Source organism: Nuphar pumila, chromosome 7 (assembly GCF_984573655.1).
Source record: "Nuphar pumila chromosome 7, dmNupPumi1.hap1.1, whole genome shotgun sequence".
NCBI lineage: Eukaryota > Viridiplantae > Streptophyta > Magnoliopsida > Nymphaeales > Nymphaeaceae > Nuphar > Nuphar pumila.
Window position 1 is genome coordinate 60,051,267 of NC_143255.1, and position 72,089 is coordinate 60,123,355.

The 72,089-nt window shown below is 36.6% G+C and overlaps 2 protein-coding genes across 2 annotated transcripts; both read right to left on the reverse strand.

Moving 5' to 3' along the window:
- Nucleotides 1-21,025: 21,025 nt before the first annotated feature.
- On the reverse strand, nt 21,026-21,862 carry LOC149832351 (putative pentatricopeptide repeat-containing protein At3g15930). Its single transcript, XM_090013228.1, has one exon. It carries the CDS (start codon nt 21,860-21,862, stop codon nt 21,026-21,028), a length of 837 nt encoding a protein of 278 aa, XP_089869354.1.
- Nucleotides 21,863-21,950: 88 nt separating this feature from the next.
- On the reverse strand, nt 21,951-22,373 carry LOC149832352 (pentatricopeptide repeat-containing protein At1g31920-like). The gene has a single exon (XM_090013229.1). It carries the CDS (start codon nt 22,371-22,373, stop codon nt 21,951-21,953), a length of 423 nt encoding a protein of 140 aa, XP_089869355.1.
- Between the last annotated feature and the right edge of the window lie 49,716 nt (nt 22,374-72,089).

Consider the following 72,089-nt stretch of genomic DNA (forward strand, 5'->3'; position numbering starts at 1 on the left):
TTTTGAAGAGTACATTAGTAGTGGTTTTAGGGTGTGGGTCGTAGGTAGATAGGGTTTAGTTGTGATGCTTTGAATCTGTCCTGTAGTGTTAGTGTTGTTGTTAAACATAAATAGTGGTGTGTTTCAGCGTGTTTAGTTTTAGTTTTTTTTTATGCAATAGCGTGCTCATTAGGTCCGATAGATTTTATTCTTGCATACACCATTCTATTCTGTTTGTCAGTTGAAATAAATATTTTATTTATCAGCATTTTTTTTATGCAATCAGCGCTTTTATAGATTAGCATTCTTCATTAGCGTTTTCTTGTTTGATGTTTTACATTAACACCTTTCATTTCATGTTATTTTATTTCAGCTATAGCGTCGGGTTTTACAATAGTTAATTAGATTTGTTAATTGCTTAGGTTGTCAATCTTTATTCAGTCGGTTAATGTTCCTTTTAGTTTTTTTTTTAATTTATACAGTAGTTGATCTGCTTTAGCAATAGAATTGTAATGTGTGTTTTCTGCTTAGCCGGCTCTAGAATTATTCGTTTGATCAATGTTTTATTTTTTGGTATTTACATTTATAGCAGTTTCTTTCGTTTGGGATTGTTAATCGTAGTTGTGTAATTTGCTTAGTTTATACATTATTCTAGTATTCGGTTCTCTCAGTGTGTTAATCTTAGTGTTACATTAATTGTTGGCATTTAAGATTCAGCAAGTGTTTAGGGTTGACGCTATGTCAATGTGTCTCACGAGTATTTCAGTAGTTCTTAGTTGCTCATCTCATTAAATATTTCATTTTGGCTGTTTATGCTAGACAGTCCATCATTAAATTAGATCAGTTTAGTTTTGTTTGTCAGTCATAATTAGCATTAGAGTTACTTGATGCAGGTTAGCCGATTTCTGTTAGTTACTATTAGCCGATCTTGATAGTTCTTGCTCATGCAATTTATTTGTGAGTAGTAGCTTAATTAATTAGAGTAACTTCTTAGTTCAGCTGGATATGTTCGTGTTCCTTAGTTCTCTTGTGATTTATGATTTCTGGATTTTTTAAAGTAGTCAGGTCATTAGTTAGTTTTTTGAGTAGTTGTAGAAAATAGTTCTTGAATTCTTGCATTAGATAGTGTTGTTGTTTTGTCATCTCGTGTGAGTGGTGCAGTGTTAGTTCATGTCTTTACTTCGCATTTTTGTGAATTTTTTATGTCAGATTCCTTGTTGATTTTCTTGTAGATCTCTCGTTGTTGTTTGCTTCATGTTTTTGTGTTGCGGGGAACTGTTTAATGTGCAAGGAAACCCTTTCTCAAGCTTCTGAAGAGCCCTATGAGGTCCTGAAAAGTCACCCCTCAAGGGACCCTCAGACTCTCAGAAGTGCCCTCAGAAAAGCAAAAGTTCAAGAAAACATGCATTACCTCAAGAAGGGACAAGAAGGCTCGAAGCACTGAAGCCCTTTTCTTTTAGTTTTAGATTAGGATTTTAATTCTTTTATTTTATTAATTGGGTCTGTAATAAGTCATTCAATTATTGTTTAAGCCCTCTTCGTAGGGCAGCACTCTCGTATTTATTTATTTAAATTCTTTTTATTTTTTGGCAATAAAGAGTAGTTTAGCTTGTGTGTTTGAATACAAGTATTTTCCGTTCCCTGAGATCGACCTGGACTCCTCCACTCTTGCGGGCCGGTTTTTATTATTTGGTATTTGGCTTTCACACTTGTTTTTATTAAAAATATTGCTTTAAAATTTGTTTTCATAAAACTCACACCATGGTGCATTCTCAAAGGGTGATCCAGAACATTTAGGGTGAAATATTGCGAGGAGCTCCTGTTACAGTAGAGAAGTTTACTGCTTAGGGTGAAAATAAAACGTTTGGACTTTAAAGAGTTAAGATCATCCTCACTTTTCTGGATGGAGGATATTTTTATCCTTTTCTAAAATCATCGTTTCATGGCGAGAAAGGGTACTTAAGTCTTTGCAACCACACCAGACTCTGATGCTAACTGATGCCAACACACACGGAGATACAAGCCCCACGTACTTACATTCGTGGTGCTCATTTGGACCCCCAAAGATGCACCTGTGTGTTCGAGGGGGGGGGGGAGACATATAACCTACTTTGCATATTGCCACAAGAAGGTTGTCCTAGAGTACCTCCTAGTTTTTTTAATTTATCAGTAAACTGAGTTGTGGTAATGTCACTTCATTTGGCATGACTCACCTGTTGATAGATGGGCTAGGGTGAGGCCTAATTCATACTAGACAAAATTCTAACAGGCAGCCCATGGCCTATCCTTTTGGTTCGCTAAGTTGGGCAATCAGGCCGGTCAGGCCAAAAGCCCGCCTGGTTTGGAACCAAGTCTTACTGGATCTAGGCAAAAATGTTGGCTTATACATGGTGTAAGATAGTCCAGAATAGCGTGACTCGGTGCACCCCATGTAGGTTCTCTAACCTCACAGTGTGGTTCTTGAGTTAGAATCTCAGAGAGAGAGATATTATATTACAAGTCGACCAACGAAAAAATGCAATGTCCCCAGTGATGAAGTAACGAAGTGAAAGCAATCCCAACCAACAGGGCAACAAGGATCATTTAAGGGCCATGAATTTAGAGGACAAAAGTATTACATCCCTCTTGATTTCATTAAATTCTTAGTCTTCAAGAAATCATCAAATATCCAGAATTTTGTCTTTCAATATTCCCACAATGTTAAAATGAGCCAACACTGCAAAACAGGTATACTACTAATTATAGGTATCCTTGGCATTTACTCTATGTTATTAGAGTGCATAGTGTTAGTAAATTCCTAGAAAGCAGTAGGTTGTTTGTAAGATTGTCAGGAAATTAAACCAGAGAAGTACCATCTAAAGACAATTTGAAAATGCGCGGTTGCATTCACCATTGACATTGTCATCGTGTGGATACAAATGCTTATCGGTTCACATCTGTTATTCCTATTCAGCATTTTGAAATATTTTTTCCAGGTTTATGGTAACTTCCTTGATTACCATGTGTTTCATCTTTATCCTTTTTGGGTGAGTCTATCTCTAGCCAACTATTGCTTGTTTGAATTGGCTGGAGTCTCCTATTTATATCAGTGTATTGTAGCCATCTGGTGGTGTGAGATAACAATAAATGAGTGAGTCATTTTTCTTTCGTGGATGTAGGCAATCATTGCCAAACCACGTAAATATGCATGATCTGATTATGTGTGTTTTCATATAAGTTTTGTAACATGGTATCAGAGCATGACTTTCTGAGGTGATCGTTAGTCGTTGATTCTTATGGTAGAGAACAGAGAAATGATGGCCGACAACAATGTCAACTCCTCAAAAAGTTCGGTCAACAGTAATGTTGGTTGCCTTGATCAAAACCATTTTCTTAAAATCATAAATTTGTTATTCTCTGGGACCGACTACCTTAGTTGGGCAAAGGCTATTAAGTTGTTTCTCAATAGTAGATCCAAATTAGGATATATCACTGGAAAAAACCCGAAATAAAAAATCTCATATTCCGCCTATGAGAATGGGAATCTGAGAATGACATTGTTATGAGCTGGATGTTAAACTCTATGAAACCAACCATTGCCAAAAGTTTCTTGTTTATGAATACCGCAAAAGAAATCTAGGATGCGGTTAAAGAAATCTTTGGTGAACAATTCAATCTTGCAAGGGTATATGAACTTCAACTGAAATTTTCTAAATATACCCGTGACAACAAGCCCTTTAGTGTGTACATAGGTACACTTAAAGGGATGTGGGATGATCTACTCCAATACCGTCCCCCAACCAACATCCTTGAGAACAAGAAAAGATTTGAGAAAGATAAGGTTTTCAAAGTCCTTGCAGGTCTCCGCCCTGTCTATGAAAATCTTCGAAGTCAAATCTTGTTGACAACCCCCTTGCCATCATACAATGTTGTTTGCGCCATGATCCAGCGTGAAGAAACCCACAAAAAGGTCATGGATCCGAGCCACAATGGTAAAGAGGAACAACAACAAAAAATGGCATTTCAAGTTGGCTTTGAAAAAAATAAGACACCAAGTGAGACGTCAAATGGCCCCTCTCAAGATCGATCCAAAGTAAGGCCAAAACTTAAGTGTACCTATTGTAAAAAATTAGGGCATTCCAAAGATCAGTGTTGAAATCTTGTGGGTCATCCTAATCGTGACAAGGAAACCAATGCAAGGCAAGATACAACAAATTTTGTCACCAAAGATGATCTCACCTGATTCTTCCACCAGATGGCTAAGACAAACTTAGCATCTACTTCTCCTATTAAAGTTGCTCCTGTCGACCAGCAAGGTAAAACACGTGCTCTTCTTTCATGTTTTTTAAACGAGTAGATCATTGATTCAGGAGCCTCTGACCACATGACAAACCGTGAAGACGATTTGATCTATTCACAAAAATCAATATACACTGTTGATGGATCCACCATGATGGTCACTGGGACAAAAAATATGAAATTCATCAATCAAGACCTTGAATCTAAAGTGCTCATGGTTCCTAAATTTGCTACTAATCTCATGTCTGTGAGTAAGATCACAAAAACTTATGATTGCCTGGTTGTTTTCTCTTCAAAGGATGTAGTGTTTCAGGATAGGAGAACGAAGAGGATGATTGGTAGAGTTGTTAAACGTGATGTGTTATACATCTTCAGTCCACCACAACAGACATTCTTATGCTGTGCTCAATCAAGTAATTTGTACCATCTCTGGCACTCTCGTCTTGAACATGCTTCTTCTAAAATCATAAAATTAGTGTTAGCAGAATTGAATAATGATAACTTATCATGTGATGCATATGAGTTTGTTAAGGCCTCTCGGCTCTCTTTTTAAAACTCCTCTACTAGGAGTAATGAGTTTTTTGAATTGGTACACTCTGATATGTGGAGTCCAGCCCCCGTAGACTCTTTGTTTGGTTTTAAATATTATGTTACTTTCATTGAAGACAAGTCTCGAGTGACTTCAGTATATTTTTTGAAGCATAAAAATGAGGTGGCCAAAGTTTTTAAAAACTTTTACAATCTTGTGCTTACTCAATATGACCACAAGATCAAACTTTTGAGGTCTGATAATGGAGAGGACTATATTAATAAAGTTCTTGATGATTTCTTGAAGCAACAAGGGATAATGCCCCAAAATATGTGTGGAGGAACCCCTCAACAAAACAGGGTCACTGAATGGAAAAATCGTCATTTACTCAATGTTGCTCGGTCTCTCATGTTTCACATGAACATTCCTCAACCATATTGGACCGATGCCATAGCTACAACATGTTATTTAATAAATTGGGTCCTAAGTTCTAGTTTGGAAATTAAATTCTTATGGAAAGGTTGAGAAATCAAAAAATTTCCATTAAACATTGAAAGTTTTTTGTTGTAAGTGCTTTGTTCATATCCAAGAAAAGTTTTGAAACAAACTTGAAAAAAGAGCTATCAAATGTATTTTCGTTGGATACTCTTCATCAAAGAAGGGGTTCAAATGCTTTGATCCTATTTCAAAAAAATTGTATGTGTCAAGAGACTTGAGGTTTTTTAAAATGAACCCTACTTCCAGTATTCCAACGAGGGGGGGACTCAGCCAGATATGTCAAGTTTCATGCCAGGTCCCATTTTGCCTATTCATAAAAACCTTGCTGACTCCTGTCCTAACCTATGTATTCTCAATGTTCAGAATGACTTATCTATTCAAGATTCTGATACCCATTTTGAACTTGATCCAAATTCTTTTTCTACAGATCCTGTCACTACTTCCAACTCAAGTCAGCACACAACCAATTCTGTTCAAGAAAATGGTAACATTAGGAAGTCATCTCGACCCACTAGACCTCCTGTTAGACTGAAAGACTACTATTCCTATTGTACCAATGAATCTCTAAAAGTACATTCTATAGAACATCGATTAGACCTCTTGAAATTATTTGTGTCATATCGTTTCTACCTGGCCAAAGCCTATGCTCACCATGAAGAACCAACAAGTTTCAAAGAAGCTCATGAAAACCCTCAATGGAAATCGGCTATGGATGATGAATTAAAGGCATTAATCAAAAACAACACTTGGACATTAGTTGAACTGTCTCAAGAGAAGAAAACAATGGGATGTCATTGGATATATAAAATCAAATATAATAGTGACGGATCTGTGGAAAGATACAAAGCAAGATTGGTCACAAAGGGGTATACTCTGAAAGAAGGTATCAACCTCATTGAAACTTTTGCACCCGTTGCAAAAATGAGTTCTATCTGTATTCTCCTTTCTGTTGCTGCTAATAAACAGTGGGGCATCTTACAATTAGATGTGAAGAATGCATTCCTTCATGATGAGTTAGAAGAAGAAGTGTATATGGATCTTCTGCCCGAATATAACAATGATCTTGGGAAAGTGTGCAAACTCCAAAAGTCTATTTATGGCTTCAAACAATTTCCTCGGGCCTGGTTTGCCAAATTTAGTGACATTCTTATTGATATCAAATTCAGACGCAATACTGCTAATTATACCATGTTTGTGCATCGTTCATCCCTAGGCAATGCCATTCTACTTGTATATGTTGATGACATAATTCTGACAGGCGATAATAAAGCTATGATGCAGAAAACTAAAGAAATCTTTCATGCCAAATTTGATATCAAAGATCTTGGCAAACTAAGGTATTTTCTTGGCATCTAAGTCACACATTCAAATAAAGGAATTTTCTTGTGTCAATGAAAGTACAATCTAGATCTTCTTAAAGATACTGAAGTAATTGGATCAAAGACAGTCGAAACTCCCCTTGAAGCTAACTACAAACTAAAGAAAAATGAAAGAAATGTTATTGCCAACTTTGAGAGCTTTTAAAGTCTTGTAGAAAAGTTAATATATCTGACCATTACTCACCCAGATATTACCTATGCTGTGAGTGTAATCAGTCAATTCATGCATCATCCATGATCCATTCATGTTGAAGCTACACATAGAATTCTTTGATATCTTAAATGGAGCCTAGGTAAGGGGATTCTTATGAAAAAAAATGAAAACCTTGACATTGTAGGATTCACTGACGTCGACTGGGTAGGAGACCCTAATGATAGAAGATCAACAACAGCCTTTTGTTCCTTTGATGGTGGTAATCTTGTCATTTGGAAAAGCAAGAAACAATCTGTAGTTACTAGATCTCGTGCTGAAGCAGAGTATCGCGCCATGACTGCGTGTACATGCGAGCTCATTTGGATTAAGGCTCTCTTGTTTGATATGGGTATAAAAATGACTCAATAGATGGAACTCAAGTGTGATAACATGGATGCTATAAACATTAGAGCTAATCCAAGTTTTCATGAAAAAACTAAACATATTGAAGTCGACTACCACTTTGTGAGAGAAAAGATTCAAGCTAAAGAAGTATACATGTCATATGTTGGAAGCAAAGATCCACATTTTCACTAAATTCCTAAGTCGTGAACCCTTTCACAAGCTGAGTTGCAAGTTGATTTGATAGATATCTGTGCACCAACTTGAGGGTGAAAATGTCACCGTGTAGATACAGATGCTTATTGGTTCACATCTGTTATTCCTATTCAGCAAGTTTGAAATAATTTTTTTAAGTTTATGGTAACTTCCTTGATTACCATGTGTTTCATCTTTATCCTTTTCGGGTGAGATTTCGGTTGAGATTGAGTCTATCTCCAACCAACTGTTGCTTGTTTGAATTGGCTAGAGTCTCCTATTTATATCAGTGTATTGTAGCCATCTGGGGGTGTGAGATAACAATAAACGATTGAGTCATTTTTCTTTCGTGGATGTAGGCAGTCATTACCGAACCACGTAAATATGTGTGATCTGATTATGTGTGTTTTCATACAAGTTTTGTAACAGACATAAGCAGACATAGTAGAATGAGAACAAATCTTAATCAATGTATCCAGACAATAGACGAGAGAAAAAGAAACTAAATTAGCGCCAAGGGCTTTATGTGCCATGAAGTCAGACCAATTCAATATGCAATTCTTTGAATGTATAACCATTGTTTTACAACAGATCTAAATTGAAGGAGAGAAAAAGACTCATCCGATAAAAAACCATAATGAGACATGCACTTAACCGAACTATGGGCATATACTTAGGGGCGTAGCTAGGATTCATGTGAGGGGGGGGGGGGCAACAAACTGAGGTATAGCAAAAAAAAATGGTGTGATAGTGGGGGGTTCGGGGGCAGCGCCCCAAAAATTTTTTTTTAGATAAAATAAAAAATGGCTACAATTATTAATAAAAATCTATTTCATATGGACAAATCAAACTATCTACTGCAGTCTTTCTCAACCTCAACGGAAAGTTCTTAAACATTATCTAATGGCAATATATACCAAGTGAGCTCAACTAAGGCCGGTAAACGAGCCAAACTAGCTAAGCTTAAAGTGTTCAAGTTTGACTCATTTTTGTGGTGAGTCGATTCAAGTTGGAGTTTATAACCAACATGAGCTAAATAAACCACGCTTGAACTAGCTTATTTATAGAAAAAAAATACACTTGAAAATAATAGGTCCGCTTAAAAAATGACATTGTTTCATAGTTGAAAGCAATAAGATTTTATCTCTAAACCTACTGCTTATGGTTAGGCCAACCATAAGGAGTTTGGTGCGATGGGATGAGGCCTAGGCTACTAGGCAAGCAGGTTAAGATCTCATGGGTGTCACCTCTTTGTGCAAGCTTAAGCAAGGCGACGAGTAGTAAGGCCATAGAGTTTTACGCTATCAGGACAACGCCATGTAATAATTTGAAAAAAAATATGGTTTGACACTTTAGAATTCAAAACATTTAAATAAAATAATTCATTTTTTCAGAAATTGGACAGAAACGGCTTGTATTGCAATATTACCTGCTGGAATGACTCTCTATCTATTGTTCATGTTTTGGATTTAGATATGGTCTAGCATGATCCAATCCAAATCTTACCCCTACTTGATAGGGATATCAATGGGTTGGGTTTACCCAGACCCAACCTGTACCAAACCCTATAGAGTTCAAGTATGGTGATAAATACGAAGATCCGATTAAGACTCAGATCTGGACCCAAAAGTATGATTAGTACATGGATTCAGGTATAGTTTGTGAAATTTTGTACCAAATTCAGTGCTGACACGAGTTTCGTTTAAGGCTTGCAATTTTTTAATGTAAAAAGGATAAAAATAGTATTTTACCGAGTCTGGTTAATATAGTTCTTATCAGGTCCAGGTATGGTTTCTCTTATGGTGAATCTGATTAGACACGAGTTCGAAGTCGGTACCATACCCCAAAATCAGAGTCAGGTCTCGTTCCACATGTGTACAAATCAAATCTGACCCGTTGACACCTCGATAAAAAAAAATTAAGAGAGAAAAATGCAAATTTGAGTTCTCCCAACCCCTCACACACATCCACACACGGCTCAAATCTGAACCCTCACACGCACATCAACACACGGTGGCACCTGAAATTCTACTAGGGGGGGGGGGTGAATAGTGTAATACAATATAGATCGATAAAATAAAAATTAAAGACAATAAGGCACAACACAATAAACACAAGATTTATACTGGTTCGATCGAGTTACTGACCTACATCCAGTCCCCAAGTAAAACACTTGAGCCTTTCACTATAAAATCTGTGTTACGGGATAAATAGTACAACACCCTCTTCCTCAGAGGTCTACTTCTCTCAACAGAGAAGAGAAACACCCTCTTCCTCAGAGGTCTACTTCTCTCAACAGAGAAGGGAAACACCCTCTTTCTTAGAGGTCTACTTCTCTCAACAGAGAAGGGAAACACCCTCTTTCACAGAGGTCTACTTCTCTCAACAGAGAAGGGATACAGTAGATAACAAAAAGTTACAACACTTTCCTAAAGAACCTTCAGAATGATATGCAGAGTATGAATGGACGTATGAAGATTCTTAGAATGTTCTCTCTTTGAAAAACGGATAGAATAATCTCTCAAAGGAACATAATGTTCTTTTCTTTTTCACACACAGTTGATTCTTTTGTCAAAGAGCTTTTCTTGTCTTTTTCTCTTACTTTTCTCTTTCTTTTTCTAATTACTTTTTCAGAATATCGAGTAAGAGTTTTTTTCTTTGAAAGCTCACATGTGTCTTGTGAAATATTATTTTGTTTGTATATATATATATATATATATATATATATATATATATAGGTTTTTAAAATTAGTCGTTGCTTTTTGAAATGATTGTCCTTTTGAGATGTGAGGTGTCAGGTCATCTCAAAACATAATTTTATGAAAGAGTGTGTGAAATGATATGTGTACTACATTACTTTTTCAAAAAGTCGTCATTCCATAAATGTAATAGTTGAGGTACACTATACGTTGTTTGTAATTAAAAATGAGTTTTAATTTGTAATGGGTCTTTTCTCATAATAAATGATTTGTAGTACATTGAACGTTGAAGTGTAATTTATAATGTAATTTTGTCTTTACTCAATTTAATGATTTGTTGTATATTAATAGTTTTCTTACAAATCCTCACTTCTTTGGTTAAATGTATGTAAGTACAATAAATGCTTGTTTAAGTACTTTATTTATAAATGGTCATTTCTCAAATGCTTTTTTAAGTGACATTTAATGTTTAAAAAAAGAATGATGGCTTTGAATATAAGTCGACATTCTTGGGTGTGTATTAAATAAATAAAAAGTCATTTTCAAACTTAATTGTCTTGTGAAACAATAAGTAGTTTTGTATAAAATAATATTTGTTTTCTCAAATCGTCAATTCAAGATGAACGATTGTATATTATGAGTTAATACATTTTGTCTTTTTCTTTCATATTTGAAATCATTAGCTTTTATATCTTTTCAAGTTGTCTTTTTCATAAATGCTTGTTAGAAGGTACAATTAATGCTTTTGAAATCATGAGCTATTATATCTTGTCAAAATATCTTTTTCATAAATGCTTGTAGGAAGTACAATGATTTGTTTCAAAAATGTATTTTTAAAATATCGTATCCTTTTATGAAAGCTTAGTTTTTTGTAATTAGATGGCTTGTATGATATTAAAGCATATAGTGTAATATGAAATATGCATGCTTCTGAAGGTTCTGTTACACATGACTCTAAAGAAGAAAAAAGTCTTCATCTTGAAGTAGTCGATCTTCTTGGATAATCTTTATGAATGTATAGCCCATCAAGCTTTTTCTTCAGAGTAGTATGATTGCATCAAATAGTTGTACTTGATCAGGTTGTCTCCATTCTTCTTAGGTGAAATAACCTTGCATCAAATACTCGTTAAATGCATGACACATCATATCCAGTCATAATATAACATATTCATGAAGGCATATCATATTTATTATATCACATGAAAGCATATCATATTATGTATCATCAAAACATAGTTTCTCAACATTCTCCCCCTTTTTTATGATAACAATATATGCGCCCCCTGTCAATAAGCCATATGCATAATGATACTTTAAATAAAATTAAATTATGATATCATACATAAAACATACATAAGACGATAGTATATAAAAAACATAAGTAAATGTTTAAGTTCAAGAAAAAAACATAAGTAAAAGTTTAAGTTTAAGAAAAAAACATAAGTAAAAGTTTAAGTTCAAGAAATTGAATTTCTCATGCGTAGGAGAGATAGGTTTTTCTCCCCCTTTGTCATTGACAAAAAGGAGAGATCAGAGTAGAAAAGTTATTATTATAGACCAAAAAAAATATAGTTCATTCGGAATCAGACGGAAGATGAAATTTGTGAATGAGAGCATCTTGGCCAATCTTCAGTGAGTGAAAGGCTTGCTACAGAGAGGCTTGATTCTTCAGTAGGAGATCCTGTGTGTTCTGGACATCTACAAGAGCTGAGAATATATCTAGTTCAGATGTCGGAGCCGGATCTGCCTCACCAGGGCCTTCGTCGTCAGAATGTTGTGGGGGTGACCCTTCTTCGGAGAAGTAGGTATCATCAAATGCATGTGTAGAATAGAATACGACGTCATTGTGAAGTGGCACATTGAAGTACTTAAGAATATGAGTGATAAAATATTCAAATGGAAGTGAACGAAAGGCACAAAAATTAATCATGTTGTTGAATATGATGCTCGACCAATTGATTGGGAAGGAACAAAAGATTGCATAGATTAAAAGAGAGATTTTGTTTGGCACGAATCCCTTAGACGGTTGTTTGGGAAAGACATTGTAGGATAGGATTTGTGACACAAGCTGAGCATGAGGTTTTAGATTGCTCATATGCCACATAAAGTGGGTGGATCGTGTGGAGTGAAACACCTTTTTGAACACAGTACGATCGATAGGTACTATGTTTGGGAGATCGATGCCAGAGGATGGAAGGTTCAGAATGCATTCTAATGAGTGAATGTCAAAGGAAATGATTTTACCATGAACCATGGTAGTGACAGCCGTTTGGTCATAGTTTGTCGAGAGATTGGTGTAAAAAATCTTGATGAGATGGGGATAAATTGGAACAAAGTCTTGTAGGGAAGTTTCAAGATCAAAGAAGGTGAAGTCTTGGAAGTGGACTAACCTACCTGTTTGGATGGGAAGAGAGCTTACGTAATTATAGTTGTGAATGAGATCTGGATATCTCAATTCAGAGGATTCAATCATGCTGATATCATCAGAGAAGGATTTGGAAGAGGAGGCCATGACAAGTAACTTGAGAGAATGAGAAATGAACTTGGAGAGAATGTAGGTTGATAGAAGTTTTCGAATAGGTGATGAATTCGTGAAGAGTGAATCATTTTATTAAATAGAAGGATGAAATTTATTATAATAACAAGTGAATGACAATTCAAGTGAATAAAGTTTGGACTATAGTTGAGTGCATTACTCGTGAATATCTATTTATATCTTAAGGCACTCGTGAATGAGAGATCAAATCACTCTTTGGAAGAGTGCGTTGATGAGAACTTATTATATTATGCTAGATGACAAAAATATAGTTTAAAAAATTGTTCTTTATTAGAATGAAAACTTGATATAGGAGAGTCCATTGAATTGAAAGAGTATTCATGGTTTGAGTATGGAGTGCTATTTGGAATTATTATGTGTGATTGAAAACGGATGGACAAAAGAGGAGGGATGAATAGAAACAAAGAGGTGTGTTGCACGATGTAAATAATGACCTATGGATTTTGAAGATTTCGATTAAAGAGGTGATGAGATATGAAGAGTCTTGGAATGAGGAAAATAAAAGATATCGTGAGAAGAGATGTGTGTAAGAATGCTATAAAGTGATATCATGTGAAATAGAAAGTTGAATAATGGCCTAATAAGACAAACAACAAGTTGGTATATATAAAAAATGATTTTACTTATAGAAGATAGATTCAATATTCGTAAGGGATGCTTTGAGAAATAGACAAATATTCGTAAGGGATGCTTTGAGAAATAGACAAAAGAGAGTTATGAGAGAAAAGTTATGATTGCTTATTTAATGTAAAAGTGGTTTTTATGGATAGGCGTGAAAGGAGATAGGTCATCAAGTGATGTGTACTTTGCAAGATATGACATTTTTGAAAGAAAAGAGTGACATAAAGTATTTATTTTGTATTAAAAAGCTTGTGGTTTTTATGAGTGTACATGAATATGAGAATGACTCTTTTTGACTTTGAAAAGGTGGTAAAAGAGATGATGGGAAAAAGAAAACAATATATTTGAAAGATAAAAATATGAAAGATAAAAAAAAACGAGAATCGACAAGAAGGAATGAAAAACTTAAAATATAAATGATAAACAACAAAAAATCACAAGATTTTGCAAAGTTTTATCTAAGTAAAACTACAAATAAGTGTGATTAATTACAAGTCACTTAGTTTACAGATTCCTAATTCTCTTCTAATTCGTATAAAGTCTTCATTTTTTAAAGGTTTAGTGAAAATATCTGCTAATTGTTTATTAGTGGGTATAAATTCAAGTTTGATTATGTTGTTTAAGACTTGTTTTCTTAAAAAGTGGTGTCGAATTTGAATGTGCTTTGTACGTGAGTGAAGAATAGGATTTTTAGATAAATTGATAGCACTTGTATTATCACACAAAATAGTTGTATTTTCAAATTTTAAACCAAAGTCTTTTAATGTTTGTTTCATCCAGATGACTTGTGTACATGCTAGGCTTTCAGCTATATATTCAGCTTCAGTAGTTGATAATGATACAAAATTTTGTTTCTTACTGAACCATGAAACTAGTGAGTGCCCTAGCATATGACATGTTCCACTTGTGTTTTTTCTGTCAGATTTACTACCAACAAAATCAGCATCACTGTATGAGATTAAGTCAAATGTAGATGATTTTGAATAAAATAACCAAAAATCAACTGTTCCTTTTAGATATCTCATTATTCTTTTTACAGCTTTAAGATGTAATTCCTTTGGATTTGATTGATATCTAGCACACAAGCAAATATTGAACATGATATCTGGACTGCTAGCAGTTAAATATAGTAGTGATCCTATCATACCTCTGAATAACTTTGTATTCACAGTCTTACCATCTTCATCTTTGTCCAATACAGTGGTTGTGCTCATAGGGGTATTCTTTGAAGAAGTTGAGTTCATGTTGAACCTCTTCAGAAGTTCATGGGCATATTTAGACTGATTGATGAAGACTCCATCCTTGGTTTGCTTAATATGCAGCCCAAGAAAGTAGATGAGTTCTCCCATCATACTCATTTCAAATTCTTTCTGCATGGACTTAGAAAAGTCTTCACAAAGACAATTGTTAGTAGATCCAAAGATGATATCGTCCACATATATTTGAACGATTAAGGTATGATCATCCACTATTTTTACAAATAAAGTTGAGTCTGCTCTGCCTACAGAAAATCTGGTTTTTAATAGAAAAGTTTTAATTCTATCATACCAAGCACGAGGTGCTTGTTTTAAACCATATAAAGCACGCTTTAGTTTAAAGACATGATCTGGAAATTGTTCATTTTCAAAACCTAGAGGTTGTTTTACATAAACTTCTTAATTTATAAAACCATTTAGAAAAGCACTTTTAACATCCATTTGATATAGTTTGAAATTCATATAGCTTGCATAAGCCAAAAACATTCTTATAGATTCAAGTCTAGTAACAAAAGCAAATGTTTCATCAAAATCAATACCTTCCTCTTGATTGTATCCTTGAGCTACTAGCCTTGCCTTGTTTCTTATAACATTACCTGTTTCATCCAGCTTGTTTCTGGAGATCCATCTTGTCCCAATGATTTGATGATCTTTTGGTCTTGGTACAAGATCCCACACATTATTTCTTTGAAACTGATTCAGTTCTTCAGTCATGGCTAGCATCCAGAACTCGTCAATGATGGCTTCATCAATCTTCTTTGGTTCAAGTTGAGAAATGAACGTCATATTTGCAATACGTTCCAACTGAGCTCTTGTTTGAACCCCCTTAGTCAGGTCTCCCAAAATCTGCTTTTGAGGATGATCTCTGATTTCAGCAAATGTTCTTTGATGATCATCTTCATTAGGTTTAGCTGTGTTATCTAAGAAAAAATTTATACTTTCAAGATCATCATCGTTAGTCTGCTTATGAACAGATTGATCAATAGATTAACAAAAACTGACATGCATAGATTCTTTAATAGTATTAGTACTCTTATTAAAAACTTTGTATGCTTTACTATGACTTGAATATCCTAAGAATATGCCTTCAACAGATTTAGCATCAAATTTATCAAGGCTATCTTTGGTGTTATGGATAGAGCATTTACACCCAAAGACTTTGAAGTAGTCTATTCTTGAAGTTCTGTCATAGAATAGTTCATAGAGAGTTTTATTCAATAAAGGCCTGATAAGAACTCTATTTGAGATATAGCATGCAGTGTTAACAGCTTCAGCCCAAATATATTTAGCAAGATTATTATGTTGGAGCATAGTTCTAGCATATTCTTGAAGGATTTTATTCTTTCTTTCTACTACACCATTTTGAGGTGCAGCTCTAGAAAAGGCAAAGTTATGAGAGATACCATGCAAGTTACAAAAATTTACAAAAAGATCATTATCAAATTCTCCTCCATGGTCACTATGAATTTTGACAATTATAGAAGATTTTTCATTTTGTAACTTTTTACATAAAATTTCAAATTCACAAAACGTATCACTTTTATTTTTCAAAAATATTACCCAAGTAAATCTTGAATAATCATCAACAATGATAAAAGCATATTTATTATGATTAAAACTTACTACCCTAGAAGGACCAAAAAGATCCAGGTGGAGAAGCTCTAAAGGTCTTTTACTTGACACAATAATTTTTTATTTGAAAGATGATTTTGACAGTTTTCCTAATTGACAAGCATCACAAAAATAGTCCTTTTTAAATGATATTTTAGGTAATCCACGTACCAAGTTATTCTTAGCTAATTTAGACATATATTTAGAGTTAACATGTCTCATTCTCATATGCCATAAATTTTGAGTCATTATTAGCTATAAGACAGTGTTCAGTAATATTCTCTAGGTATATTTCATATATATTATTTTTTCTTATAACTTTTAAAATAATATTTTCGTTGGTGTCTGCTACGAGGCATGCATCATGTTTGTAGCTAACATTATATCCTGTGTGACACATTTGACTTATACTTAAGAGGTTATGTTTTAAACCTTTAACAAGGAGAACGTCTTTAATAAGAGGTTTATCGATGTTATCAATGTTGCCAATCCCAATTATTAATCCTTTGTTGTTATCTCCAAAGGTGACAGTTCCTCCTTCTTTATGATGAAGAACAACAAAAAGATTAGGATGTTCTGTCATATGCTTTGAACATCCACTGTCTAGAATCCATCTGTTCTTCTTTTTCAGTGCCTGCAATAGATCAAGTAAAACTTCTTTTTGGTACCCAATCGGGTCCCTTTTTGTTAGACTTTGGAACCCATATCCATTTTGATTTGGGTTTGTCTACAGACCTAGAGGAGTACATGGTATTAAAATTGAAGTTGTAACACTCCTGCTTAGGTTCAACAGAACCTTTAACAAATGCAGTCCTTTGATCCATACAAGAAGGTCTATTTAGATGAGAGTAACCAATACCATTCTTGTAAAAAGAGAATTTTTAAGAGGATAGGAGTTTGTCCAGGTTCTCTTTCCCTTTGGTAAACTTGAAAACCGTTTTCATAAGGTTTTCAGGTTTGCTTTTTAATTCTGAAATTTCTACCTGAAGATTTTTAGTTTTGGAACTAGTAGAACTGATTTCAAAAGTAAGAATAAAATTTTTCTTTTTCAACTCAGAATTTTCAACACTGAGTTTTTCATTTTTCTGGGAAAGCTCTAAATTTTCGGATTTTAAAATTTTGTTTTTGAGAATCATTTTCCTAGATTCTTCAAAGAGTTCTTGAAATGCATTTAGAAGTTCTTCAAAAGAAAAATCAGAATATTCACTTACAAAGTTTTCTTCTGCCATGAAGCACATATTTGCAGTTTCGGCTTCATCGTCACTCGACTCTTCACTTGTGGATGGTTCTAAATCATCCCATTAAGCATGTAGAGCATTTTTCTTGAAGAACTTTTTCTTTGGTTCCTCGATTTTGAATTTTCTTTTTAGAAGAGGACAGTCACGTCTTACGTGACCTGGCTTATTACATTGATAGCACATGGTGTCTTCCTTGAAGTCTTTCTTTTCCTTGTGCTTATTTGATAGCATGTTCTTTCTCATGAAGCGCTGAAATTTTCGAGTAAGCAGCGCAATTTTAGATTCCTTTTATGAGTCCTCATTCTCAGAAATGGCTGAGAAGGCTAGATTTTTTTTCGTAGGTTGTTCACCTTTCCTTTTTTCTTTCATATGAACTTAATAGGCCATGAGATTGCCTATTAGGTCATCCAGAGTGAGCTTGGATAGATCTTGGGCTTCTTCAATAGCTGTGGTCTTTTTCTCCCAGTCAGTTATAAGCGATCTCAAGATCTTTTTCACCTTATCGGTCTGAGAATAGGTTTCTCACAGAGATTTAAGATCATTGGTGATGTTGGTGAATCTGGTAAACATCTCTGTGATGAACTCATCTTTATTCATTTTGAATAGCTCATATTTTCGGACCAGAGATGAGATCTTAGCTTCTTTTACTCTGTTAGTTCCTTCATGAATAACCTCCAGAGAGTGCCAAATATCATATGCAGATTAACAAATTGATATCCTGTTAAATTCATTTTGATCAATGGCGCAATACAAAGCATTCATAGCCTTTGCATTTAGATTAGCCATCTTCTTTTCTTCATCAGACCATAAACTATAGTCTGAAGATGGAGATGTGTATGAACATTCAACAATTTTCCATACAGCAAAGTATATAGATTTTAGGAATATGGTCATCCTGCATTTCTGATATCCGTAGTTGGTGCCATTGAAGAAAGGAAGGCGAGATGTGTGTTGACCTTCGATGTCACGAGCATAAGAGGTTGATGTCATTTGTGCTGGAAGACTTGTTATGTCGAAACCAGCAAAACCTGCTCTGATAGCAAATGAAATTCCTCTAGAGGGGTGAATAGTAAAATACAATATAGATCGATAAAATTAAAATTAAAATTAAAATTAAAATTAAAGACAATAAGACACAACACAATAAACACAAGATTTATACTGGTTCGGTCGAGTTACTGACCTACATCCAGTCCCCAAGTAAAACACTTGAGTCTTTCACTATAAAATTCGTGTTACGGGATAAATAGTACAACACCCTCTTCCTCAGAGGTCTACTTCTCTCAACAGAGAAGGGAAACACCCTCTTCCTCAGAGGTCTACTTCTCTCAACAGAGAAGAGAAACACCCTATTTCTCAGAGGTCTACTTCTCTTAATAGAGAAGGGAAACACCCTATTTCTCAGAGGTCTACTTCTCTCAACAGAGAAGGGAAACACCCTCTTTCACAGAGGTCTACTTCTCTCAACAGAGAAGTGATACAGTAGATAACAGAAAGTTACAACACTTTCCTAAAGAACCTTTAGAATGATATGCAGAGTATGAATGCACGTATGAAGATTCTCAGAATGTTCTCTCTTTGAAAAATGGATAGAATAATCTCTCAGAGGAATAGAATGTTCTTTTCTTTTTCACACACAGTTGATTCTTTTGTCAAAGAGCTTTTCTTGTCTTTTTCTCTTACTTTTCTCTTTCTTTTTCTAAGTACTTTTTCAGAATATCGAGTAAGAGTTTTTCTCTTTGAAAGCTCACATGTGTCTTGTGAAATATTATTTTGTTTGTATATATATAGGTTTTTAAAATTAGTTGTTGATTTTTGAAATGATTGTCCTTTTGAGATGTGAGGTGTCAGGTCATCTTAAAACATAATTTTATGAAAGAGTGTGTGAAATGATATGTGTACTACATTACTTTTTCAAAAAGTCGTCATTCCATAAATGTAATAGTTGAGCTACACTATACGTTGTTTGTAATTAAAAATGAGTTTTAATTTGTAATGGGTCCTTTCTCATAATAAATGATTTGTAGTACATTGAACGTTGAAGTGTAATTTATAATATAATTTTGTCTTTACTCAATTTAATGATTTGTTGTATATTAATAGTTTTCTTACAAATCGTCACTTCTTTGGTTAAATGTATGTAAGTACAATAAATGTTTGTTTAAGTACTTTATTTATAAATGGTCATTTCTCAAATGCTTTTTTAAGTGACATTTAATGTTTACAAAAAGAATGATGGCTTTGAATATAAGTCGACATTCTTGGGTGTGTATTAAATAAATAAAAAGTCTTTTTCAAACTTAATTGTCTTGTGAAACAATAAGTAGTTTTGTATAAAATAATATTTGTTTTCTCAAATCGTCAATTTAAGATGAACGATTGTATATTATAAGTTAATATATTTTATCTTTTTCTTTCATATTTGAAATCATTAGCTTTTATATCTTTTCAAGTTGTCTTTTTCATAAATGCTTGTTAGAAGGTATAATTAATGCTTTTGAAATCATGAACTATTATATCTTGTCATAATGTCTTTTTCATAAATGCTTGTAGGGAGTACAATGATTTGTTTCAAAAAGGTGTTTTTGAAATATTGTATCCTTTTATGAAAGCTTAGCTTTTTGTAAATAGATGGCTTGTATGATATTAAAGCATATAGTGTAATATGAAATATGCATGCTTCTGAAGGTTTTGTTACATATGACTCTAAAGAAGAAAAAAATCTTCATCTTGAAGTAGCCGATCTTCTTGGATAATCTTTATGAATGTATGGCTCATCAAGCTTTTTCTTCAGAGTAGTATGATTGCATCAAATAGTTGTACTTGATCAGGTTGTCTCCATTCTTCTTAGGTGAAATAACCTTGCATCAAATACTCGTTAAATGCATGACACATCATATCCAGTCATAATATAACATATTCATGAAGGCATATCATATTTATCATATTGCATAAAAGCATATCATATATTTATCATGTATGACAACATATCATATTATGTATTATCAAAACATTGTTTCTCAACACCACCGATTCCCCCAATCCTAGTAAGGGCATCAACCCACACGTGTGCCAGCCCAAAGCCAGAATAGGGCTGGGCTAGGACGGGGCTTTTAAAATATATATATATATATATATATATATTTAACTGGGCCGGGAGTCAGGACTGGGCTACACCACCGATTTCGGTCTCTGACAATGATTTGTCTGTAGAATACCTTGCTAATCAGCTTTGTTATAGTATGACAATCCCTACAAACAAGAAGATTTTTAATCACGCAGATAGGAACAAGAGGTTCCAATGTCATAAGCCCATAGGCTATGGCCAATTTCTCACTATGATGATACACTGAATGTTCCTTCTCCTCCTGTTCCAAATCGAAGGCAACACTTGATATGTCGGCTTGGTAACCATACAGCATCAATTCTTTCTTCATCTTCTCCCATGCTATATATATATATATATATATATATATATATCTTCAATCTGTGGGTGCATTTTCTCACCAGCAACAAACTCATGGACTAACCCATTGATCACAATAGAACTGCAACCAAGTGTTTTCTGAACCCCCCTCTCCTTCATCAGTTTCTTTATTTTCTGGGAATCATTAAATTTTCCAGCAGCAACGTAGATATTTGAGAGAAGACTACACACCACTATGAGGTTCTAGCTGTAACAGGCGCTCTGCTGCGAACTCTGCTGAGCCAATGTCCCTATGATGCCAAGATGCACTCTGCAATGCCCTCCAAGCCAATGTTTCACCAAGGTTACAACCCGGCATGCCTTCTAGCAGTCCCCTAGCCTCATCTACGAAGTCTGCACGGCCAAGAGCATCCACCATGGATGTGTAATGTTCTGTTTTCGGCTGAATTCCATATACCTTGCTCATGCGGTTGAATTGCCGTCGGCATTGATCAACCAACCCAACATGGCAAAAAGCAGTTAAAACTGCAATGAAGGTGATGTCATCAGGGCATAGCCCATGCATCTCCATCTCCGATAACAGCTTCAGTGCACCATATGCATCCCCATGCATTGAAAGAGCCATAATCATGGAGTTCCAACAGACCACGTCTCGTTGAGGCGTGCTATCAAAAACCCTTCGAGAAGCATCCAGGTACCCGCATTTAGCATACATGTCCAAGAGTGCAGTGCTAAGCCGGACGCTGAGCTGCATCTCTTTTCTATCCAGGTAACTATGAACCCACCAACCCAAATCCAACGCACCCAATTGAGCACAACCGACATGAACGGTCACCAATACAGCCTCATCTGGCTCCACGCCTGATGCCTGCATCAATCGAAACAACTGTAGACCTTCCTTGAAGCAATTGTTACGAACATAACACGAAATCATGGCACCCCATAACACCACATCTTTCCCATCAGCTTCATCGAAGATCACACGTGCCGCATCAACCTCGCTCACCCTAGCATACCCACAAATCATGACCGTCCGAGACACAATAGTTCTTTGAGGCATTTCTTTGAACACCTGGCGTGCGTATTCGACACCCCCATCAAAAGAGGCAAAATCATTGATCAACGTGTTACAAGTGCAAACATCTGACTCAAATCCCAATTTCACGATGCGGGTATGGAATGTTTGGGCCTGAATTATGGTCATGAAGCCCAACGATGGCCTTCAGAACGCAAGGAAACGTGTAGTTGTCGGGGTGCATCCCTTCACGAAGCATACAACTGTAGATTTTTGCAGCGTCTTCATATGAGTTCATATAGAGAAGAGATTTGATCATGACGTTGAACAGGCAGATGGTGGGGTTGTCCATTTGGTTGAAGAGTAGAAGCGCGTAGCGGATACCTCCACCAGAAGGGTGATGTGAGAAGGATTCCAGCAGCCTGCAGACGACCAAAGGGTCGCTGGAGAAGCCCCAAGTCACCAGCTGGGAGAGGGTCTGCTTCACCTCCCACACGCTCTTACACCTCTCTACGCTGTAGAGCAGAGCCCTTCTACGTGACATGGAGAGACTCATGCGTAAACTCGGAAGGTACGTATATCTATATAACCTTTTCATACGTTCCACACCCTCTTCATTCTTTAGGTTTTGAAATCCAAACACCCCACTCCACAAAACAGAAGTTTGTTACCGAAGAAGAGCTTAGACGCTTGTGTTTTGAATCCTGATTATGTTAGACATGATGCCGCATTTGTAGGACTTTGGCGCATTTAGATAGACTGGATCTGGTCTACGTCACAGTGACACGCCAACTAGAGAGCCATGACACCATTAACATGTATTGTTTTTCACAAAGTTGATATTATTTTAATGCTTTGAATAATATCACAACACAAATATATTTTCATATTAAAATATCAAAAGATATTTTTTATTGATATAAATAAAAAAATCTGCATCATCATATCTTATTTTTTCAAAAAAAATTCGAGCTCGTGCATCATCTTTGTGACGTACTGGTGTGAACCTAAGGGTACGTTTGATGGCTTGTCCTGGGTTGGACGAAATGAACAAAAAGAACGGCTGTTCGTTCCGTAATAATTGTTTCAAGTCCAATATGTTTGTTGGATACTGAAATGCTATATTCCAAATGTTCATTGTTTGATGATGATGTGCGGACAACTTGAATAGTCAAGGATAATGGGTAGAATTACTTTGTTTTGGATCATATGACCCGATCCGTTCACGATTTAACATGTTTTAACAAGTTTATTATGGTTTTTTGCCCGGATATGGATCCAATTATGAAATTATATCTAAAATCCAATTAAATATCTTATTATAGCATAATTATAGAGGGTCTATCCGACCATGCTCAGAGACAGAAATATTGTTCATATTTCTTTCTACATGATAGAAATCAACTAAGAATGAAAAATAACTACTTCCCCAATCAAACTAAATTGTTATTAACCCCAAACGATTTTCAAAGATTTTCCATAGTACCAACTCCCCCACACCACCCATTCATAAAAACAATAACACTCAAATATTAGCTATTTCAATGATGACTCATTGGCAGCAGTAAGAATGACAAGCAACAAACCTAATCAAACAAAGTTGTTATTAACCCCAAACGATTTCCAAAGGTTTGCCATAGCACCAACTCCCCACACCACCCATTTATACAAAAACAATAACACTCAAATATTAGCTATTTCAATGACGGTTCATTAGCAGCTATTCATTCTCATCCTGCTATTTTCAATGACACATCCTCAAAAAGTGACTCATCCCGCAATTCATTGCAATGCCATTCACAACATTTTCCTATCACCAACACTTAATTGAAATTGATATTTTTAACCCTATCCTATGACCAAGATAAAGTATCAAATCCATCAACTAAACTCAATGGCAAACATATCTAAAGCTTCAATTTTCCTGCTGAGGTGATAGATATCCATGTGTTCAAGAATTGGAAGCTCCCTGCAGCCTATTGCGGTAAGAAGGGTGGACTTTCCACATCCATTCAACCCAAGCAAACCATAGCGCCTGAAAACAAAATGACAGAAGAATCTCCATCAAAAGAACCTCCAGGATTGATGAAAGAGAATTGAAAAAACCAATCACATGATTCTAAACAAAATGAAACCCAACCAGAACACAAAAAATTTATAATTAAACAAATCATAAGAAAATTAACTACGTAGGAGCTCTTAAGAGTACATCTGCCAAATGAAAAAAAAAATCCAGAAGAGAAACCCCCCAAAACAAAACCAACAATGCTTATTCACCAAGTGCTCTACCGACACAAAGAAAAACCCTCAAACATAGGAAAAATGACCTAAAACACTCAAATACAAAAAAGCACTCACAGAAGAGGAGGAGCAGAGAAACCATTGTGCTTTCTCGTTCTCCTCACTTCGAAGTTCCTCTCTCTTTTACGCTTGAGTAGCCAAGCTACAACTCGTTGAATAGACGATCGGGCATGTTCCGCTGCGGTGGAGAGAGAGAGAGAGAGAGAGAGAGAGAGAGAGAGAGAGAGGTTGGGAAGCTAAACTCCATCGATTGAGCTCCACCGCAGTGAAAAGAGGGTCGGGCAGGCTCTGGACATGGAGGAAGAGGCCGAGAGGCTGCGGAGTCGCCGTGGCCAGCGGCAGACGAGGAGGAGGAGCCACCCGGTGGAGCCCTTGCATAGAGAGAGACACGCATCGACGGACACATGCAGTGCGCCTATCGATGCATTTTTTTTTCCATTTTCGTCCCCTCCGTTCTTGTTCTTTTTGTAACAGGGGGGAGGTGGATAAAAAATTACATATGATACTGAACGCGGTGGACATGCAGAACACCATCTGCCTCATCCAACGTTTGTCTGATTTCGCTGTTTCTAGCGAGATTTCCATCCGAATCCCGCTCGAAATGGCGCATCAAACATGCCCTAAATGCACAGACAAGCATTGAAGCCAAATTATAAAAAGCTAGGGTTTCACATACCTGCCCAATATAAACGAGATGCCACGTGACCAACCATGATGATTATGGCAGCAAGGTTGCAACTGATTATAACAAACTAGGGTTTCACACTTGTATGTTGCATCTGCCATCACAGCGCGAGGAACCAGAAGCAAGGGTTCAGGCTTTGGTGAGCAATGAGTCACCGACGGAGCTGCTCATTTTGACCAGCTTAGTCACAAATGTTGCTTGATGAAATGGCCTTTTGACTGATAACAAACTTCTTGTGCAACAATTTTCACTTTCATCTATACGAGCACCTTGTCTCTCTATTTACCCATTCACGTAATATAAGAGAAATGGAGCCGTGAAAGTCATGAGTCTTAGCCCTTCAAGATTATTGACTGGCTTTCTAAAAGAACCACATAAATTAAACATGCGTGACTCACATCTGTTGTCCAAGTTGATATTATTGACTCAGTTTTGAGGCCTAAAATTGTTCATATAGGGCTTGTTTGATGGCTTGTAGATGGAAGGTTTCGATCACTTTGCTCCTGTAGCAAGGATCACTTCTTCTTGGCTGCTATCCTAAGATTATTCATTACAGGGATGTACAAAAAGCCTTATGTCTGTTTTCAACGTTTGGTGGCTTTTTCAAATACCGCGCAATGACAGAGAGATATAAACATCTTTTTGCATGATATCTGTGGTCCAAAAAGTCCTCATGGAAGCACCCCTATCAAAATAAAACATTTAGGTGTTCAAGTAGTCTAGAAGTTTTTACTAGCACAATGACAAAAGTTTTATAAAAAACCAATTCTTTTATTACTGATGATTGTCTTGGGGAGTATTAATATTCTTTTTTTGCTTTTCTCATGCTTTTATTAAGAAATGCTAACCCAAGAGAGTTGAAATATTAGAAGTATAAAAATTGCATAAGCAAGAAAATGAGTAAATATCATAAGAAAGATTATTTTTGAGATTTTGCCTATAAAATTCAAGATTTGTAATAAAATCATGATATATTTTGAATATTGCAATATTTTGAACGCAATGCAATAACATCCCCTTTTTAAATTTTTGACTTCCTATCATGATAGTTTTTAAAAATGTTGTAAAGTTACAATATGGTTATTAATAGTAAGAAATATTGGATGTGAAAAAAGTTATTTATAGAAGGGCCTACCTTAGGCATACTGATAAACACATCGATATTTGTGACTGGATTTTCAATTGCATAACTACCTAGTACCTACTGTTTCAAAGGTGTGCGGCTTCCTGACTGTAAATTCTACTTTATCAGCAGGTGCATGGAGGTCTCTAATAAAGTTGGGAGCTAGGCTGGAATAAGGTATCCATTCACCTCCATCAACAACAAAGGTATACAAGACATGAAAAAGAAGAATAAGCAGCCCCCTACAATTCATAGCAGACTTCTAAGCAGGGTGGTCTGGAATGAAACCTTTTGCTCTGGGATACTAATCATGGTTTCCTTAATGGCTGACAAGGCATCACCAAGTGGCTTCTTGATTGAAGAATAATCCAGTTCAATCTCCTTCAGAAGTTGCTCAGTCTTGAAATTGATTGTGTCCAACTCCATTCCAGCCTCTAATCTTTGTTTGTTTTTGTGATGAAACCTCCCTCAGTTATTCATCTTCAAGGTTCACCAATGTCATAGTAATCAGAAATCCTTTCACTAAAATAAGTGAAATCAATATAAAATTAAAAGCTAAAACAATGAACACAAAGTGAACAAAAATTAGTGGCTAAAATATGAGTAAATAATTCAATTTTTTGTTACCTTCAAGAAAATTATTGTGACTCTACGCTACTTCACATTTACCTCAGAAAAACAAAATAAATAACTAGTGCATGCTAAGAGTGTGTTTGGTTGCAAATCTTGAAAATCAATATTTTCAAATTCTAGAAAAGTGTAATATTTTAACTTTTAATGCACTTGAAAATATGGAAAAATATCCAGATTTCAACAAGAAATTCATGAAATGGGCCTGAGTCCTTAGGCGACTGCCACCAAACTGTGATTGTTCGGTATCAAAATTCATTTGTGCCTAATCCACAGTTTAGCTCTAAAAGATATTATACGGCAATCCATCAAGTATCAAAAAGACCCACAAAAATTCCATCAATAAAATGAGGGAGGAATCTCTGCACGGCAAATTAAAATGCCTCGAGAAACTAAATTTAATGATAGTTTTCATTTATCATTCAGCACCAAAAAAACCATTTTTTCACAAAAATTTCAAAGCGGGTCCATATTCACATCAACACCAAACCCAAGGTAACACTAATATCTTAAAAATTACAAGGCACCATAATAAGATTTTCAAGATGAAAGCATAAAAGAAATAGAAACTACCAATCTTTTCAACCTTAGTTTTCATTTTTCTCAATCAATAGTGAGATAAAGCCACAAATTGACACATAACAATGAAAATTTCTGAAAACAAAAAAAGAATATAAATATTTTCATCACACCACCTTCATTAAAACAATAGTCATCCACCACACCATAAGGCATTAGAAAAACATCAAATTTCTAAAAAAGACAGGAACAACAGAAGAAACCCAAAAATAACAATCAAAGAAAGGCTAGAAGAACCCAAATATATCGGTGAATCACCACTAATTAAAACCCTTCCTACAAAGCCAAACCAAGAACAAAACAACCAGATTCAGTGAAAAAAAATGAGAAAAAGAAAAGCCCACAGAGCAAGAATCTCTGGAACAAAAAGATCGAAAACACAAGAATTACCGAAAGCTAGCATCAAAAGACTTCAACCACAAATACTTCTCGACGAAGATTCAGCCCAGAGATCTAACGTAGACTCCTTCACCTGCAACAGAAGCCAAATGCCCCACAGAGAGAGAGAGAGAGAGAGAGAGAGAGAGGGTTTACGGTTTAGGGTTCAACGAGGGTTTTAAACTTTGGCGCCAGCGGGCAGGCGACAACGTCAACAATCGCCCTCCTAGCCGCCCGCTCGAGCACGAGCCGCTCCTGCTCATCTTCATCTTTAGTAGGCTCCCGTCCAGCAAGTCACAGGAGAGAGCGTCGAGCAAGAGAGGCGCTCCCATCCAGAAAATTTCGTTCTCCTCGTCTCTGTTACTTTTGTAACAGGGGGAGGGTGGAACAAAAAGATCACATGTAGCGTTATTTTTTATCCACCTCCCCCTTCCCCTCCCTTGCAAAAAAAACATGAACCGAGTGAACTATTAAAAAAAACACATGTAGGTTATCGGCCGCAGAGATCCCACCGAGGACCGTCGTGTAGGTCACCGCATTGGGGACGAACCCTTGCCTGGGCATCTCCTCTATGACCCAGAGCGCGACACCCAAATCGTTCATCTTGCAGAGCGCCTTGATGAGAATGTTGCATGAGAACATGTTCGGGACGACGCCCAATTTATGGGCATTCTTATACAGAAAATGGCCAAGGTCGAAGCGCTTCGTCTGGACCATGGCGTTGAGGAGGGTGTTGAAGGAGCAGACCGATCACCGATCAATTGACGCCAAATTTCAGCATGCGCACGAAGCACCGAACGGCCGGCCCTCGGATTTCATCCGGCGGGAAGAGGGACTCCATGGCGTCGAATTCGCGGGCGTGGGTGAGGCACTCGATCATGGCGGAGTAGGTTTCAGGGGTGTGGGAGAAGCCTTTGTGGTACTTGCCAGCGTGGTCGAAGATCTGGAGGTCGAGGTTTTGCTGGCACTTGGGTGTATTTGGATTCATCGAATTCTAATGACGTAAAAGAAAGACGGTGAAAACCATCTCTCTCTCTCTCTCTCTCTCTCTCTCTCTCTCTGAGGTGTTTGCATGCAAGGAATTGTGTGGAATAGAATCCAATCCCATAAAATTCCTCTCCCTAGACCTGTTGTGAGTGGAATCCCCAATTTACCACCTGCAAGGTTTCCTTTTCCAAGCAATATGCATCTTCCACTATTCAAAACACTGAAAATTTACATTCTTTAGAACAATTGCCAAATGAGACAGTGAGTTTAAATGAGGCAATGAGTTCCCCATGTTGTCCTATTTCTGTAAGATCAAAAGATGAAGATGCCATTGGGGATTTCAGAATTTCTTCTTTTTGTCTTCCAAAGGAGTCGTCAGCTATTAGCAAGAAACAGGTTGTAAGTACACCCTATCTCTGTCAAATACAAAATATTCATCAGAAGCATTTAGGCCAGATTCTCATCGAAAGCACCATTTAAATAATTTCAAGAGTACATTTTAGATTGAAGTCTGATCAAGCTGAAAATAGCCATCGAGGCAATGTTACTAAAGCTTCTTTAAAATCAGGCAGGAGCAGTAAATCTGGTGGTGCAATCTTGGATAGAAAATGGAATCCTGAATCTAGTTCCAATTCCGCAACTATAAAAGGTCCTCTGCAGGCATACACTTTGATTGGTTTTGGTACATCACAATCAGGCCTTAGCACATGAAATCTAAACTTTCGTCCAAAGTAACTTGAATGGTCCATTGGCTTGTCCTCGAACAAATACTGATCCTTTTTTGTTACTCTCTACCAAGGGAAATAAGGTTGTAGAATTGAATTCGAAGGTCCCTGATGTTCCTAAGGAGGCTGCCGTTGGTGGGTGTACACAACATTCATCATATCAAATCTTTGGCCACAGTGCTCTACCTGATAAAGGACGAGAAGCTGCTGAGATTGGTACACTATGCACAAAATTATCTGCTTGATTGATTGGTTTACCTGCTTAACATGGGCCTCCCTTAAATGGATTACATGCTTGATTGGTTTATGAAGGGTAGTATGCAACATTTTGTACCAAACATGTTATTGAATGAGGTTTTGTTATAAGGACTGCGAGTGTCATCGATAGCCCTTACAAAAAATGCAATTGATCCACCTTTGATAAAGGTGCCATACTAAAGGGATTCAAAAAGTCAACTACATAAACAGATTTAGTGTAAATGGCAACAGTTGCCATGTGAACAAAACCCCATAACTTGAACATAACCAAAAGCTCAATAAGAGAACAAGATTATATGGTCTCACATTCAATCAATATGAATAACAAGTTTACCAATTAGGCAAGCAAAAGAAGAACCACTCATGCAATGCAATGTTTGAGAGAATTTATCACTAGTTATATCCAGAAGAACATTAAACAACAACTCGAGGGCTTGGAATGGACCTAGGAACAAAGCAATCTGTCCAAATGTTCGATCAAATGTCTATATTAATTAAAATCATTGCTAGTATACAAGTGTTTGATAAGAAATGCAACTTCACTTGATGGTTATTTTGTTCTTCAAATTCGAATCCATATGCAAGGCAAAGCAAAAGTTCCTGATTTTCGACATAATTTTGTAATTGATCCATATCCAAGCAAAAAACCATAATAAACTTGTTAAAACATGTAAAATAGTGGATGGATCAGGTCATACGATCCAAAATAAAGTAATTCAACCCATTATCCATGAGTGTCCAAGTTGTCTGCACATCATCATTAAACAACAAACATTTGGAACATAACTTCTGAGTACAGTCCACACAAACGTTGAACTTGGAACAATTGTTATAGAATGAACAAAACCAATGTTCTGATCCATCTTTTTTGTTCATTTCATCCAACCCTAGACAAGCCATCAAACATACCCTATGTCTAACATTTGACATAGACACACATGGATAATGGGTCGGATAACTTTATTTTGGATCATACTACTTAATCCGCCCAACTATGTAAGCGTTTTAACATGTTTATTATGAATTTTAGCCTTGTATATGGATCTCATATTAGATCTAAAAACTAAAGAATATTTAAAATTTGAGTAATTTGTGAAAAAATAAGAATTGATATTTTTTTATATGTAAATGCTTTAATCAATGTCATATTACATCTAATTATAAAAGTTTATCATAAAAATATCAAACCTTAAAATCAAATTAACTATAAAAATAAAATTATCAAACCCTATTAAATCATAAAACCTTAAAATGCAAGAAAATAAATAGTAAATAAACAAAAAAAACTAAACTATAAGAAAATAAACCATAAAAATAAATAAAAAACCAAATTCAAACTTTAATCAAAGAAAATAAAAAATAGCCCTAATCAAATACAAGAAAAGCCCTAATCAAATTAACTACAGAAAGCCTTAATTAAAAAAAATTGATTCAAAGCCCTAATAAAAAAATCAAAGAATTTTATTTAATCAAAATAACTATAAAAAGCCCTAATTTAAAAAATTTGATTCAAAGCCCTAATCAAAGAAATTCAAATAAAAAACCCTAATCAAATTAACTACAAAAATTCCTAGTTTAAGAAATTCGTTTCAAAGCCCTAATCAAACAAAATCAAAGAAAAGCCCTAATCAAATTAACTAAAAATCAAAGAAAAAACCCTAATCAAATAAAAAAAACTTAATCAAATTAACTACAAAATGCTCTAATTTAACAAATTTGATTCAATGCCCTAATCAAATAAAATAAAAAAGAAAAGACCTAAAGAATCAAATAAAATCCCTAATCAAATTAACAAGAAAATCAAAATAAAAATCATAATCAAATAAAAAAACCTAATCAAAGCCCTATGAAAGAAATTTCTTATTCAGAACCCTAATAAGAGAGGAGAAGAAGAAGAACAAAGAGAGAGAAGAAAATGAAGAGAGAGAGACGAAGGTGTGGCGAGGCAACGCACCTTGGTCTCGCTGCCAGACCGCTGCACAGGGTAGAGAGAGAGGAGACCATGATGTTGTTGCCTCGCCGGTGTTCTCATCGATTGGCTGAGAGAGAGAGAGAGAGAGAAAGGGGGACCCCTCTTCGACTTTTTTTTTTAACCTATGTTTCCCCCTCTCGCCGGTGTCCTTTATTTGATGGTAAGGGTGTCCACACAGCTGTGGCGTCCCGCGTGACATGCCATCAAACAAGCCCATAATCAACAAGGCAAGAAATAAAGGTGGTTAGTCCAAACAAAGACAATCAAATTGATTAATCATGCAAGTTGAGCATGGGTCTGGCTACAACCAGACACCTTGAAAGAAAAATCTTACACTCCTTTATTTCATTAGAAATGATTGAGCTGGCATACTTATCTTTTCCTTCACCATGAGTGAAACAGACATCAAATCATCATGGAATAAAGTACCATGCAAACCCTTTCATGGGTCCCTCATATGAAAACATTCCCTTGAGAATGATGAGCTGGTTTCCATGAAAACGCAAAAAACGAGTTCATGGAAAATCATTATCAATTTCTTTTATTTATTTTTTTGAACAGACAATTTTAAAATATCTTTAAAACTACCTCGACGTTACCAGCATAAAATTGAGCGCCTTGCTAAAGGAAAATGATGATGATGTTGCAAACCTTATGGTGGCATACCTTCTTCATAACGGAGTTCACACGCGGAAAAATGTTTGGAAAGCTTTGATAATCGTACCATATAATAATAGTAAGAAAAAAACATGCTGGACTTTGGCATTTGCATAATCATTTAATTGTAACTACTTTAATTAAAAATCACCTCAACCATTCAACAATTTACTTAAATTCGTTAGCTGCCCTTTTCGCATTGCACACACACATCATCGTACACGTGATAGGACTACTGTTTGCTTTAACTTTAAATCATGTTTTTCACAGGCAAGACGGGATTCAGCCGAGCCCTACCAGCTCATTGATGATAAAGAATGTTTACAAAGTACAACTTACATGTCGTACATCTGGTATCCAATCAATGGGTTTATCTTTCCATGTATGCGTATGAATAATTAGTGATCCATGTATATCCTTGATGATAAAAGAACCTTTCTCAATAGTGTAACGCGCTGCCTTAACTCAATGAGATTTTTCTTTTTTAAATAGTGATTTTTTTTTTAACAAATTCAAAACTATTCTCAAACTCGGACTTGGGCGTGTCATAGAGTTATAATTAAACCATGGCAATTTGAATATAACAAAATGATTTCATTTACTTCATAAATGAAATTTCAAAGTTTGTACATGAAAATACAAAAAAAAAAGAGTACAATTGAGTTCAACATAACAATCACTGTGTTTATCGACATCTGTCCACCTACTATCGTGAAACTAAAAAGTATAAAGAAACAGAATTTAAGACACATCATGTCTTAGCACAATTTTGTAGATCATTACTATTTCTCAAAAAATAAATAACACAAAAGATAGTGGTTACGGTATAATCTACGTAACTCTAACATTATCATATAACGATGTGAGCATAAAAATCATACAAAAATAATGCACATATACTTTGATGTGTACGTAAACAAATCATTCACGCACGTTCTTGAAAGTACTGTAGAATCGATGCAACCAGCACTAGAGGGGGGTGAATAGTATTTTTAAGCTTTGTCTTTGGAATTTGAAAGATTTTGAATTCTGCAAAGCAATCACACACAAAGAACACAAATATTTTATCCTGATTCGGTCCTCCAGACCTACATTCAGTATCCAAGCAAAAACCGCTTGAGATTTCTACTATCAAAATTATGTCACCACAAAATCAAACAAACCAAAACCGGTCTCACTTTCAGCCCTGCTGAAAGCAAACTTCTCATTTAAACTAAGGAGGCTTTGTTCTTTTACAGAAAAAATGAAATAAACAACTTACAATCAACCTATGAGTCTTTCTTATGAATGCAAAGAAAGTGAAATAGGTTTGCAGAGGCTTCTAATGCTTCAGAAATACTCAACTCACGGTTTCACTGACTCACAAAAGAAATTGAAGTGAAGAACTTGAGTGAAAAGACTTAGTGAGTGAAAAAATGAATGCTTGAAAGAATATGAGTGAAAAACACAGAATTTGATGTTTCAATTCATTAATATTGAATGCAGATCTCACTCTTATTTATAGATGAAGAGTTTCAGACGTAGGTGATACAAAGGAGTGTCAAACCGATAGTTTTGAATAGTCAAAATGTTTGAAAAATGAAAGAATGCAACTTCTGAAAAGTTTAAAAAATAGCTATATTAGTCAACTAAAAAATTTATCAGTCGACTGAAATCAAATATTAGCAGACTGATTGTTAAATCAGTCGACTACTGTGTCTAGCCGAAAAGATTTGAATTCAGGATTTCGAAAATTAGTCGACTGATGAAAATCATTAGTATACTGAAAAAAGCTTTCAGTCGACTTCTGTTAAATTTTTCAGAAATTGGATATTCGGGTCGGTCGACTAAGAGTAGATTAGTCGACTGATTAGAAAATAGACATTTGGCTTAGAAAAAGGTGCGAGAAAATCGGTTAACTGATAAGACTATTGGTCCACTGATAAAACTAAAAATATAAGTAAAGGGCTTTCTAAAATGATTTTTGCAAAGGGTTCTTTTTAGGAAAGTTTTCCTAAGTATTTTTAGGTGTAATGCAAGTGAGATATGCAATCAAAGTAAGGCTCTTACAAGAATTTAAAGAGATTTATACTTGCACAAAATCTTCAATCAATTCTTCAATGTAGAACTTGTAAACTTATTCAATTCTTTTCTTCTTTTTTTATTGTCATAGCTGAAATCCAGTTGTTCCAGTTGTTCATCATCAAAATATCATACTTAAATTATCATGTACAGCTTTCTTGTCTTAACAGTTCTTGTACGTATATCAAACATGCAATGCACTCATACATTTATACATACCTAAGTATACGGTTCACGCATACTCTTATGTGCACATATAATCATATGTACTTGTATTTATGCATACAGTTATGCGCACATGTTATTTGAGCATACACTTATGCTTGCATACAAATTTATGTATACAATTAACATCAATTTCATTTAAGCATGCAATCATGCTCACACATACCTCGTGCATATAATTATGCAGATATTATATTTAAATATACGAACATACTCGTAAATAGTTTATGCATACAATTATGTAGATATGTCATGACTCACCTTATGCATGGATTTTTTTTTCTTTTCATTTAACTTTTTTTTCAATTTATGTTATGCTTGCAAACACTGAACCTTAAATTTCATCCTATTACCTCAAGGCATTACGTGTATTCAAGCCTCTTTGAGGGTGTTCATTCACATGATTGTATTTTTCATATTTAATCTTCTAGAGAATAAGAAGCTAGCGCCAGAGTTTGGGACACGTCATCACATTGTCGCTTAGACTGGAACATCATAGGTGCACTACTATCGGCATACAATTATAGTTTTAACTCTGTCACGTGTATCAGAATGTCAAAGTCCCTTTAAATCATCATGGTAGGGAAAGGGTTAACATTTATCTCGATGAGACTGCCTTAGTCCACGTTCGACGGAACCACAATTCTCACAAGGTTGGTACAAACGTAGGTTTACATTTGACCCATTGTTTGACCTCAATAATACGAGTCAATGTCACATCATCTTTCAGAGTGTAACTAATTAATACATTTTTTCTATTTTTTTAAGAACTTTTTCAAAATGCATGTCATTTCACATATTAAATATACATGCTAGGTAATATTACATCAACAGTTTCACTCAGGTTAATACTCATAAATTCTATGTTATTCAATCATACATCACATATGCTAGAATTGCATATTAAATCATGAATAACAGAATTTTAACACAATAAGCAATAAGTTGGGTAAACACCCATAAATTCATATCATTCATCTATGCACTTCATACATCACATCATATTTGATGCACATGCACATTTTAACTTGAATGACATAAATTTTAACACACAAGTAAATACTTGGGTAATTACACATCAAATTCATGTTATTTGATCATGCACCTCGTGCGTAAATTGTATTTGTCATACTTACATAATTTAATGTATAAATAAATAGTTTTCATATAAGAAATAGATATTTTTGTCAATACCCAATACAAAACATATCTTTCTTTTGAACATTCATCACATTTATAACCCACCATTTGCCACATTCGCAAATGTTACATGCATCACGCGGTTTCATATTTGAAACAATCATAAGGGGTTGATTCCCATTACATATTTAAAATTCAAACTATTTAAGATATCTCAGCTACCCATATATATATATATATATATATATATATATATATATATATATGACATGCCCTAATCAAATACTTTCTAGTGCATCCAATCAACCCTATGCAGTTAATTTCTAATGCATGTATTCATACATTTTGTCTCATTTTGTATATCATCCTACACATTACATATAATCATAAACATACATCGCATTTATTTGTACGCATGTCGGTGGCATACACACACATCATATTATATAAGTATTTGTAGGTATGCCTTAACTGCATATGCACGTAAGATATCACATCAACAATCATGCATATGCCTCAACTGATATGTATGTATCATATCAATGTTTGTGTGCATGCCTAAACTGCATATGTACATATTACATTATAACAAAATTCAATATTTGCAAACGACCCCAATCACATGTACCATATAAATATCCCCATTCACTTGATTTTTTCCTACAATACAAGGCCTTATATATGGTGATGCACCAACCAACTAAGAACTAGGGGCTCACCTGAGCACAAACGTGAGTGCATAGTAGCCCACTAAGAGAGTACGCAAAGGCAATTAGTCATTACAAGAGTTCGACTTCAGAAATGAGTGCAACAAAAATATACACCTCAGGCACACAAACAAACAAATATTCTCATACGTATGCCTAAATCAATACATATCAATTCACATTCAATGTGTATGCCTCGATGACATACGCTCACATAACACAATTAAAGTCTTGATCATTGGAGGACCTAGCTACAATTTAAGGAATTAGTAAGACTCTCAGGACATACTAAAAGCTTGGTTCCACATAGTTGTATGCTCCCCCACTATAGGTGATGTTCAATAGTCTTCTTCTATGTGTTTAGACCCTCCTCACAGTAGATCCAAATTGGTTACATGTTTGAAAGACTTCAAAACCCATACACATGGTAGATGTCCTGCCACAAGCATCAAACAAAGGCCTAAGTGACCTGATTACACAAATACATGTCAAATTTTGATGTATAGAGTTTAGGCCGCACCATAAAGTGTGCAATCACATTTCACCTGATCTCAATTCATTTTGAAATAGGCTATCTCAAAGTTTGGGATTTAAAAAGTGGTGGTTGATTGTAATACTCAAGAATTTTTAAATATATAAATTCAAAATTTTTATATATGATTTCGTAAGCTCGAATATGGGAGTGACCCAAACTCATAAAGTTTGGGTTCGATATGGGTTATAATGACCCAGACTTGAGATATCTGGTTTGAACTGGAGATAGAGTGATATAGACTCCAAAGGATCGATCTGTACAAGAATCCAAAAAACTTGTTTAATCGAAAGCAGTCGAGTAGGTACGAAGGCTTTACATCAAAATCCAAATGACCCGAACCAAAGGGAATTTACGAAGGAAAAAAACAAGACAGAGGTAGTCTAGAAAAAATACAAAAAGAAGAGAATTTTACAAAAAAGATAAAGGGCAAAGGGTCTTTTCATAAGGAAAGAACCCCAAGCCGGTGGGGAGCTGCTACTTGGTAGCCTCTCTCTCCCTACATGAAGCTTCCCCCTTTTCTCTCTTCTCTCATAGACCCTGTTTCCCTCATTACTCTCTCATCTCTCGCTTACTCTCTCTCATCTTGCCACCCTCTTTCATATTTCCCTTTTCACAAAACACTGCCACCCGTCAAAGCCAATCGATGATGCCCTCCCTTTGGCCACCCACCTTGTTGTTGGTCGCTACCGCTAGCCACATCCCCCTCCACCACCTCTCTCCACCCTCTTACGATTTCTCTCTTTCACAAGAGCCCCACCGAGCACAACCCCGCTCTTGTGTTCTCTTTGTTGGCCACCATAACCACCTCCTTTTGGCCTCCTCTTTCTCATCCACAGCTCCCTCTCCTTTCTGTTTCCCTCCCTCTTTGGTTTTATCGTGAAGAAGGAGAGGAAGAAGATAGGAAGAAAGAGGAACAAGGGAGCCGTGAGGCCCACCCTCTCTCTCTCTCACTTTATTTTTGTGTTTGGGTGTGCCACCATCATTTCCATCACTGGGCTGAGTGGGCCCCACTAACGTTGTCATATCGTCATCGCCATAATCATAGCCCTGTCATCACCACTACCTCATGACCTATGAGCGATGCCTCGAGAACCTTATCAATGTTACCTTACGCGTGTGTTGCCTCGTGGTCTGTACTACAGATCATGGTACATGCTACAGTCACCCTCGGTGTTGTGTTGATGATTCACCATCAGAGTACGTGTTATATTCTGGAAGTTTGAGAAATCCTCGAATTAAAGACGAGTCTCTAGAGGTATATTCTCAAATCCTTACTGGGGTTTGAAGTATGATTCTCCTATGCTAACAGGTTCCTAATTATGCAAGGGGTGAATAAATTGATACATGTCCATGATTTTAGAACCCAAAAAATGGTCCTTTATGGGCCCCACTCCCTTCGATTGTTGTTCGCTGGTCACCGACAAAGGCCAATGACTGACTTGTCATCCCCGTCTTTGTGTTGTTCTAGCTTCCCTCCTTCTTCGGTTGTCATCGAGAGGAAGAAGAAGGGAAGAAACAAAGAAAAAGGAAGGAAAAAAAGAACAAAGAAAGAAGAAAGAAAAAAAGAAAAAGGAAAAGAAGAAAAGTGAAAAAAGGGATGTTCGCTCACCACCACCATTGCAACCAGGCTAGGTGGGGCCGATTGTCACCGCCACTATCATAGTTGTCTTGGGACCAGTGCACTATCTTGAGATCCATATACCGCCTTGGGAACCATGCATTGCCTTGAGATTCATGAATGTTGCTTTGAAAATCGCACCGCTATCGCCCTACGCATGTGTTGTCTCGCAGTCTGTATCATCATCATCGCCTCATTAGTCATCCCAAACAAAGAACATATTTTTAGAGGTATAATTCTAAAATTCTTATCGTAGCTCGAGGTACACTCGAATCGATTCTTTATTACGCACGAGGTGCGTAAATAGTTACCTGTAGATGCTTCAGAACCCAAAAATGATATTTTAGGGTTCGTAAATTAGTATAATATAATATTTAACTAACTGGAGTTGGGTTTAGTAAACGAGATATATAATTGTAGAATCGGATTTATTCAGAACATTTTGAAGTACATTGTTTTGAAGGTTGAACTCTTAACATTTAAAAAGATAAAACTTGTGTATTTGTTAATTGATTGCAGGTAACATTGGGCACCAATTATATGTTGTGTGAACGTATGCCAACGAGGCATACACACTTGATGTTTTTTATATGAGTTGATATGTATGTGATTATGGCATACATATGTGAATGCTTGGATGTACGCACTCAATTTTTGTTGTCGACTTTTATTATGGCTCATTCTCTTCGTGAATTATGCTCTAGTGAGCCATTATACATTTGAGCTTGCGCTTAGGTGGGCCCTCTGGTGCTTAGTTTGGTTGGTGCATGATAAGTCTTATATCATCAAAAAAATTCAAGTGAATGAAGATATTCACGAGGTACATGCATTTTGGGTGTTTTGCTATTCTGAATATTGTTATGATACGATACATGATCATGCATAATATTTGCATTTTATTTATCTTTATTTATACATGATCTGTGATAAAATCACATTAAAAATCCATTTTTAGCATTGTTTTCGAGAATTCACTGCGAGATTGAGTTTCTAAAAAAAATCACATTTTCTAATTCGGCCTTGCATTTTTTTGTATTTTTATTAGTTTAGATTTTTCTTAATTATAGTTTAGTTAGATTATGATTTAATTAATTGTTTTTAATTAGTTTTACGAAAAAAACCCTTTTGAAAAACATGTTTTTGAGGAAGACCCTCTTTAGAAATTATGAAAATATTTTGAATTTTCTTTGAAAATTCATGTTTTGACCTAAAATAGCTTATAAATAGTTCTTTTTCCAACAAAGAATTTGTTTTTCCTTCTTTGTAGCCTGCCCCCCCCCCCCTCTCTGCCTTCCTTTCTTTCCCTTTTTTGATTGATCGGTTGCCTGCATCTTTCTTCTTGCTTCTTATACTTTTCAATATTTCTTCTAAACCTCATCGTCGTCGGTTCCTCGCATCCTCTCTGTCGAAGAGAGAGTGGAGTTCATTTGATTGCAGCAGGAAAGACCACATTCTTCTCCTCCACCCTTCCATCGAAAGCGATCCGCGTAGGTGAGCTTCTTCTCCCCCATCTTCGTAGCATAGAGTCCTTATATTTGATTTTTATCATTCTAGGTAGTAGATCAAAAGAATAAATTTTGTTAGTTATGTTCTTTATTTTTTTTTATTATATAGTGGTTGTTGTTTTTTAGATTCATCATTTTAGTGGGATCGATCACAATCAGACCAATGTCAATCACGTTGATCTGCATGATTGACGTTAGCTATAGATCTTAAACGAATTTATTTTCTTTGGTGGTGACGTTGGTTCGTGATCGAAAGGTAGGTATAGGCATAATTCGTTTTAATATTTTTTATGTGCCCAGCACAGCGTTTCACACTGACGTTATCAAGGAACCAACCTGAGACTCTACGGCTATGCGCCACAGTCTAGGGGTGATCGGTTCCAGGATGGATGGTTCCTATCCTAGAACCGAAAACCATCCGCTAGGGGTCGGTTTCGCAAATTTTGAACCGTGAATCACCCGCTTGTTTCATGGATCCAACCAAGAACCGAACCACCGGTCCAGTTTGGTTTCGGTTGGATCCCGGTTACGGTCTTAATGCTTACCCAATTTTCTGCAAAGAAGTTATGTTTTACCTTTTTTTAAATGGGACTATAACCATAACATCCCGAAACATCTTGAAATGGGACATTTTTTGTAAATGGAACATCCTAAAATCATAACATATAAACCATAATATCTTGAAACTTCACAAAGATCAGGCCACAGGTACACAAAGGCCTTGGGCCTGTTTGACATATAAACTAAGCCCGGGGGGAACATCCTGAAATCTATTACCTTATCCTCAAAGTCACAAACAAACAGAAAATTCCACAGAAAAAAAAAAGAAAAATCCACTGGAAATCTATGTGAGGCGAGTAAGAGAAGCACTAAGCTCCGTGACATGAAGCCATGGTATCTTGACGCCTCTGTTCAGTCTCTACTTGGAACTTCTTCCGTCGTAATTTTGGCTTCTCAACGCCTTTGTTCAGCCTCCCCTTCATTCCCCTCTCTTCAGCAAGCAAGCAAGCAAATGACATAAATCAACTTGAAAGAAAAGACTGCTCCAAGATGTATAGTATTAGATGATTACTCAACAGTAAACATCAATTTTGTATTAGAATTACTAGAAATGGGACTAAAACAATAAAATGAAAAATCTTACCACATATATTCCTTCCACTTCAACTTGCAAACTCTTACGTATTGTTAATCTCCGCATCAACATCATCCATATCTAACGCAAAGAAGCTATTAGATAAAACATTCACTTATTAAACATATGAAAAATACAAGATAAAAAAAGATATGGACTTACCCAATTCAAACTTTTCCGCATTCTCAATGCACTCTTCAATAATACTCGGCTCAAGAACCGCTTTCAACCAATCTTGAGTGCAAATCAAAGCTTCCATGACTCGAGGAGTTAGAGAACTTTGAAAGCTATCCAACACACGACAGGATGTACTAAAAGTTGACGGGAATAGACAAAATATCCTGAGCCATCAAAGATAGGATTTTGAACTTTTGGCCAACTGTTTTCCACCACATCAAAATGACAAGGTCACGAGCTTATTCACGTTCAACTTTAAAATATCGATCGAGCTCAGTTAAGTCACCCTCAGACTCTTTTTTCTCCTCGTCAATAAAGATATCATACGCCCTTTTCACACGGAAATTGAAATCTTTCTCTCAGTTACCCATATTGCAATTAGAATCGCAACTATTACCAATCACAGGTTCACCACCCAAACTAAGAGAATATTTCTCATAGAATTAAACAAACGCTTAAGGGTCAACTTCGTCTCATCAAACATCTCATCAACTTTAGCACTATCTTCATAAATGAGTCCATAACAATGCCTCACATACTTCAACTTTTTTCTCGGATCCAACACCACCGCAATCAACACCATCTTATTCATTTTTTCAAAACCCCCATAATATTTGTCAAACTTATCTTTCATTTTTGCACCCATAGCTTTCACCGTAGGATCCATAGCCTTCGACGCTGCTTTCAAATAATTATACAAAGAAGCTATTTCATCAAAATACTCAATAGAAGTGATATACAAACTCCCAGACATCCTCTTGGTGGCATCATAAAATGTTTCCAAGAAATTGGAAAGGATAATGGCATTTTCCCGATCAACACAAGTCAGAGTCTCAGAATTAAGCTCAGCAGAGAAAGAAATATCATCTTCATCCATCTTTTCAAAAGCTTTTCTTAGCTTTAATGTGGTGTCTAACATTAAGTAAGTGGAGTTCCACCTAGTGCTAACATCAAGACAAACTGAACCCTTATAAGTGGTCCTTGTACTCTCAATGTAACCTTGAAATATTTTAGCTCTCGTAGGGGAACTCCTCACATACCTAAACCACATTTTGAATACGTGCAATAGAATCACGTACCTCAGCCAAGCCATCCTTCACAACCAAGTTCAATATATGAGCTGTGCACCTCACGTGTAAAACTTCACCATCTAGGATCAATAGACTCTCTTTAGAAAATTGCCTTTTCAAATGATCAAGGGCAGTATCATTCGCACTAGCATTATCCGCAGTAATTGTGGACATCTTTTTCAATACCCCACTCATAGATGCATTTCTCAATCGCTTTCCCAATATCCCTGCCCTTGTGACTAGAAATCACTACAAAATTTATGATCCTTTTGTGCAATTTTCAATGTTCATCAATATAATGTGCAGTTAGACACATGTAGTTCATATTCTGAATGGAACTCCATGTATCGGTTGTAAGTGCGATCCTAGACTTGAGCTTACAAAAGGAAGACTTCAGTACTTTCTTTTCACAAAAATACAACTTCATGCAATCTCTAGCCACAGTAAATCGCGACAAATGCGTGAAGAGAGGTAACTTATTGGTGAAATTTTGAAATCCCACACGTTCAACCAGTGAAAAAGGTTGGTTCATCGATTATAATCATCTGAGCAAGCATTTTTCTACAACTCTTTTGATCAAACTTCCATGTGGTTAAGACACTAGAAGCACTGGTATTTCCCTTTGTCGCTTGAGTCCCACCTACTCTATGTGATGTAAACAATTTCTGCTTCTTGTCTACATTGGCAGGATTCTTTCTGCACTTTTTCACATGCTTCAACATATTTGAAGTACCATGATCAACATGGTATGAATATTGGATCCCACAATAATTGCATATCATCATAACTTTTCCGTTTGTCTTTTTTTCGCCTTCATGAAAATGAAGCCAAGCTAACGATTTTTGCTTACTAGGACAAGATTCATTCAGTTACCTTGTTCGCGTCGGCTGACTCAGTAAATCCTTCTCCATCTCCTGATTCTATTATTGGAGTCATCGCACTATTGCTATTCTCCGTTTCCATTGACATGGTAACAGATCCTGAATGAAAAAATAAGAGCTTGGTATGGTCAGTAATAGAGGTGACCAATCTACATTTGAGATGCTACCCTCTTATCATTCTGCTTTGCAGCCTTCTTTTTGTGGCTTTTGATATTGGATGTGATTAGTTGAGGTTTAGGCGTTTTTCCTCATATTCGTGGCTCTTTCAAATGTGTTGAAATGTGTTCTGCAGAAGCAAGAAAACAAGTCATGGATGCAACAGAGAGATTAGGTGGCAAGTATAGCCTCAATTTACATCCTCAATGTACCCATTTAATCGTTCAGACATCCTTTTATTTAACTCATTTCAGCTTTTAATTAGATTTTTTTTCATTCGATGACTAGATCAGTATTTATTAGGATACTTGATGGTGATGTCTAGCTGTTGTGAACTTTCCTGTACCCTTTGCTTTTTGTGGAGTTCATGATAGTTATCTTCATTGTTAGTCTGAATCTTGATGGTGGCTACAATTTTGGCAGATGGAAGTTTGAGCATGTGTTGAAGCATGGACCCAAAAATGGTCTCTTCATCGCAAGCCCAAAGCAAGTCATCTGATCAAATACACAACAAAGCCAAAATCGAATGACAAAACGACCCAACGAACACAAAGTGACCTAGAAATCAAGAGCTAGCACGAAACAACCCGACGAAAACCTTGATTCTAGTGAGTACTAACTACTAAAGCAAGCAGTGAGGACTTACAGGAGGGAGAGAGCCAAGGAGAGACCGAAAGCAAATTGAGACTAGAGGAGAGCCGAAGAGAGACTGCGATCAAGACGAGACTAAGATCAAGACCAAAGGAGTGTCGCGGAGAGACTGAGATCAAGACCATGCCGAGGAGAGACTAACATTGAGAATGCGCCGAAGAGAGAACAGATCATACGCCAAGGAGAATTAGCTGAGACTCAAGACTAGAGGAGGACTGAGAGAAGGAGGCTGCAGCGAAGGTTGAGGAGTTGAGGGTAGGGTTTTTTCATTTTGGTTTGGGCTGCTTTTCTTTTGGACTGAAGAGATGGGCCTTCGGGCAAATGATTTCATTTTAAAAAATATAAGTTCATATTATATATAGGACCGGTTATGTTGGGCCGGTCGGGTGGTTCTCACCCGAAACCGGAAACCAAACCAAACCGGTACCCACTGGTTTGGAAAAATTAGAACCAAGAACCGAACCATACCCGCCAGTTACAATCCAAAATTAGTCGGTTGGGTACGGTCCAGTTTGAGTTGGTTGAATCGTGGTTTTTTTGCTCACCCCTGAGCCACACGGTACACGAATTTGCAGTAATTTTTTTAGTAAAGTAGATATAGTTATAATTTAGGATATGTTAGAGTCCGAAGCAGGTTATATGTTCCCCCCGAACAGGGGAGTTAGCTACATCTCATGTTCGGGGGTCCCAAAGAGAACCACGTATGTAAGCATGTGTGTCTCGTATCCCCATGTTTGTCAGCATTAATTAGCGTTAGAGTTTGATGCGATTGCAAAGACTTAAGTACCCTCTCCTTCATTGGTGCAAAAAAAAATGACGATTCTTGAAAAGGAGTGGTTGTAAAGACTTAAGTGCCCCGAAGATGATTATTTAAGACCCAGTCTCTGCACTGCAGGATTATCCGAGAAAGAAATCTCCCCTGGAGGAGGCCATGAACATCAACCCTCTCACTCACTCTCTCTCTCTTCTATTTTTGCTTTTGTGCACATCCAACTAAAGATCCTACATTGCTCCATCAAGCACCGACTGACCTGCACATTGACTGTTGTGGAGCCTGATTCAGAGTTTTTACCCTTACAGGAGGAGGGTTTGGGGGCTCATCTCAGCGTGGGTAGCATCATTCAACTAAATGAGTTGTAGATCTTGATTCAGAGTTTTTACCCTTACAGGAGAGAGATCTGGGGGCTCCTCCCAGCGTGGGTAGCATCATTCAACTTGAAGAGTTGTGGAGTCTGATTCAGAGTTTTTACCCTTACAGAAAGGAAGGTCTAAGGGCTCCTCCCATCGTGGGTAGTATCATTCAACTTGATGAGTTATGGAGCTTGATTTAGAGTTTTTGCTCTTATAGGAGGAGGGTTTGGGGGCTCCTCCCAACGTGGATAGCATCGTTCAACTTGATTCGTTGTGGAGCCTGATTCAGAGTTTTTGCCCTTACAGGAGAAGGGTTTGGGGGCTCCTTCCAGCGTGGGTAGCATCGTTCAACTTGATTCGTTGTGGAGCCTGATTTAGAGTTTTTGCCCTTACAGGAGGGGGGTCTGGGGGGCTCCCCCCCGGCACGGGTCCTAGGTGTCGTGGTCAAAAAATGCACAGGGTGTCGTGGTGAGAAAGACATATGTTTGTTTCAAGCAAGATTGAAAGAAATCAATGGAAAATCTAACAAGGAGCATGCCAGAATCAAGATGTGGATGTCAAGCGAGAATGGTGGTGTGCAACTCAAATAACACAAAAATAATAAGGGTCTGGGTTTTAGTTAAAATGGGGAATGAAATGACAATAGAAATTGCTTAAAATTTATAAGAACAAATTAGACTCAATAATGAAGACACCACTTTTTACGAATTTGGAATATGACCTCCGGTTAGGGAGATATGGCCCTGACAAGTTTGTCCTAATTCGGGTAACGATTTACAGCGATTTGCTTAGTGAATTACACTATATAGCGATTTGTGGAAGACACTACAAATCGCTATAGTGAGATCCAAAAACACTATAAATCGCTATAGCGATTTGCGGGAGACACTACAAATCGCTATAGTGAGATCCAAAAATATTATAAATCGCTATAGCGATTTGCGAAAGACACTATAAATAGCTATAGTGAGATCCAAAAACACTATAAATCGCTATAGCGATTTGCGGAAGACACTACAAATTGATGTTGAAAAGCTGAATAACACTATAAATCGTTGTGAGGCTCGTTGGAGACCCGAAAATACTACAAATCGTTGTAGGAAAGCCCGGTAATACTACAAATCGCTGTTGGAAGGCCCCAAAAAAATTTGGTCCGGAGGGCGCTGCCCCCCGAGCCCCCTCCTGTAAGGGCAAAAACTCTAAATCAGGCTCCACAACTCATCAAGTTGAATGATGTTACCCACGCTGGGAGGAGCCCCCAAACCCCCTTCTGTAAGGGCAAAAACTATGAATCAAGCTCCACAACTCATCAAGTCGAACGATGCTATAGTCAGTGTGCAGGTCAGTCGGTGTTTGATGGAGCAATGTAGGATCGTCTGTTGGATGTGCACAAAAGTAGAGAGAGAAGGGAGAGAGAGTGAGAGAGTTGATGTTCATGGCCTTCTCCAGGGAGAACTCTTTGCCTCCCTTGATTTCTTCTCTAGAGAGAGAGAGGGTTTTACAGTGTTTTACGAAGAAAGAAGAAGAAGTCTTTGAAGAGTCAACATCATCCTCGACTTTCTGGATGGAGGACATGTTTGTCCTTTTTTTGAACTGTTTGTTTTTTCTTTTTTGAATGAAGGGCATTTTTGTCATTGTCTCAAACCATCACTTTATGAGAAGAATAACAAAAAAGGGTACTGAAGTCTTTGCAACCACACCAGACTCCAATGCTTAGTGATGTCAACATACACGGGAATACGAGCCCCATGTGCTTGTATACGTGGTGCTTATTCAAAGCCCTGAACATAAATGTGGGATTCAGTGAATCATCGAGGGGGGACATACACCACCCTCTCGTTAGAGTCAACCTCATCAATACTGAAATGAGTTGTTTAATGTTTTTTAGTTGTTAACCTATAATTATAGTTATTAGTCATTAAGCCTACGAGTGTTTGACATTCTTTTTTTTATGTTGCTTGTTTGATTTCTTTTTAGTTAGTATATTGTGTATTAGATAGGTTAGTTGTACGTTATTTAGTAGGTTAACGTTGTCATATAGTGGGCTTTAATTCAGTCGTTGCCTTAAAAATTTATTTAGTGCGTTAGTATAAGTTAGAATAGCTATTCATGGTAGATTGTGCTAGTCTCAAAATAACTTAGTTGTTTTAATTCACGTTTTGCTTAGTTGTTTTGTAATTCAGCAATTTCAATACGTTTTGCTTAGTTGTCAGGTAATTCAACCATTTTAATTCAGGTTGCTTAGTTTAATTGATTATAGTAGAGTCATTTATTTTCTAGTCCTGCTGGTTAACGTTTAGGTTCATAATTTTTATTAGATTAGTTGAATGGTTTCAATCGAGTCATGCTTAGTTAGAATATACATGCGTGCCTTATTTCTTAAATAGTCTAATTATTTGTTGATTAAGATAGTAGTGTGTTAAGATCCACGTTTTTTATTGTTTAAGCAAATAATTTGTTGGAGTTTGTTTTTGTTAGTAAGTCTCTTTCTTGTTGCATAGTGTGTGGTTAGTTTTACTATTTTGTCATTTAGTGTTTAGCTTATTGCATGTTTATTTATTACTTAGAATCTTGATTTTTGTGATTTTTCATCAAACTAACCTCAAATGTTAGCATAGATTTTTTTATGCATTTTTGTGTTTGGCTTTTTATTTTTGCAGGGAAGCGATCAGACGTGCAGTGAGCCCTCTTTCGAGCCCTCAAAAGTGTTCTATGAGGTTCCCTCAAAAGGTCGTTCAGGCCCTCAGAAGTGTCCCCAAAGAGCAAAAGTTCAAGAAAACAAGCATTACCTGAACCATCACGGGGACTAAAAGACTCAAGCACTGAAGATCTTTTCTTTTCTTTTTATCTTAGGATTTTATTTTATTTAATTCAATTAATTTGGGTTTGTAATAAGGCACTTTATTTATTTGTTAAAGTCTTTCGCAGAGGGCTGCACTCTCTTCCCTTATTCATTAAATTAATTGATTTTTTTTGCAATAAAGAGTAGTTTAATTGTGTGCTTGAATAAAAAGTATTTTCCATTCTCTGAGTTTGACCCAGACTCCACCACTCGTGCGAGCTGGTTTTTATGATTTGATGCACGGTTTACACAAACATTTTTATTGAAAATATACTTTTAAAATACTTTATTGAAAAAGGTGCATCAAATTTTTGCCGCCATTGTCGGGAAACAGTGATTAATACGAGTATTCACTTTATTGTCATTGTTTGTTCTCATTTTACTTAGGTTGTTAGTTTAGTTCATGTTCTTTACTTAAGACTGTTTAGTTTACTTTTCTTGTTGATTATTTAGGATTGTTTAGTTTCTTTCCTGTATTTAGGTTTAGAAACATGTGTTTGCACACCCTAGATACCAGCTTACCTTTCTTGCACGACCCACCCATTAGGATACCCTTAGAGGTGACTGTGCACAATTGGTACCGTGCTCATAGTTGTGATCATCGCAAAAAATTTCCTCTCTTGTGGTTTCTCTCTCTTCTTTCTCTTCTTCCTTTTCTAACCTCTATTTTCCTCCTTTTTGAAAGGAGAAGAATAAAAGAGAGAAAAAGAAAGAGAGAAGAGAAAAGAAAGAGAAGAGAAGAAGAGGAACTCTTTCGCAGGGTTTCACTTGACCTTGATTTGAAAATATTTAGAAAATAACTCGCCTCCGTTTTGAAAATATTTGCGGGAAAATGGAGAGACGGGATTCGCTCGTCGGTACGAGGTTCGACTGTTCCTGACGCCTTTACCAGGGGTAATCGAACCAAGGATCGAATTTATGCCTTTTGCTTTGCCTAAATATCATCTAAGAATTTATCCTAAAGATCTAAATGCACAAAGAATCATGCTTGTGCAATGTAAGGATGTATGCTCTTTTTTTGAAAGATGTTTTGAAAATTTCCAAGTATTCTGAGATGAGCTTGATAATGGAGTGAATAGTGAAAATCTTAACTTAGAACTTGAGATAGATCAGAGAAGTTCTAAGTCTTTGAAGTAAATCAGAGTTGGAAGAATAAATCTTGATTTTGGGAAAGAGAATGATTTGCAGATGATAACAAGAGGAAATGAGGCTTCAAAGTCAGAAATGGACTTTTGAAGTTGAACTTGGATTTTGAAATAAATACTTGAAATGGAATTGAACTTGAAGTTTGAACTTGGAATGGATCTGAGAAATCCAAATGATATAGAAATGAATTTAAGAAATCCAGATATGATCTGTAAGTGGATTTTGAAATCTGGAAATGAAATGGAATTGGTTTTGAAAGTTGGAATTGAAAATAGAACTTGATTTGAAATCTAGATTTCAAGATGGAATTCGAATCCAAAGTCTGGATCTTTGAATCTGAAATCTAAATTGGATCCGAAATTTGAAATGGATTTTGGATCTGAGATCCAAGATGGAATTGAATTCTGGATCCTAAAATGGGTTTGGATCTGAAGTCTGAGATCCAAAGGTGGAACTGGGTTTTGGATCCTAACATGGATTTGGACCTGAAGTCTGAGATCCAAAGTAGAATTGGATTCTGGATCCTAACATGGATTTGGATCTGAAGTCTGAGATCCAAAATAGAATTGGGTTCTGGATCCTAAGATGGATTTTGGATCTGAAATCTGAGTTTAGGATCTGAGATTCAGGATAGAATTGGACTCTGGATCCTAAGATGGATTTTAGATCTGAAGTCTGAGATCCAAAGTAGAATTGGATTCTGGATCCTAGAGTGGAGTGGATCTGAAGTCTGAGATCCAATGTAGAATTGGATTCTGGATCCTAACATGGATTTTTAGATCTGAAGTCTGAGATCCAAGGTGAAGTTGGATTCTGGATCCTAAGATGGATTTTGGATCTGAGGTCTGAGATCCAAAATGAAATTAGATTCTGGATCCTGAATCCTAAATGGGAATTAAATCCGAAATTTGGAATCCAAGATGTAATTCGGATCTAACTTTGGATTTGGAATTTCAAAAATTGATGAATTTCAAAGTTAAATTGGATTTGAATTTGATTGGAGTTTTTGAATATAAGATGAATTTGAAATCTCAAAGTTAAATTGAACTTTGAGATTGGAATAAAATTGAAAATGAAAAGATGAATTGGATTATACAAGGATTGAAGATTGATTGAAGAAGATATTTACGTCACTTGGGGTTTTGAAAAAGGAATTTTGAAAATATGATGCAGTTCTATCCTAAGTGATGAATGAATTTAAATTTTGAAATTGGATTTTGAGAATCGTGTTTCATTCTTTACATGAATTGAAATAAGATTGAGAATATAATACATCCTTGACTATGGTCATTGAATGTATTATATAATAATCTATATTTAAATTCAGGTGAAGAATAAAACATATTTTGTGCTTTTATAGAGTTTAAAATGAAATTAACTCTCAATATACCCTGACTATGGCCATTGGTATATATTTTGAGCCAATTTTAAGTTAAACTCTAATAAAAGAAAGAAATATTTGGAAATATGATGATTTTTGAAAAGGATCCAGTGTGGATCCAGTGTTATTTTATAAAAGATAAGAATCTTAAGTCTTGTTTACATCCTGACTATGGCCATTGATGTAAATCATCAACTTAGGATCAATTACCTCTTACAAAATGGTGCAAGTGTCATTCATGTTTCACCATTGTGAGATTTTGAAAATAAGGATAAAAGCATGAAAACAAACAATTTATGATATTAACAATGCTCATTCATCCTATCTAAAACAGGAGATACAAATTCTCATTAAAGATCTAATTATTACAATATACGGATTTACAACTCCCAATAATGACATTTTTCACATATTCCCTGCAAGACACTTGGTTAGTATGAAGAGAGAAAAATTGCGTATATCATATAGATGTTAATGGTGAAATATTCATATACCAAGATATACATGATGAGAAGATAGAAAGTAACACACATATATATACCTATATACATAGGTACATATATAGGCATATATGTATACATGTATAGATGCACATGTGTATATATATAGGTATGGCACATACAACATCTTGTGAGATAAGAGAGGTGAAACTGGATATACATTCATGATGTGTTTGCTGAACTGAACTATTCCAATTATTGATTTTGAATAGACCACAAGATGACCCTTCCAAGCAGATTTTATGATAAGATCAACTTTCTCAAATCGATGATGTATTATAGGGAAATCTGAATGTTTGATCTGATGAGGCACTAAGACAGCAAATATAAAGTATTTACAATAAATCACATGTTGGCCAAAACCAGTTTATTATGGCTGTCAATCAGCAATGGGTTGTATCTTCAAGCTAAGGCCTAACAACTACCAACTATGCACAGTATTACCACACATTGTGATGAAGGGGCTAAAGTACAGTGAAATAGAAATGTGGCAGCAATCTAAGTACAGGTAAGTTAATGTAGGACTGCATAGGTAGAAGAATAAATATCTCAGTCTCAAACCTTAATATTACTGATAAATCATGTTCTATAGGGATCATTGTAAACGTGGAATCCTAAAGAATTGAGTCTTCATCCCTCATGACAGCTTCCTCTAAGCCATTATTGGTTTTCTCTGAACTATTTTAAAGGGACTGGGAAAACCTTATGGCAGCCTGGGACCTATTTGAGGTTGAGGTTATGATATCCACATTGTCTCATGGGGAGGTCTTACTGCTGAAAAAAAAAAAACAATTTTACACATTACTTTGAGATACTTCGCAACAGCTCGAGCAAATAAAAAAGTAATTAATTTCTAACACCTGGGGGATCTGGATTCAGAATACCCGATGATCAAATGGTCATATACCAATTTTAAGGTTTTCGGGGCCAATGGCCTGCTTTTGATGGCAGCAAGCTGGTCATATAATGGTTTAATTACCTGAACTAGACCTTATCAAATGTCTGAATTTGCTAACCAACTTTAGACAGCCTCAAATGATGTTGCGGCGTGATTTCTTTGAGACTTCATGGTTTTGTCGTGTCTCTTCACCTGGAATATTTAGATGGATCCTGCCACCTGAGGGTGGAGGATGACTACAATGCTACATTCTATTGAAATCCCCAAGACATCTGGACATCGGTCAGGCTATATATTGACCCAGGACACATAGGTATGAAGATTGGGGGGTGGCTTGAATCGTGAGCATAAATACCAAAATAAGAAAATCAACAAGATATGAGCATATCACAGTTTCAGGAAAAGAGACCAATATGTAAAAGTGAATGATGTCTATACAATTCTCAACATACATCAATCAACCCATCAATTGAAATACGAACCCTAACAAGGGGAAGGGAATTGAAGCGCAAAAGAAGCAAGAAAGCAAATACAGATTTCTCGTTTGCAGATCGCAAGCTAAAAAAAAAAAAAAGATGCTGCATCATGATAGGGTGCGCATGTGCTTTTGTACTTAAGTTGCAGGAGGCAAATGCCTTATATATTTATTTGACATAGAAATTTAAGAGACTGCCTGAATTGAAATCGAGACACATACCTTCAACTATCGCGGGATTTCATAATCCTGCTTACAGTATCAAGGCACCCTATACAAGATTAATCAAAAGTAAGAGGAAAGGAAAAGAAAAAAGATTTTTTTTTTTTTAGGATATGCATCCTAGTGATAATATACTTTCAATATATTATGCCACTATTATCAATCTCGAGAAGTCAAAGGAAACTTACCCTGTCAACCACACATGATTACACAATGAAATCAGCAACGCCTCTGAGACTGCCTCAACAACCAATTGCTACTAGGCTTAGTATCCATGGTGAGAGCTTTATGGCTCACATCCAACTCCGGACGATGAGTACTCGGGTAAAAAAAAATCAATATTAACCATGTAAAGATAGGCCCATATCCATAACAGGCAGCCTGTGTCTTACTTTCAGTTGTGGTGATCCACCCCTTTTTTTTTTTTTGGTTTGCCTGTCTTTTACCAAATTTCCCAAATTAGGGAGGCGCAGGTCTGAATGGTTACAACTTCCTTACAGCTCTTTGGCTAAAAAAGAAATTTATGCAACGGCTAACATAAAACTATACTTGACTATTGCACAAAACAAACTGTAATCAGGATTTACTTTCAGGTATATACCTGCAAAGAAGTCTTCTATATATTAGGATAATCGTTTGATTGATGACTATTAACAATATTGGAAGTGATACATGAATCGGATATTAAAAGGGAAGATGAATGATTAAATTAATGATTCAATGAGATGAACTAGTGGTGCATAAAAATAAAAAAATAAAAAAATGATATACAGATGTGTAAAAAGTGACAGAATCTTTAAATATCATTAATGATCGACACATCACTGTTAATCAAGATAAAAAAAAACAACGTAAAAGAAACAATAGGTCCACCGAGGGAATATTCCCATACAAAATATAACGGGGGAAACACAGATTTCAAACCACGAAGCCAATGGAAATAATAAAAAAAATGTTAAGAATGGGTCATTCAGAGTCACAAGGGGGGGGGGGGGGGGGGGGGTAAACCCCTGATGTGCTCAAGTAGAGAGATTTTAAATAGGCAGCGTTCTATGACCAAAGAAACTGAATTGTTAATTCTTCCTCATGATATCATGACAAGGTTGCATGTGCCAGAAAAGGCAGCCACGGAGACACCATAATGGACATATGTACAGTGGTATAACTGTGTTGAAGTAGTTGGAGGTAAATGGTAACAGGCAGATAGCAGGGCAAAGAAAAGAAAAGAAAAAAAACTTGTTTCATCACTACCTATTTCCATGAGCAACGAAACAACATTTTTACTCTCTTTTTTTTTACTCAGGACTAGAACAATGTGTGGCCCCAGAAGAAGCTTCTCTTTATGATGATCAAAGAAGATCAGTATTAGTGTGAATCCAAACAGTCAAGCATGAGAAAATCAACAGATAATTGGGATGTTCAAATTCAAGATCCTGTAAATAAAAGAAGAGGAGTGATAATGCTGTAACCCACACAAAAATAAGAGATAAATAATATGATTTTGATTCCTATGTACAGAAATGGCTACAGAACAACCATTTAGGTCGATAGCCAAGGAGCAATGGTTGCTCGGTTTTAGGGAATGAAAAGCGTGACATACTAAATTTCTCTTCTTCTTTTTTTGTGGTGCACATTTATATATATATATGGAATGGAAAAAAAATGACTCCATAACTCTGATCTGGAGGCTGAAGATGTAGTTGGTGCTAATATGCAGAGTCCTATTCCACAGGAAGCTATTAACCATCCCTAGTATCACCATTGTAGGGTAAGTTACGTTGCCATAGGATGCTTAAAGTTCATATGGAATTTTTCCCTTTTAAACTAAAAGTGAGTCGATGCCCACTTTTTATGTGGTGATTACCAAAGCCCAAAAGCCGAATGATTATAACCCAGACAGTCAGCAAAGCACATCCATTGTTATGAACGTATATTATTATGAATATTTTTTTTTGTTGCAGAGAAAGAAGATAAAATGAAAGCAATACGATGAAAAATGAAATGAAGCAATGTGACGAAAATGAAAGAGACACAGTGTGATAAATACATTAACCAGCTAATAAAACGATGATGCAAATACTGTAAAGAGAATACACAGTGCATTTGAGAAAACATGACAACAAACGGGGTAGGTTAGATGCATCGATAGGTAAAACAAGAGATCAGCGGAGGATCATTGCAAAAAGGGGTCTGATCTAGGACCAGATCAGATTCTATCCTTTTCTAATGGTAAAAACAAGCTATGAATATGAGTAAAAGACTTTGCTACTGATCCATCACAATATAGAGGAGACTCATACGACAAAGGAGACATATGTAATAGATTGAAAGGGGTGGATAACAGAATAAACTAAGATACTACACGAATCATGAGATATTAACACGATTCATCTGGCAAGTGATATTCTAAAAAAAAAAGAAAACGTTAAACTATGAAAGAAACAGAGAAAACATAATGTCAGAATGTATTCATTCTTTTCTATTTTGCTTGTCTATAATCCAATTTGTAATATACAAATTGGTATTACAGAGAGTGCGTCAATGGGTTCAACAGAGATCGAAAGAAGAAAATAAAAAAAAATTCAGTTACATTATAAAGGAAATGAATGATACGAAGAGAATAGGGGATAGGATAAATGGCTTACCGTGGCCTACTGTTATGGCTGGGGGTGGGAGCCCTTTTTTTTTTCTTTGTGATCCAAAGGGAAACCTGGATGGAGCTGGCTTTTCTGCATGGTCGATGTTCCTTCAGTAATCTCCAGAGAATAAGGGTATATAGAAAGAGGGAGGAGAACGGAGGGAGAGAGGTGATGGTGTTGATCGATGTAACGAAAAGGCAGAAGGCGGATGATGCCTGGCAATGGATTCGAAACTGGATGTCCTCTTTGCTCCTTGTTCCCCCCGCTTCTTGTCCCCTGGCTCTGTTTATATAGGGAGGGAAGAAGCATCAAGAGAGAGGGGAGGTTAGGGATCGACGGACCATCCATGGGGAGGATGATCCAAGGGTTGAAGAAGATGGTCATGGATGATCGGGCGAGGTTTGTTGGTGATGAACGAAGGAGGAGGAGGGTGGAGCGAGATCGGAGGGTTGGTGGAGGCCATGGGAGCTGGAAGCTTCCTGAAGAGCCGAGAGAGAGGAGGGAAAAAGAATGTTCGGCCTCCGACCCCTTGCGAAAAAACCCTAAAAAAAGAATTTACGATGCCCTTCAGATTTTTCACGCAAATTTAAAAAGAGGGCTCCTTTACCAGATTTTTCTAAAAAAGGTTTTTTTTTAAAAGGGATATTTTCAAAAAGAGGTTTTTTCAAAAACCGATTTTTGTTAGATATATATATATATCTTTTTTTTTTTTACATTTTCCATTTTTTTTGGTATTTTTGGAATAAAACCTTAAAATTTACAAGAAAATGAGGATTTAAACTATTTTTTTTTATTTTTGGGAAATATTTACAAAAGAAGGTTTTCAATGCTATTTTGGAAAATTTCTTCGGAAAATGAGTTTACGTCCCAGGTTTTGAGAAAATATTCGAGTTTTAAACCTCGAATTGAGAAATACAATTCGATGGATCCAAACGGATACCGGACGAACTGTTTGAGCTTCTCAAAAGTTATTTTGGAAATTTCGAGAATTTGATTTTAAACATTGGACAACGAAGCTCAGATTTGGATCTTTTACCTAGATCCGGATCCGAAATTGAGTCAGATATATAAAATGAATTTAATTTCAATAAAACTTGAGAAATAAAAATGGAATTTAGATTTAAAGCTAACTCGATTACCCAGAAAATGAAAATAAAGGGCAAAAAGGGAATATTTACAAACTTTTGAAAAATTTGGGGTGTTCACAATAGCTTACTTTTTTTGCAAAAATATTTGTGGGTGCAAGTATGTGGTGCTTGTTTATTTCCTATTTTCTAGTTATTTTTCTTTTACCTGCTTTATGGTTTGTTGTGGTTTGGCCACACTGCACGTTAGGTAGGTAGAAAACCTTTTACTTAGGATGGTTGTTGCACCGGTCTACCCTGAGGTACATGAAAGGGCGACACTCGCTTGATCTCGAGCTTGTAGAGATAGTCGAGAACCCCAAATCTCTGAACCCCAAGTCCCTTATTAGGAAAGCCTATCGATCTGGCCCCATGGCTCAGGATCAACAGTTGACCCATCCTCTTTGGGAGTACTTCACTCTCAATGTTTACACTTCGGCCTCCTGCATCACGAGACTCATTATAGGAGTACCACAGTTCGAGATAAAAGCCAACATTATACAAATGCTACCATCTTTCTATGACCCTGTGAACACCCCAAATTTTTTCCAAAATCCAAAATTTTCTTTTTTGCCCCTGACCTCCAACTTCTGAATAAATTCAAATTCTATATCTGACTCAATCCTGGATCCAGATCTGATATCCAAATCCAATTTCGATCCCGGATCTCTTATCCTTCAAAAAAAATCAATTCTTTGTATTTTCTCAGAGGTTTTATCTGGATCCAATCTCAATTCGAGATCCAAAATCAATATTTTCTCAAAATCTTGGATCCAAATCCATTTTTTTAGGTTCATTTTCTGAAATAAATCATGTAATTTTCACAAAAACCCCATTTCAGAAAAACTTGCAATTTCAAAACAAATACTTTATAAAAATCTTTCAAAAACCTTATTTTGGATCCCCTATTTTTTAAAATTTCTGTGTTGTCCTCGTATTTTCTTAATTTTCTCTTTTAAAATATAAAAGAACAAGAAAAAGGTTTTTAGAAAATAGCCTAAAGCACTCTTTTTGAAAATTTTGTAAAAGAAGGACCACCTTCTTGAAAATTACCAAAAACTAAAGGATTTCCTTTTAAAAAATCCTAATGGCTCGCCATTATAAAAACACAGCCGAGGCTCCTCGATTTTTCATCGCCTCTTCACCCCTAAAATGGATATTCTCGATTCTTCTTCTTCTTATTTCTTCTCCTGGTTTTTCTCATCGACTGAGGAAAGTCGACCCTACTACAGAAGAACCACCGAGGTAAGTCTTTCTTCCTCCTTTTTCTGATTTTCTATGAAGCGTCCCTTTATTTACCGTGTTTCTTCATCTTAAATTTTATTCTTCATCATTTCTTTTTTTTATCATACAGCATAGATGGTAGGGTCGACCTGCATATAGCAGTGTTGACCCACCTGTTGCTAACAGTAATGGAATGTTTGCATTCCAACATCTTCTCTCTTCTCTATTTATGAAAATTCACTGGTTACGCACATTTGGATGGAGTCAGTGTTCCTATCATCAACCTGTATATCCCCACTCAAATCTAATTTTGTCTTTTTATTTATTTATTTATTTTATTATTCCCTTTCTTTTTACCTTTGATTTTCTACTTGCATCTTTCATTTTGATTGTCTTTTTCTTTATTGTCTGTTTATATTTTTGGTTCTCTGTTTTCCATCCCTCGTTTGGCATCACGGTCGATCCTTGATTCATTATTGGTTTTATAAAGCTCTTCTAATTCAATCGATTAAATTTGTTGTATTCGTTATTTCTTTCCCTGTTAGTTTATATGCTTTTAATTTGTTGAAATCTCAATTTGTATCTTCATTCCATTATGCGTTAGTCGCAATTGAATTTCTGCATTTCACCATCTATTCATTTTCCTTTCTCTATATGTGTTTCCTTCATGCATCTGTTTATCGCATATTTCCATTTTGGGTGTATGTTGTTTCGATTAATTGATATCCTCTATATTGCATATATTTTCATTGGCATCAACCATCATTTGCTACATCTTTCGTTCCTTTGTTAGACCCTGTACTCGTTATTCCAAGAGCTATAAATAGAAGTAAATCGTCATGCATAGGCCCTTGGGAAATCTATTAGGAAGGATGCAAAGATGATCTCATGGTACAGGGCAATGTCGTATGACTTCCCATCAAAGCATCCTCCCTACTATGCTAAAATTCCTTGAGACTTCTGTTGTCTCATCGTCATCTGGGATCACATGGAGTCATCAAGGACTAATATCTTTATTTTTGTGTGTCTTGGATTTGTCATTTTGTCTTGAGATCATGGTTCAACCCTTTGCAGAAATAGCCTTTTATTATCATCCACAAAACTTTCTCACTGCTAGAATTGATTTTTTTTGTCATCTTGCTCACTAAAACTTGTTTACTATGAAGATTTTATACAAGTTTCATTACATTCCCAGCGATAGTTAGGCTTTATAATTCTGATGTTTCTCTCACCTGCTTATGTGTATCTAGCTATTTCACAACCACCTTGTACATCGCCATTCTAGCCACATTTTGAATCCCCCCTAAGTTCATGATCCAACAAGCTTGAGCCGTTATGTATAGGGTAAAGATCGATTTACTGATCATCGGAATAAGTAGGGATCATCTCTCTGTAAGACCCGAAATTTTTTTGAGGAATTTTATTGCGTACTTAGTGTTGATATATATGCTTTTTGCGTATTTATGAGATATAGCACGTAATTAGATGTAAATTGAATGTGCTTCATGTTTTGGCTTTGCAAGCGCGACCCGAAAATCGCGTAAATATACTATGTAAGTAAGAAGTGCCTAATTCTGGATGAATTAGCTTCTGAAATTTTAAGGGTTAATTTATTATATAGTTTTATAGTTTGTCCCCGAATTTGGGACTTATACGACTTAAAAACTTTGTCAGTGCATGTGAATTAAGAGTTTCGCTCCAAGTTTGGACCCAAATCGTAATACGCTTAATTCTCGCAATCGGATGAGAATTTTCTTAAGAGGCATTGACAATTTCGTGTTAATTGAGGTTTAGTAGAGCACTAAATGATTTATCAGAATTTATTTAATGTTTTAACGGATTAATTAAGCATTGTTTTGAAACGTATTGAATTGGTGATTTTGGATTTGGATCCGGGTCAACTAGAGGACCCCAAATCCTATGGACGTCCCTTCTAGAGGACCATTTTAGACATGGTTGATCAGCTGGTCAAGGTTTGACCATCTGGGTGGCACTTTTGAAAAGATTTGCATGAGTTTTGAAATATAGGCCACGATTGGCCATTTCCTCTTTTCTAAACTCATAATGAGCCTTGAAGCTCATCATGAAAGGCATTTTCCAATAAAGGGGACCATGGGGCTGGCGCCCCATGGTGTTTTTGTAAATGTTTCAAAGTGATTCAAATAACAAAAGCTGATTGGGTGAGTTTGGGTGGCTCTTTTGTAAAACTTTCAAACATTAAAGGCCTTCTTAAATGGCATTTTTGAAAAAAAAGTTAGAGATTTTAAAAGATAGACATGCATTGGGCGTGGATTCCTAGGGAAGGGGCGTGGAGCACTCCAGCCCTCCATCTAGGCTGGAGTAGTCTCATCCGTCCAATGTTAAGGATCTAACCTACTTAAGCATTGAAGAGAGAGAAGAAAGCTCCTTTTGGGCGATTTTCTTAGAGGAGTCCCTCTCTCTTCCCCTACTTCTTCTTCTCCAAAACCGTGTGAGAGAGAGGTGAGTGTGGTGTGGAGCAGCTCCAACCGTGAACCCCATTGCCTCCATCTTCTTCATCTACTCCATTGTAAAGTCGTGAAGGTGAGACGTTCCTTCACAAAACCGTAGTTGTCATTTTCGGTTGAGCTCCTTAGTCTCTTCCTTTTCTCATTTTAGTATTTGGCAAATAGGCTGCAATGCATGTGGTTTGTCATTCTTGAGCATGCCTTCACGCATTGGTTCTTGTTGTGCCATGCGCATTATTGGCTTGAAAGCATTATGGTTCTATCCTTCCATCAGTTGGGTTCATTGAGTATGTGTACTTGTATTGCATTCATAGTTTTCATTGAACAATACATGCATTTCCCTTCATGCATCATCGTGGGTTTTCATTTCAGAGTATTTTGAGGATTTCATTTGTCGAGTTACTTGAGCTGGCTTGAATGCATTTCGAATATATTTTCGTTTCAGCATGCGTACACTCTTTTTTGTTGTGCAATGGTAAGAATGGTTCACTTCCGTAATGGTGGACTCTACATAACTAATTGCACACATTGTACCTTGGCTTTTCCATTGCATGCATCACACATTTTCCCCGTTTTCCAGCTTGTTTATTGGTTTTGTGACAGCCAGGGTCGTCTACCAAGCAGGTTCGGTTGGCTGGGAAGCCCTTGACAAATCCTTCGTCCAGCAGCCATGTCGACCCTCTTGGGTTCGGGCAACGCTGGCTCGGGGTGGTCGGGCTGGGCCCCATTCTGGTTTGCCCCCTTTTCATTTCGGTTGGGCGTCCAGAATTTTCTGGACGCTATATCCATTTCAGGTGACCACCAGGCCAACCACAACGGGTCAGCCTGGGCACCCTTGTTTCCCCTCTCGGTGGCTGGTGACACCATTGAGCCAAACCCAATGTGGGCTCGTGGGGTTCGGTCACCCCTTTTGACCTGATCAAGGCCTGTCGCCCGCATGTTTGTTGGGGTGTTTTCCCCTTTTCCCACTTCGGTTTTTCCTCAGCCTATGCCAGCACCCATCTCGGGTGGCTGGTGCATTTGCATGGCCTAACATGGTCGGGACCAGGTTCATTCTAGGCCTGTTAGAGGCTCCTAACCGAACCCAGTTTCGGTTATGGGCTCATTGTTGTGCCCAACTATGAGTTGATCGCTTGGGGCGGCTGCTGTGATCATCGCAAAAAATTTTCCTCTCTTGTGGTTTCTCTCTCCTCCTTCTCTTTTCCTTTTCTAACCTTTTATTTTCCTCCTTTTTTAAAGGGAGAAGAATAAAAGATAGGAAAAGAAAAAGAGAAGAGAAAAGAAGAAGAAGATGAATTCTTTTGCGCGGTCTCACTTGACCTTAATTTTGAAAATATTTGAGAAAATAACTCACCTCTGTTTTTGAAATATTTACGGGAAAACTGAGAGACGGGATCCGCTCGTCGGTACGAGGTTCGACTGTTCCTGGCGCCTTTACCAGGGGTAATCGAACCAAGGGTCGAATTTTATGCCTTTTTTTTGCTAAGAATTTATTCTAAGTCTAAATGCACAAAGAATCATGCTTGTGCAATGCAAGAATGTATGCTCTTTTTGAAAAAATGTTTTTGAAGAATTCCCAAGTGTTTCTGAGATGAATCTGATGATAGAGTGAAGAAATGGTTTTTTTAACTGAGAACTTAAGATTTGAAGTTCTAAGTTTTTAGAATAATCAAAGCTTGGGAAAATAAATTTGGATTTTGAGAGAAATGATCTTGAAACTGAGATAAAAGAAAAAAAAAGGGAAGAAAGGAAATTTCAAAGTCATAAATGGGCTTTGAATTAGAAGTTTGGATTTGGATGAATATTTGGAATGGAATTGAATTATAACTTTGAAAAATTGGAATGAATTTTGGGAAATCTAAATAGGATTGAGAAATGGTATTGATTTGAAAGTTGGAATTTAAGATGAAATTTGAATCCAAAAGTCTGGATTCTAAATAGAGTTCAAAGTTGAATTTTGGACTTAGAACCTGGAAATAGGAATTGGATTTAAGAATTGGAATCAAGATGGATTTTGGGTCTAAAATTTTGAATGGAATTAGATCCAAGATTTGGAATTCAAGATGGAATTTGGATCTGAAGTTTTGAATGTAATTGGATCCAAGATTTGGAATCCAAGATGGAATTTGGATCTGAAGTCTAAGATTCATAGTGAAATTGGATTCTGGATCCTAGAATGGATTTGGATCTGAAGTCTAAGATCCAAAGTATAATTGGATTCTGTATCCTAGGATGGATTTTGGATCTGAATCTGAGATCCGAGGTGAATTGGGTTCTGGATCCTAAAGAATGGATTTTGGATCTGAAATCTGAGATCCAAGATGAGATTGGATTCTGGATCCTAGAATAGATTTTGGATCTGAACTCTGAGATCCAAAGCAAAGTTGGATTCATATTTGGAAGTCTGGATCCAAGTTTAGGATTTTAACTTTGGATTCGGATTATGAAAAGTCCAAATAGGACCTTTAAAGATGGATCTGGGTTTTAGAAACTCGGATTGAATTTTAAAACTTTAGGAAAATTCAAATTTGAGATTCAAAATCAATCTCAAACTGTGATTGAAGATAAGAAGATAAACTTGATTTTGATTTTAAGAATGAATCAGAAACTTCAAAGTTTTAATTTGAACTTTGAATTTGAATTTGGAATTTATAAAATGATTTAAGTTGAATTTTAAACTTTGAATTTGATTTCAATGTTTGGATTTTAAGAAATGAGATAGATTTGATAAATTGAAATAGAAAAGATATTCACACTCACTTGGATTTTAAAAGGAATTTTTGGAAATATGATGCAATTCTATCCTAAATGATGAATGAGTTTGAATAATTTGAAATTGGATTTTGAAAAGCTATTTCATTCTTTAAATGAATTAAGAATGAGGTTGAAGATATAATATATCCCTGACTATGGTCATTGAATATATCATATAATAACCACATTTAAATTCAAGTGAAGAATAAAATACATTTTGGTACTTTTATAGAGTTTAAAATGAAATTAACTCTCAATATACCATGACTATGGCCATTGGTATATGTTTTGAGCTAATTTTAAGTGAAACCCTAATAAAAGAAATAAATATTTGAAAATATGATGATTTTTGAAAAGGATCCAGTGTGAATCCAATGTTATTTTATAAAAGATAAAAATACTAAGTCTTGTTTACATCCCGACTATGGCCGTTGATGTAAATCATCAACTTAGAATTAATTTAACTCTTACGAAATGGTGCACGTGCCATTCGTGTTGCCAATTGTGAGAATTTGAGAAATAAAACAAAAAGCATGAAAAATAAGCAATTTATGATATTTACAATGCTCATTCATTCTATCTAAAATAGGAAATGTAAATTCTCATTAAGATCTAACTATTACAATACATGGATTTGCATATACAACTCCAAATAATGCCCTTTTTTACACATTCCCCTGAAAAAAATACTTGATTAGTAAAAAAAAATAAAAGAAAAACTGCACATATCACATGGAGGTCAATGGTAAAATGCTTATATGCCAAGATATGCATGATGAACGGTGTGAGAAGCAACATATACATACCTACATACGTATATTTGTATGCATACCTATATGGACACAATTACCTGTATACATACATATATGTATATATAGACATATATATATATATATATCACATATGATATACATACAATGTAGATGGATGAGTGTGAAGCTGATGAAGTGTTTGTTATATAAATGAAGGGATCAAAGCAACTCATTGAGTTGCTGTAAAAGAAAATTTGCAGCAGTTCTATGAACTCTTGTACAACTATTATGGTCATAAGTAAGATTGTGAGGTGATGGTATTGAAATGGTGCAGGAAATGATGCTAAGTGACACTGTGAAACAACGAAATGTAGAAAGTGAGGAGGTGAAGTAATATACAGGGAGGTGGTCAAGATAAATGGGATTTATACAGGAAATCTGATATGAGTTTAAAATAAATACCAAGCACAGAGATTTTCAAATGAAGCTTACAATATATAACTAATTTTCACCAATACAGCTCAAAATACAATTTGGGATATGCAGAATGCAGGTGATCACTTTCTTAGGGTGTTGAGGGGTATAGCAGTGGGGTAAAATGTTGTACACAGAGGATATTGTGTTTGAAAGTTGTTTGAATGTAGTTGAATGAGGTGCATAAGTATTTAACTATTATGCATGAAGTGACAACGAGGTGCTCAAAAGAAATGTGCAGCGGTAGAGGTAGAGGTGCTGAAATGGCTAAGTAGAATTGTGGCATTGAAAACACAGGTGGTGATGCAGTGTTTGCTGGAACTAATTTGGAAAATGATGGTGGTTGCTCCTTGGAGTTGTAGCAGTGAGGAAAACATGGTGTTTGCTATTGTGTGCTAGAGCTGTAACAGTGAGTAAAACATGGTGGTATAGGTAAGTTTAAAACAGGAAGTGATAAAGGGTGATAAGTATGTGAATGCTGCAAATGCTGTGAAACAGAGTACAGTATAGCTGAAAATGGGATGACATGATGAGTGGTTGTAGGTAAGGGACTGACTATTGTGTGATACTAATGTGGAGGCGAAGCGCTCTTAGCAGAATATATACATGTGAATGTAGGTGCTGTGAAAAAAGAAAAAAAATGGTGTAACGTGTAGGTGACAGGGGCTGACAGCAGGGGCTTGAGGTGGCGCAATGGCTGGAGCTTGTGCTGTGGTAGATGAATAGTGCCTAAGAGATGCCAGCATGACAGGACCATGACCTTTATAAATAGTAAAAAAAAAACTAGAATTGCTAATATATTTGAGCCAATTTGATCTTTTCACCCCTACAACTCTGATCACACCTATCATAAGATTACTGACAGCGCACCACAGGCAAATAGGCTTCCTCTGCTTCTTGATTGATCTCAGCAACACTATTTCCAATTTCTAGCTTCAACTTTTTAACAGCTCCCCATCAATTCTCTCTACTTATGAGCATTTGGGAAAACAATTCGGATGGGTTTAACAGGTCTGGACCCATCATCTGAACTTATTCCCCCATCTTAAAATCCTCTGAGCAACTCCACGAATCTTCGGATTTCTAGAAGATGTATTAACATAAGATGAAATTAAGTGATAAGGCTCCAAAACTCTAGGTAGAGAGTCTGATCCCTAATGACCAGAATTTTGTAGAAAAATAAAAGAAAAGAATGCCAAGGTCACGATCATAAAACAAGATTTAGGCTATATGCAAGTAAATACATCCTGATAAAACCTGTATAGAAATGAATCATTCCCAATAGCAGGTACATGAATGCACAATTCTGTAGAACCCAAAAATCTCTAAAAATCATGTCATATGACTACTGAAAGATGGCTTACTCCATGACAATCTTATATCAGTAAGTATCATTAAAATGGAACGTTACAAAGACTGCCAATGAATGTAAGAAACATTTCAATCTCAGATGGTTAAAAACAACTGAGGTTACCATCTAATCTGTAAATAAAATTTAGATCTTCTGAGCTTCCTAGCAGCCTACCACTACGGTTCGGACCTGTTACCTGTGGAGAATCTGATGCAAAGATGACCTAAATGATGTGATGAAGGGTGGGGGTTCTTGAGCAGAATATGCCTAAATCAATTCATGCGAATATAGTGAAAGCTTGATGACATAATGCAGGCCGGACCTGATGATCCGACGATATAGGAATGGAATGATGCATGGTGAAGACTAAATTTCATAAGCAGAGGAAGACCACTAATGAAATCAATGAGATGTTGGATAGTCATCGTACTGATCGGGTGTTACCAAATGCAGGTGCATTGGAAGACCATAAACAGAATCGACTATTCTGGGTGTTTCTCATGGCTAAAACTGGACAAGAAAGCAAGTAGGATGAAGCAAAATAATCCCCCTTGGTAAGTAAACTAACAGGGATCAAACGCACTTCAGAAGCCTGGACTTAACGAATGCACTTAGTGAGAACTCAAGTCATCTTATTTCACGTAGTGGGTTAGTCATAAGCACCGATGATTCAAACCCAACATAAAGAACCGATTAACAAATCGATTTTAGACATCAGATCTTTAACAGTTTGGTCAGTGAATTGGGCTCTGACATCAAGCTCCTCAAACTTAAGCAATAAACTGGCTTCTGCAGCTCATGCGCACAAAAGAAAGGGGATGATTCCTCCTCCTCTTTTTTTTTTTAGGCATGAACCAGGTTATCTACGTCAGTAATGTAGATTTAAATGGAACAGATCACTAATAAGGGATGCTATTCAGGTAATCATAACAACAACCAGCAATTAATTGTTTGATTGATGGAATTAGATCGATCAGTAATCACATAGGTGCTCAATCAAAACTCCATGAATCAATATAGAAGAAAATAGGAATCGAAGCTCAAGAAATTAAAACAAGAAACGAGATAACCGGAATAAAATAGACATCGTGTTGAGAATCAAAACAGACATTAAAGTCTGAAATAGATCACAACAAGAAAGAGCATAAATCAAAACAAAACAAATAAATAAAAAAAAACAAGAAGAGGAAGGCCGAAGCAGAAATCTCAATGAAATGGAAACCATGATTAAAACAAAACAGGGGCAGGATAGAAACGACGATATGTGAATTAAAAGCATGGGGAAAGTAAATGACACACGACTTCAATAGCGAATCAGGGGATGGATCAGATGCATACAAAGCTATAAAGAAATATGCAGAATATCGATATTAAATCTGGGAACGAATGAAACGAAGCGACATACAGAAATAATCTTGTATAATCATGAGCATACAGGAATGCACAAAGGAAATGAGCGTATATTGGAATTACGAAGAGCAAAGAACTTGTTAAGAGAGTAAAAAAGAAATGTTGGGATGACAGAATCATTCCCTTGCTATCGCATGTCCGTAGATCGGATTTGTTAGTGAGCAAACCTATGCTACAAGGATGCTTCCATGGAGGTAAAAGAGAAGGAAAACCCAAAAAAGGAGGGTAGTAGGAAATACTGACCTCTATGAAATCCCTGTGGTAGAGTCGACCTTTGGCTCCTTGCAGGAGAGAGGCTTTGAAGAAGGATTATTCTGCAGTGTCTTGTTTCGATGCCTTGGGATGGAGAGATGTTGATGATCGATGAGAAGAAAAACTCTAACCGACAAGCCGATGAAGGTGGGTGATGTATATCCAGTCGATAAAAAGGAATAGATGATTCCGAGAAAACCTCCTCCTCCTGAAGAAGATGGGGTGCCTCTTCTTAAAGAGAGCCTGGATGATTCGAGAGTAAAGACTGTTGCAGATGGATGGAGGAGAACGAGAAGGCTGTTGAAAATCGGACGACGGAGAGAGAAGGAGAGGGGCGCGGGAGAGAGTCCGTTAAAATTTTCCAATTTTTCAAAAAGGTGGTCCTCTTTTAGAAAGATTTTTGAAAAGTGGTTTAAGATGAGGTTTTTGGTAAAATGGCTTCAAAAGCTTGAAAAATCATTCGTTTTCCTTGTAATTTTTCCCAATTTTTTGGTTTTTAGTTTATTTTTCCATTTTTTTGCATTTTTTGAATAAAATCATAAAATCTTACGAGAAGACGAAGAATAAAACTATTTTTTTTGTGTTTTTGCAAAAATATTTACAAAAGGAAATTTTTCTGAGAATTTAAAAGCTATTTTGAGAAAATTTCTTCAGAAATGGGTTTGGATCTGGATTTTGAGGAAATATGGATTTAAAACATTGGATTCGGATCCGGAATCAAGTTGGATATATTAGTATGGAATTTTTTTCAAAAAAAAATCTGAAGAATAACCGAATTTTGGGTTTGAAATTGCTTTTATCTTCTCATAGAATAAGGGCCAGGGCAAAAAGGTCATTTTTACAAATTTTTGAAAAATTTGGGGTGTTCACAGCTGCAACCTAGCTGCAGCACTTGGGGCCGCAACTGGGTGTAGCTCTTAGTTTTTGTGGTAGCTACGCCACGGCTTGAGACTGGACTTTCTGTCCAGACCCTTCTCTTTTTGGAACAGACCGTTGGTTGGTCTGGACCAGATGGTCCGGACCCGGACCATTCCTTTGCTAGTTGCAGTAGGGTCGTTTGGGCGTCGTTTGATAGCATAGTTGTTGTCCTTCTTTCGGGTTCGTTGTATTGCACAGATCGGGTCTGCTATGTGTGCCCCGATAATTAAGTGTTTTGTTGTGTTTTGTCGGTTTATATTGGACAACTCCAGCCACAGCTGGTTTTCCTTTCGTCGCATTTTTATTTGGTTTTAACACGCATCCGGACCGCAGTCTTTAAAGTTGCGTGTGCGCTCGCAGCGCGGGGTCCAATACCCCAACGAGTGTACTAAGTGTTTTGGCTATTTACAGCTTGCGCGATGAATGTACGTTGTCCGTTGCAACTTATGTAAATATGGTTCTGTTTGCTCAGTAATTTGATAAACCCATCAATATGGGTAGCGTGGATGTGTACTTTATGCATATGTACGCTTTAGCATAGAACACAAATGTTCGCAATGCTCGCAGATGATACCTCGCTAGATGCCTTTTATAAGAATAAGGTTTTACACCCTATCGAGCACCTTTAAGCAAAACGAGGTTTTGACATAATCAAAGAATCTATGGCATTGGTCAATTGTATTATATTTATGAGTGTTGACACTTGTTTGTGGTGTGGCTTTTGATGGTATTGGAATGGTGTGTACACAGCCACACACCCTTAAGCACGTAAGCGTTGCCCTAATTAATGTAATCATGTGTTCTCATTGGTGATATTTGAACGTATAATTATGTTGACAATTACGTGTTTTGTCCCTGTGTAAGAAGGGAGCTTGAGGTACACTATGGATATTGCAGTCGTGTGAGACTTATGAGATTTGGGAACTCCTTAGCGAGTTGGTTGTGGACAATGGTCCCACTTAGCGAGATGATCTCGCTCATGTTGGTAGTACGTGGATTATGAACATTGGCACTGCTTGTGAGTCACACCTTACCGTGGCAAAATGTTTCTAACTGTCTCATCAAAGTGTGCAATGTTTGAATGATCACAGACTAGTTCTTTCACTTATGACACGATGCACATACTTGTCCACTTGTACTTGTGCACAGTTCACGATGACACATCTACTTGCATAGCACAGTCTATTGTTCGCACTTTATGTTCTGTGATGCATGCCTTGTTACAACATTATGTATCGTGTTAGAAGTCTATGTTTCTTGATGCATACCTTACTATTTGATATAGGCTATGAAATGAATAGTCGTAGTTAATCGCTCATGCTTTGCCTACTTGCACTGAATCATGCTAGTTGCAGTCTTTCGTAGATCCATGTATAGTTTATACTTGTTCATGTTGTATCTGCTCAAGTAATGTAAGATTAGCATGCTATGTATGTTTTGAATAGCTTGCTTTCGAATTCCACACTTTGGTATTGTGGTTTGGTTTGTCTCACCAGCTCGAAAGAGTACTGACCCCGTTTTATGGGGATACAGGTTTTACATAGGCGTGCGATGGAGCTCGGTGTGCTGCAGCGAACATCTGAACCCATACTTTTGAACCTCGCCTGTTGGATCCTGGCAGTTTGGTTTTGTATAAGCGAATAATTTGTAAATTTGTAAAATGATTAATAAAAGTTGTTTAATTCAAATATTGTTTCACTCCTGTAGTGGCTGCCTAGGGTTTTCCGCTTGTTTCTCTCCCCTTTTGGTTTCTTCCGCACTTGCGCACTTGTTTACAAAAAAAAGTTTACTAAAAAATCCAAAGGATTTTCAAGTCGGAAAATCTGAGGGCGCTACAGTTTGGTATCAGAGCAGTATTTTTGAAAGAGTTAAGAAGTGTGGTTCAAGTTTCTGCACGCATCAGCCATCACACTGTAAGTATTCCTAATTTAGTTTCTGTTGTTTCGTGACTTGTTCTGCTTGACTTGATGATCTTGTGTACTTTTCAGGTGTCTTCTGATGTGAGACCCCATTTTGCACTTAAGCCTCGTATAACGGGCTTAAGACATCTATTGTCGGAACCTAAGGGTTCGTTCGCGCTTGTGGATCTAGTTTCCCAAGCTGTTTCGAGTTGAATCCTGTGAGAGTTGGAGATTTCGATTGAGACTTAGGGGACTACTTGCGTAGTTCTCCCTTCTCTTTACATGTTGTGTCGGTGGAGACGATTGATATATCGTAGCAATTATCGAGCTTTTAGCCTCATCGTGTTGTAGACGAGATGGCTTCGACGAGAATCATCGTATGAGGCTCGGAGTGGATGTTTTCTCTCTTCTTCAACCTTGTTGGAATTGTTCGTGACCCTGTCTTTGACGAAGGGTATCTCATTTGATGCAATCCTTTTTTAACAGAAGGCTGAAGCCTTGTCTGTGTCAGTGAGCCTCTGCATATCCCATGGGTGGATACTGTTGATTTCCTCAGTCGTTCTTGACGATGAGAACATATCGGTTGTTACGCGCTTAACAGATCGTGTTTGGGTTGCCGGTGATGCACTTGACTCTTGAGAGGGCCATGTTCTGGGGATTGTTAACACCGATCATTCGGGTGTTGTTGCTCGAGAGAAGGCGTTGCGGGAATTCTTGTTTCCCCCACCACTGTCTGGAGGATTGTGATGAGTTGGCCCAGGTGGTGGTTCCTGGTAGTGCCAACTGTGCCGCTGGATGGAGTAGCTCTTCAGCGATGCCGTTAGCGTGGTGATTCGCTGACGATGCCATTAGAGTGGTGATTCTCTAATGAAGGTCATTGGAGTGATTCTCCAGTGATACCGTTGGACTGGCGACGCTTCAGCGATGCCGTTAGCGTGGTGATTCTCTAATGAAGGTCATTGGAGTGGTGATTCTCCAGTGATACCGTTGGAGTGGCGACGCTTCAGCGATGCCGTTAGCGTGGTGATTCGCTGACGATGCCATTAGAGTGGTGATTCTCTAATGAAGGTCATTGGAGTGGTGATTCTCCAGTGATACCGCTGGAGTGGCGACGCTTCAGCGATGTCGTTAGCATGGTGATTTGTTGGTAATGCCATTAGAGTGGTGATTCTCTAATGAAGGTCATTGGAGTGGTGATTCTTCAGTGATACCGTTGGAGTGGCGACGCTTCAGCGATGCCGTTAGCGTGGTGATTCGTTGACGATGCCATTAGAGTGGTGATTCTCTAGTGAAGGTCATTAGAGTGGTGATTCTCCAGTGATACCGCTGGAGCGGCGACGCTTCAGCGATGCCGTTAGCATGGCGATTCACTAACAATGCCATTGGGATAGTGATTTCCTAATTATGCTACTAGGGTGGTGATTCCCTAACGATGATGTGATTAGCAAGGATAAGTTTGGCAATGTTGCGATAGATGATATCTTGTGACGATGCTAGATGAGTGAAGATGACTCTCGTGTTTTGTCGCGTCATGAGATGATGACTCTCCTTATTTCGTTGGAATGGTGTTTTTCTAGCGTTCATTGTCTAGAATAGTGATTTTCTAGCGATAGCGACCTTGTTTGGTGTCGCTTGAGTTCGTTTGTAGAACATGCTTTTGTCGTGTGGTGTCGCACGATTGAAATGTGATGTGATTTCTGTCTGAATTATGTGTGCTTTATGCTCATGATTGTTGTTTGATTGCTTTGATTGTTGTTTCGCGAGCTAGGTTTTCAGACCTACCTTTTGACTTACTTTGCCTTTCTGTCATGATAGATGACTTGGAAGACTAGATGAAACAATGTTATGGGCACTGTGAACAACCTTGCAGAGGTTGTGCATTAGCAAGCGGCTGCAATACATCAAATGGGTGATAATCTTCAGCACGTAGCCCAGAGTGTGCAGAATAGTAGCACGGTTACGTATAAGCAATTCATGGAGTTAGATCCTCCTGCTTTTATGGGTAAGACAGACCCTGAAGCTGCTGAGTCATGGTTACGCGAGATAGAACGTATTTTCCGTGTTTTGGATGTCCCAGAGGAGAAGAAAGTGGATTTTGGCACTTATCGTTTGAAAGACCATGCTGAGAAGTGGTCGGACATTGTCTCGTTGGTCAGATTCAAGGATGCGACTGTTACGTGGGACGAATTCGTTGAAGTTTTTAACTCTGCTTACTTTCCAAAGCACGAACACAGTA

What these genes read in the sequence shown, in the direction of transcription:
- LOC149832351 (XM_090013228.1), bottom strand. Translation starts at nt 21,862, where the DNA reads ATGCCTCAAAGAACTATTGTGTCTCGGACGGTCATGATTTGTGGGTAT.
- LOC149832352 (XM_090013229.1), bottom strand. Translation starts at nt 22,373, where the DNA reads ATGAGTCTCTCCATGTCACGTAGAAGGGCTCTGCTCTACAGCGTAGAG.